Source organism: Nicotiana tabacum, chromosome 23, assembly GCF_000715075.1.
Source record: "Nicotiana tabacum cultivar K326 chromosome 23, ASM71507v2, whole genome shotgun sequence".
In the NCBI taxonomy this organism is placed as follows: Eukaryota; Viridiplantae; Streptophyta; class Magnoliopsida; order Solanales; family Solanaceae; genus Nicotiana; species Nicotiana tabacum.
This window is the reverse complement of record NC_134102.1, coordinates 1,334,647-1,406,735: the sequence shown is the minus strand read 5'-3', so window position 1 is coordinate 1,406,735 and position 72,089 is coordinate 1,334,647. Positions and strand designations below refer to the sequence as shown.

The 72,089-nt window shown below is 39.5% G+C and overlaps 2 protein-coding genes across 16 annotated transcripts; both read left to right on the top strand.

Annotated features, from left to right (window-relative positions):
• The first annotated feature begins 28,384 nt into the window (after positions 1-28,384).
• LOC107796322 (mediator of RNA polymerase II transcription subunit 13-like) lies at positions 28,385-54,285 on the top strand. 15 transcript variants are annotated; one of them, XM_075246186.1, is made up of 24 exons: positions 28,385-28,761; positions 30,847-30,984; positions 34,073-34,146; positions 34,256-34,395; positions 34,471-34,557; positions 35,803-35,890; positions 35,973-36,056; positions 36,588-36,665; positions 36,783-36,862; positions 37,835-37,913; positions 38,092-38,406; positions 39,348-39,407; positions 39,499-39,757; positions 41,635-41,880; positions 42,594-43,982; positions 44,698-44,971; positions 45,044-45,170; positions 48,485-48,572; positions 48,671-48,749; positions 49,405-49,700; positions 51,107-52,211; positions 52,516-52,644; positions 52,726-52,887; positions 53,414-54,285. In XM_075246186.1, exons 2-24 carry the CDS (start codon positions 30,958-30,960, stop codon positions 54,022-54,024), a joined length of 5,877 nt encoding a protein of 1,958 aa, XP_075102287.1. In that variant the 5' UTR covers positions 28,385-28,761; positions 30,847-30,957; the 3' UTR covers positions 54,025-54,285. The 15 variants fall into 15 exon arrangements, with proteins under 15 accessions (XP_075102287.1, XP_075102284.1, XP_075102285.1 ...); XM_075246183.1 differs by having other exon boundaries at positions 52,516-52,887; XM_075246184.1 differs by having other exon boundaries at positions 28,391-28,620; positions 52,516-52,887.
• A 2,612-nt stretch (positions 54,286-56,897) lies between these two features.
• LOC107796321 (uncharacterized) lies at positions 56,898-59,552 on the top strand. Its single transcript, XM_016619072.2, has one exon. It carries the CDS (start codon positions 57,334-57,336, stop codon positions 59,230-59,232), a length of 1,899 nt encoding a protein of 632 aa, XP_016474558.1. The 5' UTR covers positions 56,898-57,333; the 3' UTR covers positions 59,233-59,552.
• The last annotated feature ends 12,537 nt before the right edge of the window (positions 59,553-72,089 follow it).

Here is a 72,089-nt window from a genome sequence, read left to right as displayed (position 1 = left end):
GGCAGAGGTCATTTTGGGAGGGGTCAGCCCAGCAGGCTCCCATATTCAACACCACCACCTCATCGGGGTGTTCCAGCGCAACCCTACTTTAGTGCTATGTCGGAGAGTTCTTACCACCCGCCAACTATTCAGGGTTCTTCCAGTGGGTACTCCGGTCATCAGGGTTCTTCTAGTGCCTATTTCAGTGCCATGCCAGAGAGTTCATATAGCCCACCCACTCTTCAGGGTTCTCTCAGTAGGTATTCAGGCCACCATGGTCAGACTTCAGGGCAGCAGTCCACCACTCCGGGAGGTTGTTATGAGTGCGGGGATCCTAGTCACATGAAGAGACATTGCCCCAAACTTCAGGGCAAAGCAGTGCAGCAGGGCCAACAGCTCATGATTATAGCACCAGTAGCTGCACCAGCCGTCCGGCCGCCCAGAGGCGGAGGGCAGGTGGGTAGGGGCCATCCTAGAGGTGGAGGTCAGGAAGGCGGGGGCCAGCCAGGTGGCGCTCCAACTAGATTCTCTTCTTTTCCGGCCAGAGCAGATGCAGTGGCCTCAGATGCCATGATCACAGGTATTATTTCTGTCTGCGGTGGGAAGCTTCAGTACTCTTTGATCCAGGGTCTACCTATTCGTATGTGTCATCTCTATTTCTGGATATTTCTCGTGAGTCCTTAGGTACTCTTGTTTATGTATCCACTCCTGTGGGCGATTCTATTATTGTGTATCGGATCTATCAGTCCTGTATGGTCACATTCTGTAGATACGAGACTAGAGTAGATCTTTTGTTGCTTGATATGACCGACTTTGAGGTCATCCTGGGCATGGACTGGCTATCCCCATATCACGTCATCCTTGACTTCCATGCCAAGACTGTTACCTTAGCGATGCCAGAGTTACCTAGATTAGAGTGGAAGGGTTCATCTATCAGTACATCTAGTCAGGTTATCTCTTTTATGAAGGCTCGACTTATGGTCGAGAAGGGTTGTTTGGCTTTTCTAGCCTATATTCGGGATATTACTACAGAGTCTCTGGTGATTGATTCAGTACCAGTAGTCTGGGAGTTCTCCGATGTGTTTCCTTCTCATCTTCCAGGCATGCCACCAGATCGTGATATCGACTTCTGTATTGACTTGGCTCCAGGTACCCAGCCTATATCTATCCCACTATATCGTATGGCTCCGAAAGAGTTGAATGAGCTGAAGGAGCAGTTTGAGGAGTTGCTAGCGAAGGGGTTCGTCAGGCCAAGTGTATCACCTTGGGGTGCCCCAGTGCTATTTGTGAAAAAGAAAGATGGGACTATGCGGATGTGAATTGATTACCGCCAATTGAACAGAGTTACCATCAAGAACAAGTACCCGTTGCCACATATTGATGATTTGTTTGACCAGTTGTAGGGTGCTAGGGTGTTCTCTAAGATCGACTTGAGGTCAGGGTACCATCAGTTGAAGATTCGGGACTCGGATATTCCGAAGACAGCTTTCCGTACTAGATATGGCCATTATGAGTTTCTGCTGACGACCTTCGGCTTGACTAACGCCCCAGCGGCGTTTATGGACTTGATGAACAGGGTGTTCAGGCCTTATATTGATTCGTTTGTCATTGTCTTCATTGATGACATTTTGATTTACTCACGTAGCATGGAGGAGCACGAGCAGCACTTGAGAGTGGTGCTTTAGACCTTGTGGGAACAGAAGGTATATGCTAAGTTCTCCAAGTATGAGTTTTGGTTAGATTCTGTGGTATTCTTGGGGTATGTTGTATCAGACGAGGGTATTAAGGTGGATCTCAAGAAGATTGAGGCAGTTCAGAGTTGGCCTCGTCCTACTTTAGCGACTAAGATCAGGACCTTATTGGGGTTAGAAGGTTATTATCGCCGGTTCGTGGAAGGCTTCTCATCTATTGTAGCACCTTTGACTAGATTGACCCAGAAGGGTGCTCAGTTTCGTTGGTCCGGTGATTATGAGATGAGCTTCCAGAAGCTCAAGACGGCATTGACCGCAACACCAGTCCTAGTGTTGCCTTCCGGTTCAGGGATGTATATTGTGTATTGCGACGCTTCACGCATTGGCTTGGGTTGTGTATTGATGCAGGAGGGGCGAGTTATTACATATGTTTCACGTCAGCTGAAGCCCCATGAGAAAAATTATCCTGTGCACGATTTGGAGTTGGCCGCGATTGTTCATGCTCTTAAGATCTAGAGGCATTATCTTTATGGGGTGTCCTGTGAGGTTTACACTGATCATCCCAGCTAGCAACATTTGTTCAAACAAAGGGATCTCAATTTGAGGCAGCGCAGATGGCTTGAGATACTGAAGGATTATGACATCACCATCCTTTATCATCCGGGCAAGGCGAATGTAGTCGCGGATGCGTTGAGCAGAAAGGCAGAGAGTATGGGTAGCTTGGACTTCATTTAAGCAGAGGAGCGGCCACTAGCTTTGGACATTCAGTCCTTGGCTAATAGACTTGTAAGGTTGGATATTTCATAGCCCAGCCGAGTTCTTGCATGCATCGTTGCCCAGTCCTCACTATTGGAGCAGATCAAGGCTCGACAGTTTGATGATCCGCACTTGTTGGTCCTCATAGAGACGATACTACAGGGTGGTGCCAAAGAGGTTACTATCGGTGAGGATGGTGTTCTGCGACTCCAAGGTCGTTTATTTGTTCCTAATGTCGATGGCTTGAGGGAGAAGATTTTGAGGAGGCACACAGTTCCCGATATTCCATTCACCAGGTGCTACGAATATGTATCGTGACCTGAAGCAGCATTATTGGTGGTGGCGGATGAAAAAAGACATAGTTGAGTATGTATCTAGGGGCCTAAATTGCCAGCAGGTTAAGTATGAGCACCAGAGGTCAGGTGGCCTACTCCAGCAGATGACCATACCCGGGTGGAAGTGGGAGCGCATTACTATAGATTTCAATAGTTGGGTTGTCGCGGACCTTGCGGAAGTTTGATGCAGTATGGGTTCATTGTTGACAGATTGACCAAGTCGGCACATTTCATTCCTGTGATGACTACGTATACTTCAGAGAGATTGGCCCGGATTTATATCCAGGAGATAGTTCGTCTGCATGGTGTACTTGTTTCCATCATATCAGACAGAGGTCCTCAGTTTACTTCGCATTTCAGGAGAGCATTACAGAGTGAGTTGGGGACCCGTGTAGAGATCAACATCGCATTTCATCCACAGACCGATGGGCAGTTGGAGCGGACAGTTCAGATCTTGGAGGACATGTTCAGAGCATGTGTGATTGACTTTGGGGGACAGTGGGATCGGTTCTTGCCTTTGGCCGAGTTTGCTTACAACAATAGTTACCAGTCCAGCATTGAGATGGCTCCATTTGAGGCTTTATATGGTCGGCGATGTCGTTCCCCCATCGGGTGGTTTGAGCCCGGCAGGCTAAGTTATATGGTACTAATTTGGTGAAGGATGCCTTGGAAAAGGTAAAGTTGATTCAGGAACGACTTCGTACAGCACAGTCTAGACAAAAGAGTTACACGGACCAAGAGACGCATGACTTATAATTTATGGTAGGCGAGAAGGTACTCTTGAAAGTCTCGTCGATGAAGGGGATCATGAGATTTGGAAAGAAGGTCAAGTTGAGCCCAAATTTTATAGGCCTATTTGAGGTGTTGAGATGAGTTGGAGAGGTTTCTTATGAGCTTGCTTTGCCTCCCGGTCTATCGGGAGTTCATCCGGTCTTCCATGTGTCTATGCTCCGGAGGTATCATGCCTACTTGACACATGTGTTAGACTTCATCACGATTCAGTTAGATGAGAGTCTGGGTTATGAAGAGGAGCCAGTTGCCATTGTTGATAGGCAGGATCGCCAGTTGAGATCCAAGAGGATTTCTGCGGTAAAGGTTCAGTGGAGGGGCCATCCAGTCGAGGAGGCGACCTGGGAGTCCGAGGAGGACATGCGGAGAAGATATCCTCACTTGTTCAGCACTCCATGTATGATTCTAAACCCGTTCGAGGATGAACGTTTGTTTAAGAAGTGGAGAATGTAATGACCCGACCGATAATTTTGCTTTTTAGAATTCCGTTCCACTAAATAAGACTCCACGTATATGTTTTACCGTTTTATGACTTTCGGGGATGGTTAGTTCGAGATTTTGAAGGGTTCAGGTTAAAATCGGAACACTTGGTTCCTTAAGTTGGCCTTAAAAGGTTAAGTTTGACTTCGGTCATCATTTTGAGTAAACGACCTCGGAATTAGGATTTGATGATTCCAATAGGTTCGTATGATGATTTTGGACTTAGGCGTATGTTCGGATCGGGTTTTGGATTACCCGGGAGCATATTGACGCCTAATAGTGAAAGTTGGTTTTTTGAAGGTTTTAGAAGTTCTTTAAATTTGGTTTGGAGTGGGTTTTGGTGATATCGAGGTCCAAATGGAATTTCGAGATCGGGAATAGTTGTCATTCGGCGCATTGGGAGTAAATTGAAGAACTTGAAGTTCATAAGTTTGCTTCAATTGGTTTTGGGGTGTGATTCTTAGTTTTAATGTTGTTTTGAGAGTTTCGAGAGTTCGAGCGAGTCCGTTTTATGATTCAAAACTTGTTGGTATATTCAGGCGGGGCCCCGAGTATCAATCGGACGAGGCTCGAACCAAGTTGGAAATTGGGAGCAACAGCTGAAGCTCCCAGCTGCTGTCATAATCGCACCTATGCTTGGCCAGCCACAGGTGCGAGCTCGCAGAAGCGAGCCAGAGCTCGCAGAAGCGAGCCAGAGCTCGCAGAAGTGGCCAAGGAAGGGCAACCCAGGATCCGCAGGTGCGCCCCAACCTCCGTAGAAGCGGGACCCCATCCGCAGAAGCGGAGCCAGCCTGCCTGGGCACTTCCGCAGAAGTAGACCTTTGTCCGCAGAAGCGACAACGCAGGTACGGCCCTGCGACCGCAGGGGCGCGATCACTGGAGGCAGTGAGGTCTCTTTTAAAACGGGGCTTAGTTATTTTGGCTCATTTATTTCCATTGTTGGGCGATTTTTGGAGCTCTTAGAGAGGGAATTTCACCAAGAACTTTGAGGTAAATGATTTCTATACAATGTGTGTTAAATACATAGTTTATGGGTAGATTATAACATGTAAATTAGTGAAAATCATGGGTTTAGGTGAAAACCTAGGTTTTTTATAAAAATTAGATTTAATCATGAAATTCGTTATGGGATCTAGTAAAAATCATATATTTGAGTTCATGAGGTTATGGGTAACAACTTTTTTTAAATATTTCGAGAATCCGGGCACATGGGCCCCGGGGTGAATTTTAGGAATTTTGCAAATAAGCTTGGGAAATCACTTTTGTAGTTGGGATATGAAATTTTATGCGTGTATTAATTATTTTAAATAACATTTGACTAGTTGCGAGTTGTTTGGTGCCCAATTGAGGGTTTTGGCACAATATTGGACCGGAAAGTAGGCCTTGAGACGAGGTAAGTCTCTTTTCTAACCTTGTAAGAGGGAATTAACCCATAGGTGAACTTAATCATTATGTACTTCTATTTGTGGGGGGCTACGTACATACGAAGTGACGAGTGTCCGTGCGTAGCTACTATTCATGCTTATGTCCGGGTAGATTTAGGCTTACACCATGTTTTTGTTGATACCGTTGCTTGTTTATGCTTACTAATTGTTTGGATTAAAGAGGAGATTGAGGATTTCAATATTTTAAAGGTTCCTAACCGAATTTCTTACCTTGAAAAAGAATTGAGAAATATTATAATAACTTGAGAAAATCTATATTCAACTGCTTCACAAGTATATTCCACGAGCGGGGTAAATTTTCACTACTCTCATGGGAGTGGGTTGTTCGCCTCGGCAGGTATATTTGGATTGGGCCGTACGTCTTCGGCATAATTCGTGCGTAAAGATATTGAAACCCCTTTATATTTAATATTGTTCCATGGACTTAAAAGGTGAAAGGATTAGACGAGAGAAATGACTTTGTTCTTACTTGAAATGGAAGGATTGTTTACTTATTTTCCTGCTCTGAGTTCTATTATCATTTTATATATCATGTTTAATTAGAACTTCATACTATTATATTTTTGGCCCATAGTAAGTGTCGAAGTCGACCCCTCGTCACTACTTCTTCGAGGTTATGCTAGATACCTACTGGTTATAAGTTATTTATGTACTCACGCTATACTTCTGCCCTTGATGTGCAGGATCTAAGGCAGGTGCATCTGGTTATCAGTCCGGCACGCACGCTTGACTTCTGGCCTGAGACCACACGGTGAGCTGACCTTCTGAGCCGTTCAGCATCAGCCGGAGTCTCTCTTTTGATTTATTGTTTGTCTATTCCTTTTATGACAGTGGAGTAGAGATCATTTGTATATTCTACAAGTAGACCACACACTTGTGATACCAGATCTTGGCACACCCTAGTAGACTTATGATATTGGATTTATTTTTATGATTATGATTTGCACTCGGTTGCTTTCGTTTAATTATTTTACATCTATAAATTCCTAAATCGTTTAGCAATGAGGAATGTTATTCACTTAGCAAACTTATTAAAAATGGGAAACCACTAGATTGATCAGTGTTGGCTTGCCTAACAGTGGTGTTGGGCACCATCACGGCCTACAATGGAATTGGGTCGTGACAGGACGTATCTATGATTCAAACCCAGAAAATATGCTGCATAAAATAGTGCAAAACCATAACAAAACACCAGTATACTATGCTGGAGCTTTCTGAGTTCATATGTAAAACTCACAAAGTTCCAGGATATTATGCAGGAAATATTTGTGATTTTATACGTATAACATGTCTAGTGTTGTTTCCATTATAGAATACCATACAATGTGAGTATACCGTGGGTATACATTGTAAAGACCCGACCGGTCGTTTCGAGAGTTATAGCCCCATTTTCCCCATTTCTACTTCTTTTTATGTTATTCAGCTATATTATGTTATATCGGGTTAGTTGGTTCGGGACCGGAGTGGTTTCAGAGTGAATTGAAATACTTAGTCTCTTAAGTAGTTGGAAAAAGTCAACCGGATGTTGACCTATATGTAAACAATCTCAGATTTAAATTCTGATGGTTTCGTTAGCTTCGTTAGGTGATTTTGGACTTAGGAGTGCGTCCGAAATGTGATTTGGAGGTCCGTGGTAGAATTAGGCTTGAATTGGCGAAATTGGAAATTTGGCGATTTCGGTCGGCAGTGGAAAATTTGATATCGGGGTTGGAATGGAATTCCGGAAGTTGGAGTAGGTTCGTAGTGTCATTTGTGACGTGTGTGTGCAAGATTTGAGGTCATTCGGACGTGGTTTGGTTGGTTTTGGCATCGGTTGTCGAATTTGAAAATTTAGAAGTTCGTAGGCTTGAATACGAGGGTAATTTGGTGTTTGGATGTTGTTTTGAGTGATTCAAAAGTTCGACTAAGTTTGTATGTTGATATATGCCTTGTTGGTATTTTTGGTTGAGGTCCCGAGGGACTCGGGGTGATTCCGGGTGGTTAACAGATTTGTCGAAGTTGGAATTTGCAGCTGGAGCTACTGCTTCTACTATTTTTGCACCTGCGGAAGGAAGAGTCGCAAGTGCGAGGCCGCTGGTGCACGTGGGGAGTGCACAGGTGCGAGCAATGCTGGGCTAGGAAGGTTGCGCAGGTGTGAGTTGGAGGTCGCATCTGCGAGCCCGCAGGTGCGAAACCAGGGGCGCAGATGCGGAAAGGGCAATGCTGGGAAGGCTTCGCAGAAGCGGAGGAAACGCGCAGATGCGCCTTTGCAGGTGCGACGGTTTTGCCGCAGATGCGGAGTCTGGGCACGTAAGTGAGTTGTGCAGGTGCGGCTCCTTAGACCGCAGATGCGGTCGCGCGGGTGCGATAAAATGGCCGCAGGTGTGAGAAGCCTGGGCAGAGAGTACATATTGCACACTTCGCGCATTTTTGGGCATTCTTCACAATTTCTATTCGGATTTGGAGTTTTTTTGGAGAGTTTTGAAGAGGGAATCAAGGGGGTTTTCATTGAGGTAAGTTACTTGAGCCTAATACTCATATATATAGTGATTTTCCCGTTGTTTAATCATTGTAATTAGTGAAAATGAGGGGCTAGGGCTTGGAATTTTTGGAGAGTAATTTAAGGATTTGAAGGACCAGACAATGTTGGATTTTGATGAATTTGATATGGTTAGACTCGTGAGTGAATGAGCTTTCTAGTTTTGTGAATTTTGTCGGAATTCGACTCGTGTGTCCGGGGGCCGGGTTTGAGCCAATTTTGGATTTTGGTCTAATTTTGAAGCTTTACTTGTGGAATTCATTCCATTAGCGTATATTAATGGTATTGTACTGATTGTGAATAGATTTGGAGCATTTGGAGGCCGGGTCCCGAGGAAAGAGCATTGCGGGGTAGAGATTTGACCGGTTTGAGGTAAGTAACAATTGTAAATCTAGTCCTCAGGGTACGAAACCCCGGATTTTGTATCATTCTACTATTTTGAGGTGACGCACATGCTAGGTGATGGGCGTGTGGGCGTGCACCGTTGAGGATTTTTGACTTGGTCCATCCCGTAGCAACTGTAAAGTTGCATATTTTGTTGAAACTATATGATACTTATATGTTTTAGAAAGAGTTTCTGTAAATTGGGCTAAATGTCATGCTTGGGCCTTGCGTCAGTGCTATTGGACCCTTAGGGGCTTTTTCTTACTATCCTCTCATTGTTTTCGATTGTAAACCTATACTCAGTCATGTTTATACTTGTTCACCGCACAACTCAGTTTTATGACTCTATTTTGATGCACATAAATGTTTAGGGCCGAATGTCCTGTTTTACTGAAATGCTTGAGTGGCTTGAGAGATTTATGACTGAGTGAGGCCGAGGGCCTGATTTGTGAGGATGAGTGTGGATCGGGGCTGCCCACCTGCAGCATACTTTATTATTATAGCACGTGAGTTGTCCGTGCAGATTATAGCGCTTGGGCTGAAGGAGCCCCTCCGGAGTCTGTACACACCCCAGTGAGTGCAGGTACCTACTAAGTGTGAGTGCCGAGTACTGAGTGAATGGGAGGCATGAGTGATTGTGAGGTATGCTCGAGTGGCAATAGTGATTGTGAGGTATGCCCGAGTAGCACGAGTGACTGTGAGGTTTGCCCGAGGGGCTGTTTATGATTTCATCATTTTTGCTCACCTTTACATTGAGCCTTTGTTTGAAAAATTGTTGGAAAAATATCTTTAAATGATTTTTACTGGAACCGGGTTTAAACGAGATGATTTGATTCAAACACTAATTTTTAAAGCATGTTGTACTTTACTGAGATTTCATGATATGAACGTTATATGCTTTATTGCTCATCACTACTGCTCAGTCTTTATTTATTGTTGTTACTTACTTAGTTGGTGTACTCACATTACTCCCTGCACCTTATGTGCAGATTCTGGTGTAGCTGGATATGGTAGCAGTTATTGTTTGTTCTGGTTGCAGATTTTCTTGGAGATAGCAAGGTAGATATTTGGCGATCGCAGCCCCTGCTCTTCTCCCTCTTGTCTTCCTCTAGTTATATTTAGCTATATTCCAGGGTGAGTTAGCATTGATATTGTTAGACAGATTGTAGTAGATGCTCATGACTAGTGACACCCCGATATCGGGCTTTTCCTTCCGCACTTTTATTTTTGATTGGGAACTCCTTTACGAAGGTTTTTATGTTAAATAACATTGAAATTATCTTTGAAATAAAAATATCAGTTTGTTTTGGAAATGAGTCGGCTTGCCTAGTTCCACGATAGGCGCCATCACGATAGGGGTTAGTTTGGGTCATGACAGATTGGTATCACAGCCTAGGTTACATAGGTCTCACGAGTCATGAGCGGGTTTAGTAGAGTCTTACAGATCCGTATGGAGACATTTCTACTTATCTTCGAGAGGCTTCAGAACCTTTAGGAAACTCCACATTCTTGAATTCTTGTCATGCGAATCTATCGATTCTAGTAACTAAACATTTGTTTTTTTCATTCTCTCACAGATGGTGAGGACTCGCGCTACCGGTCAGGAGGGCCGGCCACCAGTACCACCAGCCAGGGCCGTGAGAGGCCGAGGCCGCGATAGAGGCCATGGTAGGGGCAGAGGTGCAGCCCGTACAGCAGCTGGGGCAATACCTGCAGATCCACCGGTTGTCCCAAATCAGGACCAGGTTCTAGTTGTTGATGCACCAGCTCAGGCACTATCTGTGCCTATTATGATTCCATGCCATCAGGAGGCCCTAACTCAGATTCTAACAGCGTGTGCTGGCCTTGCTCAGACGGTCTCTTTTTCGACGGCCGCAACCACTTCTCAGGCCAAGGGAGGCACTCAGACTCCCGTCGCTCGCACACCCGAGCAGGTTATTCAGGGACTTCAGACACCAGAGACACCACCAGCCCAGCCGGTTGCTGTTACTCAGGATTATGTGGTTCCTACTATGCTTGAGGATGATCAGCGTAGGTTGGAGAGGTTTGGGAGACTCCAGCCACCACCTTTCAGTGGCACAGAGAGAGAGGATGCTCAGGACTTTTTGGATAGGTGTCAGAGGATACTCCGTACTGCTGGTATTTTGGAGACTTGTGGGGTCTTATTCACTACCTTTCAGTTTTTTGGGGCTGCACTCAGATGGTGGGAGACTTACGAGAGGCTTAGGCCTGCTGGCGCAGCACCCCTTACTTGGCAGTAGTTCTCCGTGGTCTTTTTGGAAAAGTTTGTGCCTCGATCCCGCAGAGAGGAGCTACGCAGACAGTTTGAGCAGCTTCACCAGGGTGATATGTCTGTGACACAGTATGAGATGCGATTCTCTGAGTTAGCCTGTCATGCTATCTGGTTGGTTCCCACGGACAGAGAGAGGATTATGAGGTTTATTGATGGCCTAACTTATCAGCTACAGTTGCTCATGACCAAGGAGCGGGTTTCGAGTGCTACCTTTGATGAGGTTCTCGACATTTCTCGATAGATTGAGATGGTTCGCGGTCAGGAGAAGGTTGAGAGGGAGGCCAATAGGCCTCGTGGTCAGGGTGGATTCAGCGGTGCTCCTTTTGGGGGTCAGTTCTAGCACGGTAGAGGCCGTCATTTTAGACAGGCTCAGTTAGCTCGGCCATTTCATCAGGGTGCATCATCTGGCCATGGTTCTCACAATTCTCATCAGGGCCACTTATCACTTAGTGCCCTTCCAGTTCAGAGTTCGTCCCGTGCTCTACCTGTTCAGGGCTCTTCCATGCCAGGTTCTTCTACTAGTCATCCCGGTGCTAGGGGTTCCCTTCAGTCTCCGCCGCCAGCACCAGGGAGTTATTTTGAGTGTGGGGAGCTTGGGCATATGTGGAGGCAGTGTCCTCGTCGTCATGGAGGTCTATCTCAGCAGAGGAGTCAGCCTCTAACTACAGCACCAGTTACCTCACCACCCGCCCAGTCAGCTCGGGGTGAAGGTCAGTCAGCTAGGGGTCGCCCTAGAGGGGGAGGCAGATCAGGGGTGGTCAGTCCCGTTTCTATGCTCTCCCTGCCAGACCAAATTCTATTGCTTCAGATGCTGTGATTACAGGTATTGTCTCAGTTTGCCACAGAGATGCCTCAGTATTATTTGACCCTAGTTCCACGTATTCATATGTTTTCTCGTATTTCGCCCATTTTCTAGATATGCCCCGTAAGTCAATAGTTTCATATGTACATGTATCTACTCCTGTGGGCGATAATATTATTGTGGACCGCGTATATCAGTCATATGTGGTGACTATTGTGGTTTGGAGACCCAAGTGGACCTTTTGTTGCTCAGTATGGTCGACTTTGATGTGATATTAGGTATGGATTGGTTATCTCCATGTCATGTTGTTCTAGATTGTCACGCTAAGACGGTGACGTTGGCTATGCCGGGAATTCCGATGGTTGAGTGGAGCGGTTCTGTAGATTATGTACCAAGTAGGGTGATTTTATATTTAAAGGCTCAGCGCATGGTTGAGAAGGGTTGCCTATCTTATTTGGCTTTTGTGAGGGATGTTAGTGCAGAGACTCCTGTCATTGATTCTGTTCCGGTGGTACGTGATTTTCCGGATGTGTTTCCTACAGACCTGTCGGGCATGCCGCCTGACAGGGGTATTGACTATGGTATTGATTTGGTGCCGGGCACTCAACCCATTTCTATTCCACCGTATCGTATGACACCGACGGAGTTGAAGGAATTGAAGGAACAACTTCAGGAACTCCTTGATAAGAGGTTAATTCGGCCTAGTATGTCACCTTGGGGTGCACCGGTTCTATTTGTGAAAAGGAAGGATGGTTCCATGAGAATGTATATTAATTACAGGCAGTTGAACAAGGTCACAGTCAAGAACACCCTTTGCCTCGTATTGATGATTTATTCGACCAGCTTCAGGGAGCGAGGGTATTCTCCAAGATTGATTTGAGGTCCGGTTATCACCAGCTAAAGATTTGGGATTAAGATATTCTTAAGACAGCTTTCAGGACCCGATATGGCCATTACGAGTTCTTGGTGATGTCTTTTGGGCTGACCAATGCCCCAGCAGCATTCATGCATTTGATGAACAGTGTATTCCAGCCCTATTTGGACTCATTCATTATTGTATTCATTGATGACATCCTGGTGTACTCTCGTAGCCAGGATGAGCACGCTCAGCATTTGAGGATTGTATTACAGAGATTGAGGGAGGAGAAAATTTATGCAAAGTTCTCCAAGTGTGAGTTTTGGCTCAGTTCAGTAGCATTCTTGGGACACGTGGTGTCCAGAGAGGGTATTCAGGTAGATCCAAAGAAGATAGAGGCAGTGCAGAGTTGGCCTAGACCGTCCTCATCCACGGAGATTGAGAGCTTTCTTGGTTTGGCGGGTTACTATCGTCGCTTTGTGGAGGGATTTTCTTCTATTGCATCGCCCTTGACCAAATTGACCCAAAAGGGTGCTCCATTCAGGTGGTCGGATGAGTGTGAGGAGAGCTTTCAGAAGCTCAAGACTGCTTTGACCACAGCTCCATTGTTAGTTCTACCATCAACTTCAGGTTCTTACACCGGGTATTGTGATGCCTCGAGGATAGACATTGGTTGTGTTTTGATGCAGGAGGGTAGGGTGATTGCCTATGCCTCGCGCCAGTTAAAGACCCATGAGAAGAACTATCATGTCCATGATCTTGAGTTAGCAGCCATTGTTCACGCCTTGAAGATTTGGTGTCATTATTTGTATGGGGTTCATTGTGATATCTATACTGATCACCAGAGTCTGCAGTATCTGTTAAAGCAGAAGGATCTTAATTTGCGTCAGCAGAGATGGTTGGAGCTTCTTAAGGACTATGATATCACTATTTTGTATCATCCGGGGAAGGCCAATGTAGTGGCCGATGCTTTGAGTCACCGGGCAGAGAGTTTGAGGACTTTAGCATATCTTCCAGTAGCAGAGAGACTTTTGGCATTGGATGTTCAGGCCTTAGCGGGCCAGCTTGTCAGATTGGATATTTCGGAGCCTAGTCGGGTATTGGCTTGTGTGGTCTCTAAGTCTTCTCTTTATGACCGTATCAGGGAGCGTCAGTATGATGACCCCCACTTGCTCGTTCTTCAGGACAGGGTTCGGAGAGGTGATGTTAGGGATGTGACTATTGGTGATGATGGCGTGCTGAGAATGCAGGGCCGGATATGTGTGCCTAATGTAGATGGGCTTCGAGAGTTGATTCTTGAGGAGGCCCATAGCTCGCAGTATTCCATCCATCCGGGTGTCGCAAAGATGTACCAGGATTTGAGGCAGTACTATTGGTGGAGGCAGATGAAGAAGGATATAGTTGGGTTTGTGGCTCGGTGTCTCAACTGTCAGCAGGTTAAGTATGAGCATCAGAGATCGGGTGGCTTGCTTAAGAGATTAGAGATACTAGAGTGGAAGTGGGAGCGGATCACCATGGACTTTGTAGTTGGGCTCCCACGAACTTTGAGGAAGTTTGATGCTATTTGGGTTATTGTGGATCAGCTAACCAAGTCCGCGCACTTCATTCTAGTTGGTACTACTTACTCTTCAGAGCAGTTGGCTGAGATTTACATCCGAGAGATCGTTCACCTGTATTGTGTCCCAGTTTCCATCATTTCAGATAGGGGTACTCAGTTCACATCGCAGTTTTGGAAGGCTGTGCAACGAGAGTTGGGTACTCAGGTTGAGTTGAGCACAACTTTTCACCCGCAGACGGACGGGCAGTCCGAGCGCACTATTCAGATATTGGAGGACATGTTTCGTGCTTGTGTCATTGACTTTGGGGGTTCATGGGACCCGTTTCTGCCACTCGCAGAGTTTGCATATAATAACAGTTATCAGTCGAGTATTAAGATGGATCCATACGAGGCTTTGTATGGGAGGAGGTGTAGATCTCTGGTTGGATGGTTTGAGCCGGGTGAGGCTAGGCTTTTAGGTATAGACTTTGTTCACGACGCATTATATAAGGTGAAATTGATTCAGGAGCGGCTTCGCACGGCACAGTCTAGGCAAAAGAGCTACGCGGATAGGAAGGTCTGTGATGTGTATTTTATGGTTGGGGAGAAAGTTTTGCTGAAGGTATCACCCATAAAGGTTGTTATGAGGTTTGGGAAGAGGGGCAGGTTGAGCCCCCGGTTCATTGGGCCTTTTTAGGTGCTTCAGAGAATAGGGGAGGTGGCTTATAAGCTTGCCTTGCCACCCAACTTGTCGAGTGTGCATCCAGTGTTTCATGTTTCCATGCTCCAGAAGTATATTGGAGATCCGTCCCACATTTTGGATTTCAGCACAGTTCAGTTGGAGGGTGATATGCTTTATGATGTGGAGCCGGTGGTTATTTTGGATCGGCAGGTTCGAAGGTTGAGGTCAAAGGATATAGCTTCAGTGAAGGGGCAATGGAGAGATCAACCTGTGGAGGAGGCTACCTGGGAGACCGAGCGGGAGATGCGGAGCAGATATCCACGCCTATTTGAGACTCCAGGTATGTTTCTAGACCCGTTCGAGGACGAACGGATGTTTAAGAGAGGGAGGATGTAACGACACGGCCGGTCGTTTCGAGAGTTATAGCCCCGTTTTCCCCATTTCTACTTCTTTTCGTGTTATTCAGCTATATTATGTTATATCGGGTTAGTTGGTTCGGGGACGGAGTGGTTTCAGAGTGAATTGAGACACTTGGTCTCTTAAGTACAAACTTAAGTTGGAAAAAGTCAACCGGATGTTGACCTATGTGTAAACGATCTCGGATTTGCATTCTGATGGTTTCATTAGCTCCTTAGGTGATTTTGGACTTAGGAGTGCATCCGGAATGTGATTTGGAGGTCCGTGGTAGAATTAGGCTTGAATTGGCGAAATTGGAAATTTCGGTCGGCAGTGGAAAATTTGATATCGGGGTCAGAATGGAATTCCGGAAGTTAGAGTAGGTTCGTAGTGTCATTTGTGACGTGTGTGCAAATTTTGAGGTCATTTGGACATGGTTTGGTTGGTTTCGGCATCGGTTGCCGAATTTGGAAATTTAGAAGTTCTTAGGCTTGAATCCGAGGGTAATTTGGTATTTGGATGTTGTTTTGAGTGATTCGAAGGTTCGACTAAGTTTGTATGTTGATATATGACTTGTTGGTATTTTTTGTTGATGTCCCGAGGGCCTTAGGGTGATTCCGGGTGGTTAACGGATTTGTCGAAGTTGGAATTTGCAGCTGGAGCTGCTACTTCTGCTATTTTCGCACCTGCGGTAGGAAGAGTCGCAGGTGCGAGGCCGCTGGTGCGCGTGGGGAGTGCGCAGGTGCGAGCAACGCTGGACTAGGCAGTTGTGCAGGTGCGAGTTGGAGGTCGCATCTGGGAGCCTGCAGGTGCGAAACCTCTGGCATAGATGCGGAAAGGGCAATGCTAGGCAGGCTTTGCAGAAGCGGAGGAAACGCGCAGATGCACCTTTGCAGGTGCGACGGATTTGCCGCAGATGCAAAGTATGGGCGCATAAGTGAGTTGCGCAGGTGCGGCTCCTTGGACCGCAAGTGCAGTCGCGCGGGTGCGAGAAAATGGCCGCAGGTGCGAGAAGCCTGGGCAGAGGGTACATATTGCACACTTCGCAAATTTTTGGGCATTCTTCACGATTTCTATTCGGATTTGGAGCTTTTTGGAGAGTTTTGAAGAGGGAATCACGGGGGTTTTCATTGAGGTAAGTTACTTGAGCCTAATACTCGTATATATGGTAATTTTCCCGTTGTTTAATCATTGTAATTAGTGAAAATGAGGGGTTAGGGCTTGGAATATTTGGAGAGTAATTTAAGGATTTGAAGGACCAAACGATGTCGGATTTTGATGAATTTGGTATGGTTAGACTCGTGAGTGAATGAGCTTTCTAGTTTTGTGAATTTTGTCAGATTTCAAGACGTGGGCTCGGGAGCCGGGTTTGAGCCAATTTTGGGGTTTTGTCTAATTTTGAAGCTTTTCTTGTGGTATTCATTCCATTAGCGTATATTGATGGTATTGTACTGATTGTGAATAGATTTGGAGCATTTGGAGGCCGAGTCCAGAGGCAAGAGCATTGTGGGGTAGAGATTTGACCGGTTTGAGGTAAGTAACGATTGTAAATCTAGACCTGAGGGTACGAAACCCCGAATTTTGTATCATTCTACTATTTTTAGGTGACGCACATGCTAGGTGACGGGCGTGTGGGTATGCACCATTGGGATTTGTGACTTGGTCCGTCCCGTAGCAACTCTAAAGTTGCATATTTTGTTGAAACTATATGATACTTATATGTTTTAGAAAGAGATTCTGTAAATTGGGTTGAATGCCATGTTTGGGCCTTGCGCCAGTGCTGTTTGGACCCTTAGGGGCTTTTTCTTACTATCCTCTCATTGTTTTCGATTGAAAACCTATACTCAGTCATGTTTATACTTGTTCACCGCACAGCTCAGTTTTATGACTCTATTTTGATGCATATAAATATTTTGGGCCGAATGCCCTGTTTTACTGAAATGCCCGAGTGGCTTGAGAGGTTTATGACTGAGTGAGGCCGAGGGCCTGATTTGGGAGGATGAGTATGGATCGGGGTTGCCCGCCTGCAGCATACTTTATTATTATAGCACATGAGTTGTCCGTGCAACACATGAGTTGTCCGTGCAGATTATAGCGCTTGGGCTGAAGGAGCCCCTCCGGAGTCTGTACACACCCCCAGTGAGCGCAGGTACCTACTGAGTGCGAGTGCCGAGTGCCGAGTTCTGAGTGACTGGGAGGAATGAGTGATTGTGAGGTATGCCCGAGTGGCAAGAATGATTGTGAGGTATGACCGAGTGGCAAGAGTGATTGTGAGGTATGCCCGAGTTGCACGAGTGATTGTGAGGTTTTCCCGAGGGGTTGTTTATGATTTCATCATTTTTGCTCACCTTTGCATTGAGCCTTTGTTTGAAAAACTATTGGAAAAATATCTTTAAATGATTTTTACTGGAACCGAATTTAAACGAGATGATTTGATTCAAACACTGATTTTTAAAGCATGTTGTACTTTACTGAGATTTCATGATATGAACGTTTTATGCTTTATTGCTCGTCACTACTACTCAGTCTTTATTTATTGTTGTTACTTACTGAGTTGGCATACTCACGTTACTCCCTGCACCTTATGTGCAGATTCAGGTGTAGCTGGACACGATAGCGGTTATTGATTGTTCTGGTTGCAGATTTTCTTGGAGATAGCAAGGTAGCTGTTTGGCGATCGCAGCCCCTGCTCTTCTCCCTCTTGTCTTCCTCTAGTTGTATTTAGCTATTTTCCAGGATGAGTTATCCTTGACGTTGTTAGACAGATCGTAGTAGATGCTCATGACTAATGACACCCCGATGTCGGGTTTTTCCTTCCGCACTTTTATTTTTGATTGGGAAATCCTTTACGAAGGTTTTTATGTTAAATAACATTGAAATTATATTTGAAATGAAAATATCGGTTTGTTTTGGAAATGAGTCGGCTTGCCTAGTTCCACGATAGGCGCCATCACGGCAGGGGTTAGTTTGGGTCGTGACACATGTATACTAACATTCTTCGTATACCACTCTTATTGTACACTTTGTATAACATTTTTATTGTTAAACCTATTATACTTGGTATAATTTAAAGTAAACAATGCATATTGGTATACTATATGTGATGAGTTTCAGTATAATAAACTGAGTATTTTACAAAAAATTCATTAGTTCCAGTATAATTTTCGTGATATACCTTTAAGCTTTTTATATAGGTATACTATAGAGTGTACCTATTATATTTGATATAATTTAAAGAAAATTGTGCATACTGCTATACTATATGTGATGAGTTCCAGTATATTTAACTGAGTATTGGACAGAAAATTTAATCAGTTCCAGTATAATGTTCAAGGTATACTTTTAAGCTTTTTATATAGTTATATTATAGAGTGTACACTCTTACTTTTGATAGATATATGGATTTCGAAAAAAGAAAAATTACTATATAACTGCAACAAAGTATTTTGTAATAGAAGAAACAAAGATTACAGTCATTTTGACTTCAAATCAAGAAACAAAAAAAAATAGACAGTAATAATATTTTGAGAAACAAGAATCCCGAGCAAATTATTCTGGATTACAATCACTTTTTTGAATGAGCGCATGCAACCTTATTGTATATGATCAGTCATTCTTTTTCCTGTATTTTCTTGAATAAGGATGAACTACTGCTGAATATGTGCAATTTGTTCTGTTATGCCCATATCTTTTGCAACGACCACATCTTGATTCCTTCTTGAATTCTGTACAGGAGACATGTCGATTCTCCTGTCTTCTTCCTAGCATAACCTTTGCATCCAGAGGCTTAGTGATTTCTGATTTAATAGTATCTGGTATAACCCATGTAGTTGAATTACCTACAGAATTTACTTGCCCTTCATATGTTTTCAACCAAAAGTCCTTTATATAATGTAATGACTCGGCCGGTCGTTTTGAGAGTTATAGCCTTGTTTCCCCCATTTCTGCTTCCTTTATGCTTTTAAGCTATATTATGATATACCGGGTTAGTTGGTTCTGGTCCGGGGTGATTTCGGAGTAGATTGAGACACTTAGTTTCCTATTTAAAAGTTTAAGTTGAAAAAATCAACCGAATATTGACTTATATGTAAACAATCTCGGATTTGAATTTTTATGGTTCTGTTAGCTCTGTTAGGTGATTTTCTACTTAGGAGTGCGTCCGGAATAATTAGGCTTGAATTGGCGAAATTGGAAATTTGGCGATTTTCGGTCGGCAGTGGAAAATTTGATATCGGGGTCGGAATGGATTTTCGGAAGTTGGAGTAGGTTCGTGGTGTCATTTGTAATGTGTGTGTAAACTTTGAGGTCATTCGGACGTGGTTTGGTAAGTTTCGGCGTTGTTTATGGAATTCGGAAGATTTGAAGTTCTTAGGCTTGAATCCGAGGGTAATTTGGTATTTTGTTGTTGTTTTGAGTGATTCAAAGGTTCGACTAAGTTTGTATGTTGATATATGACTTGTTGGTATTTTTGGTTGAGGTCCCGAGGGCCTCGGGCGTGTTTCGGATGGTCGATAGATTGGTTTTTGGTGTTTGAGAGCTGTTGGTGTTTCCGCACCTGCGGAAGGGGAATCGCAGGTGCGAGGCCGCAGGTGCGCTTGGGGAGTTCGCAGGTGCGGGCAGTGCTGGGCTAGGCAGGATGCGCATGTGCGAGATAGTGGTCGCATCTGTGAGCCCGCAGGTGCGAGACCTAGGGCGCAGATGTGGGGAAGGGGATTTTGGCAAGCTTCGCAGAAGCGTAGGAAGATGCGCGGGTGCGCTTCCGCATGCGCGATACTTGGAGCGCAGATGCGAAAAATGGGAGGCCAAGGCTGGAGCGCAGGTGCGAAGATTGGCCACACCTGCGAGCCCGCAGGTGCGAGACCTGGGCACAGGTATAAAACTGAGAGTTTAAGTGATTCTCGCAGGTGCGAGGATTTTGACCGCAGGTGCGGTCCCGCAGGCGCGTAAAATTGGCAGCAGGTGCGAAAGGCCTGGGCAGAAAGTATAAAGGAGACTTCGCGAATTTTGGTTCATTCTTCACCATTTTCAGTCGGTTTTGGAGCATTTGGAAGTGATTTCAAGAGGGATTCAAGGGGGTTTTCATTGAGTTAAGTTTCTTGATCCCTAATACTCATGTTTATGGTGATTTCCCGTTGTTTAATCATGTAATTAGTGAATATTAGGGGTGAAAATGAGGGGTTAGGGCTTGGGATTTTGGAGAATACGATTTAAGAATTTGAGGGACCAAATGAGGTCGGATTTTGATGAATTTTGTATATATAGACTCGTGAGTGAATGGGCTTTCTAATTTTGTAAATTTTGTCGGATTTCAAGACGTGGGCCCAGGGGCCGCGTTTGAGCCGTTTTCGGGTTTATGGTCTAAATTGGTAGTTTTTCTTGTGGAATTCATTTCTTTAGCATAAATTAATGGTATTGTACTGATTGTGAATAAATTCGGAGCATTTGGATCCCGAATCGATGGGCAACAGCATCGCGGAGTAGAGATTTGATCGGTTTGAGGTAAGTAATGATTGTAAATCTAGTCCTGAGTATATGAAACCCCGAATTTCATATCATTCTACTATTTTGAGGTGACGCGCATGCTAGGTGATGGGCGTGCACCATTGGGGATTGTGACTTGGTCCGTCCCGTAGCAACTGTAAAGTTGCATATTTTGTTGAAACTATATGATACTTATGAGTTTTAGAAATGACTTTCTGTAAATTGGGCGGAATGCCATGTTTGGGCCTTGTGCCAGTGCTGTTTGGACCCTTAGGGGACTTTTTCTTACTATCCTCTCACTGTTTTCGATTGAAAATCTATACTCGGTCATGGTTATACTTGTTTACTGCATAACTCAGTTTTATTACTCTGTTTTGATGTATATAAATGTTGTTTTGGGCTGAGTACCCTGTTTTTACTGAGAGCCCGAGGGGCTTGAGAAGTTTATGACTGAGTAAGGTTGAGGGCCTAATTTGTGAGGATATTTATGGGATCGGACTGCACGCCGCAGCATGTTTGATATAGGCCAAGGGCCTGAGTAATTTATGCCATGATTTAGCTTGATATAGCGCTTGGGTTGAAGGAGCCCCTCTGGAGTCTATACACACCCCCAGTGAGCGCAGGTACCTACTGAGTGCGAGTGCCAAGTGCTGAGTGACTGGGAGGCATGAGTGATGGTGAGGTATGCCTAAGGGACTGTTTACGAGTGATTGTGAGGTATGCCCGAGGGGCTGTATACGAGTGATTGTGAGGTCTGCCCGAGGGGCTGTTTTTGATTTCATCATTTTTTTTGCTCACCTTTGCATTGAGCCTCTGTTTGAAACTGTTGAAAAATATCTTTAAATAATTTTTTTACTGGAACTGGGTTTAAACGAGATGAGTTGATTCAAACACTAATTTTTAAAGCATGTTGTATTTTACCGAGATTTCATGATATGAACTTTATATGCTTTATTGCTCGTCACTACTGCTTAGTCTTTATTTACTATTGTTACTTACTGAGTTGGCGTACTCACGTTACTCCCTGCACCTTGTGTGCAGATCCAGGTGTAGCTGGACATGGTAGCGTCTGTTGACTATTCCGGTTGCAGATTTTTCTCGGGGAGCTGCCTGGCGATCGCAGCCCTGCTCTTCTCCCTCTTATCTTCCTTTAGTTGTATTTAGCTATTTTCCAGACTATGTTAGTCTCGATATTATCAGACAAATTGTAGTAGATGCTCATGACTAGTGACACCCCGATGTTGGGCTTTTCTTTTCTGCACTTTTATTTGATTTGAACTCCTTTACGAAGGTTTTTATGTTAAATAGCCTTGAAAGTTTTCTTTAAAATAAAAATATCGGTTTGTTTGGAAATGAGTCGGCTTGCCTAGTTCCACGATAGGCGCCATCACGACAGGGTTAATTTGGATCGTGACAAGTTGGTATCAGAGCCTAGGTTACATAGGTCTCACGAGTCATGAGCGGGTTTAGTAGAGTCTTGCGGATCGGTACGGAGACGTCTCTACTTATCTTCGAGAGGCTGCTGCAGAACCCTTAGGAAAATCCACATTCTTGAATTCTTGTCGTGCGAATCTGTTGATTCTGGTAACTAAACATCTGTTGTTTCATTCTCTCACAGATGGTGAGGACTCGTACTACCGGTCAGGAGGGCCAGCCACCAGTACCACTAGCCAGGGCCGCGAGAGGCCGAGGTCGTGGTAGGGGCAGAGGTGCAGCCCGTACAACAACTGGGGCGGTACTTGCAGATCCACCAGTTATCCCAGATCAGGACCAGATTCCAGTTGTTGATGCACCAGCTCAGGCACCACCTGTGCCTATAGTGATTCCAGGCCTTCAGGAGGCCCTAACTCAAATTCTGACAGCGTGTATAGGCCTTGCTCAGGCGGTCTCTATCTCGACGGCCGCAACCACTTCTCAGGCCGGGGGAGGCACAGGCACTCAGACTCCCGTCGCTCGCATACCCGAGTAGGTTGTTCAAGGACTCCAGACATCGGAGGCACCACCAGCCCAGCCGGTTGCTGTTACTCAGGATTATATGGTTCCTGCTATGCCTGTGGATGATCAGCGTAGGTTGGAGAGGTTTGGGAGACTCCAACCGCTACTTTTCAGTGGCACAGAGAGAGAGGATGCTCAGGACTTCTTGGACAGGTGTCAGAGGATACTCCGTACTGCTGGTATTCTGGAGACTTGTGGGGTCTCATTCACTACTTTTTAGTTTTTTGGGGCTTCACTTAGATGGTGGGAGACTTACGAGAGTCGTAGGCCTGTTGGCGCAGCACCCCTTACTTGGCAGCAGTTCTCCGTGGTCTTTTTGGAGAAGTTCGTGCCTCAGTCCCGCAGAGACAAGCTACGCAGACAGTTTGAGCAGCTTCGTCAGGGTGATATGTCTGTGACACAGTATGAGATGCGGTTCTATGAGTTTGCCCATCATGCGATCTGGTTGGTTCGCACAGACCGAGAGAGGATCATGAGGTTTATAGATGGCTTCGATTTTTAGCTTCGGTTGCTTATGACCAGAGAGAGGGTGTCTGGTGCTACCTTTGATGAGGTTGTCGACATTGCTTGGCAGATTGAGATGGTTCGCGGTCAGGAGAGGGTTGAGAGGGAGGCCAAGAGGCCTCGTGGTCGGGGTGGATTCAGCGGTGCTCCTTTTGGGGGGCTGTAGAGGTCATCATTTCAGACAGGCTCAATCAGCTCTGGTTTGAATCACAGATACTTCCAGTATAATTTGCTGGAAGATTCTGAGTTTTAGATATTAATTAAGAAAAGTCGAGCATATTATACTGTCGTTTTATTCTGTACCATTTTATGCATTATTTTTTCTGGTTTTGAATCAAAGATACCTTCAGCACTATATGCTGAAGAGTTTGTAGTTTTCAAATATGTAATAATAAAAGTTTAGCATTTTATTCAGGACATTAGGGGAACCTTAAAAACTTATATGTGTTCTTCTATTTTGAATCACCGATACTTCTAGTATAATATGCTGGAAGTTTCTGAGTTTTACATATTAATTAAGACAAGTCCAGCATTTGATACTGGTGTTGTGTTCTATACCATTTTATGCATAATTTTTTGTAGTAGTTTGAATCAAAGATACCTCCAGTACTATATGCTCAAGAGTTTGTAGTTTTCACATATGTAATCACAAAAGTTCAGCATTTTATTCAGGTCATTACAAACTTAGATGTGTTCTTCTACTTTAAACGACAGATACTTCCAGTATAATACGTTGGAATTTTATGAGTTTTACATATCAATTCAGAAAGCTCCAGCCTCTTATACTGGTGTTTTGTTCTGGTTTTGAATCAAAGATACCTCCAGTACTATATGTTGCAGAGTTTGTAGTTTTCACATATGTAATCATAAAAGTTTAGCATTTTATTCGGGACATTAGGGGAACCTTAAAAACTTAGATGTGTTCTTCTTATTTGTATCATAGATACTTCCAGTATAATCTGCTGGAAGTTTCTGAGTTTTAGATATTAATTAAGAAAAGTCCAGCATATTGAACTGGCGTTGTGTTCTACACCATTTTATGCAGTATTTTTTCAGGTTTTGAATCAAAGATACCTCCAGTACTATATGCTGCAGAGTTTGTAGTTTTCACATATGTAATCATAAAAGTTTAGAATTGTATTTAGGACATTAGGGGAACCTTAAAAACTTAGATGTGTTCTTCTGGTTTGAATCACAGATACTTTCAGTATAATATGCTGGAAGTTTCTGAGTTTTAGTGTGATGACCCGATGTGTCATCTTATATTTTAGAACCTAATTATGCTCTTTGAAGCCTTAAATATCTCATTTTAACCTTTCTTGATTTGCGTGCACAGTCCGGGTATTTTTCTGAAAAGCTTTTATGTTAAAAATTGAGAAAATATGAAATTTTTTGCCTTAAAATCCATTTGAGTTGACTTTGGTCAACATTTTGAACAAACGGACCCGGATTCATATTTTGACGGTCCCGATGGGTCCGTATCGTAATTTGAGACTTGGGCGTATGCTCGGAATCGAATTCGAAAGTCCCTAGCCCGAGTTATCGGACTTTGTTGAAATTTGAAAGTTTGAAAGCTTAAAGAATTTGAAAGTTTGACCAATGTTTGACTTTATTGATATCGAGTTCGTATTTTGGTTCCAGAACCCAGTATAGGTCCAATACTATATTTATGACTTGTCTGTCAAATTTGGTGAGAAACGAAGTTGGTTTGACGTGATTCAGACGTCCGGTTGTGAAATTAGAAGTTCATGAGTTTTCTTAAAAATGTCCTTTGATTTGATTCTAAATTCATAGTTCTAGGTGTTATTTTGGAGATTTGATCGCGCGAGCAAGTTTGTATGATATTTTTAGACTTGTGTGCGTAGTTGGTTTAGAGCCCCGAAGGCTCGGGTGAGTTTCGGATAGGCTTCGAAGTGAAATTGGCCATAGAAATATTGCTGGTGTTTTCAGTTCTGGTGCAGGTCTCTGATCTCGCATTTGCGAGATCAGGCTTCACATTTGCGACCTCTGATGGGTTCGCATTTGCGAGGCTAAAGTTCGCATTTGCGAACTTGACTATCCCGCTTTTGCGAAGGCAGAGTCGCATTTGTGACTCAACACTGTTTGAGAATCTTCGCATTTGCGAAGGTAGGGCCGCATTTGCGAGGGTTGTAGGGTTCGCATTTGCGGCTATTTTATCGCATTTGCGATCACTGGGATTTCTGAAGGAGTTCGCAATTGCGACCTCTTTCTCGCAATTGCGAACCTTATATCGCCATTGCGACATCTGCAGCTGGGTAAAACTTGACTTAGACAGGATTTTTGCTCATTCTTCAAAATTTTCAAAACAAGAAACCCTAGAGGCGATTTCTCAAAGAACCTTTCTTCTCCAAATCATTGGTAAGTGATTCTAAACTAGTTTCCTTCAATCTCTCACTACATTTCCTAAGATTTCAACCTAAAATCTTGTATTTTCATGGTGGAAATTGGGGGTTTGGGTAGAATTAGGGATTTTTGTAAAATAGGGATTTAGACCTCAAATTGAGATCGAATTCCAAAATAAATTACATAACCGGGCTCGGGGGTGAATGGGTAATCGAGTTTTGGTCCGAATTTCGGGATTGGACCAAGCGGACCTGGGGTTGACTTTTGTTGACTTTTTCAATAATGACCTAAATTGAATCCTTTGCAATCGTGGGGAGTTCCTAAGGCTTAATTTGAATCGTTTGGATGGTAATTTGTTAGATTCCATTGGTTCAGAGGCTTGTTTGAAAGGTAAAGTTGTGATTGAGCTTTGAGTGAATCTTTGGAGCGAGGTAAGTGTCGTGGTTAACCTCGACTTGAGGGATTAAGACTTATTTGTCTATTTGCTACATGTTTAGATGTTGGGTACAACATATATGTGAGGTGACGAGTACTTATGCGTTGTTGTTGGGTTTAAGCATGTGGGCGGGGCTTGTTTCTTGTAGTTTATTGCTTACCTTAATCTTGTTATCCATGCTTAGACTAGTTATTTACTAAATTGATCGTTCTTATCGTGTTTACGAGCTTTTGTGATAATTGAGTATTGATTCCAAAGTTGAGATTGGTATTGTGGAACCATTGTTGAAGTAAGGCTTGTTCTTGTCTATTCTATCTCCCTGTTTTTACTTTTTCATTGTTATTTGGTGAGGGAGAGTGTTAATGCACGAAGGGTGATGCCCTGCCATGTTATGAGAGTTAATGCACGAAGGGTAATGCCGTGCTATGTTATGAGAGTTAATGCACGAAGGGTGATGCCGTGCCATATTGTGAGTGTTAATGCACGAAGGGTGATGCCGTGCATATTATGAGAGTTAATGCACGAAGGGTGATGCCGTGCCACGTTATGAGAGTTAATGCACGAAGGGTGATGTTGTGCCTTATCTATTGATTTACATTGTGAGGTTGAGAATAAAAGCACGAAGGGTGATGCCGTGCAATATCTTTATTTCATTGTGAGGTTGAGAATAAAAGCACGAAGGGTGATGTCATGCAATCTCCTTTATTGTGTTTAATTGTTTTCACTAGTTAAAGGCATATTGACTGTTATGGTTATCATTTCTGTTGTATCTCTTATATCCTATTTCCCCCCTTTAGCATGTCCCCTCCCAATAGTACATGTTTAGCTGTTATTGTTGTTTTCTTGTACATATACTGTTATATGTACACGTTTATTATGTGGGTGTTTTGTCATAACCTCGTCACTACTTCGTCGAGGTTAGGCTCGACACTTACGAGTACATAGAGTCGGTTGTACTCATACTACACTCTGCACTTCTTGTGCAGATTTTGGTACCGGTCCTAGCTGATTGTGAGGCTTAGCAGCTTGGATTTGCTTATTGGAGACTCAAGGTAGATCTGCTAGCGTCCGCAGACCTTGGAGTCCCCTTCTATCTCCCGTAGACCTTGGAGTCCCCTTCTATCTCCCCTATTTTACTGTTTCTTTTCAGTCAGAACGGTTATATTTCTTTCAGACTCTGTTTGTAGAAAATTTTAGAAGCTTGTGAGTTGTGACTCCAGATCCGAATTGTATCAGATATTTTGGGCTTTATGTTATTTCGCATTTCAGTTTTAGCTTCCATTTAGTTTAATTTATTCTGTTATTGAAATTGACTAAAATTGGTTTAAAAATCCTCTAACACTGACTTGCCTAACAAGTGAAATATTAGGCGGTGACATTTAGATATTAATTAAGAAACATCCAGCATATTATACTGGCGTTTTGTTCTGCGCCATTTTATGCATTAATTTTTCTGATTTTGAATCAAAGATACCTTCAGTACTATATGATGCAGAGTTTGTAGTTTTCAAATATGTAATAATAAAAGTTTAGCATTTTATTTAGGACATTAGGGAAACCTTAAAAACTTATATGTGTTCTTCTGGTTTGAATCACAGATACTTCTAGTATAATCTGCTAGAAGTGTCTGAGTTTTACATATTAATTAAGACAAGTCCAACATTTATATTGATGTTGTGTTCTATACCATTTTATGCATAATTTTTTATTGTAGTTTGAATCAAAGATACCTCTAATACTATATGCTGGAGAATCTGTAGTTTTGACATATCTAACGACAAAATTCCATCTTTTTATTCAGGATAGTAGGTGAATCTTAAACATTTAGATATATTCTTGGTATTTGTAAGTTTAGAATCATACATACTCTCCGTATAATATTCTGAAAGTTTGTAAGTTTAATATATATATTCAGAAAGGTCCAGTATATTATACTTGATGTTTTGTTCTGCAATTAATTCATTTGCCATTAATTTAACTGTGTATTTTTTAATGAACTAGACATTTTCTGTGTTTAGTGACAGAATAAAGTACTTGAAATTAAATTACATTTATATATTATACAATTAAGCACAAAATAAATATTTTTCATATAAAATTTATAACAATAAATAACAATGCAGATATTATTAGTTACGATCTGAATTACAAACGAGAAGAATCGTAGATTAATGCATTGTGAAGAATAAGAAGATCAAACCAGAAAATTCGAAGAATCAGAAGAATAATTGTGAGAGCTTACTTCAATCAGTAGATTGACGCCGCAAGATTCTGCTGAAAAAGAATATGAGGTCTTGTCGCGTAAATTATATAAATAGAGTAGGGGTATTTTAGTCAACAAATTATTCTTGTGCTAATTTAGTGGCTAAATATAACTTTTGATTATGTGGCTAAATTTGATTGACCAGGCGAAAAAATAGTTATTTTTAAATTTTAGCCACTAAGACTAGTTGTTAAATATTTAACGAAGACTAATAAAATTTTGACAAACTTAAAGGACCAAAATTGTCCAGTACATGCTTAAAGTACTATTTTGAACCTATCTTCAAACATAAGGGGCCATTTCTGTTAAATATTTGACGAAGACTAAAAGTGTTAACTTTTGACAAACTTAAAGAACCAAAACTATTTAATACATATTTAAAGGACTACTATTAATCTATCTTCAAGCTTAAGGGACTATTTTTGTCATTTTCACGGAACTGCACTCCCATTTCCTCTCTCTCCCGATCAAAAACCTCTCCCCGTCCGACAGATTCCGCCATAATCGGCGGCTTTGCAGTGCTCTCTTTGTCCCAGGCTTTATTGAAAAATTCCCAACAGTAAAAGTCATGGCATTATGTTTTTCTATCAATTTCAACTTCTGTTGGACTTCACGAAACTGAGTATAGGTAGTGGTAAGACGACCCGATTTTGATCTATTAATTCTTTTCAGAAAGAATTTTCCCTACCAGGTGTTTAACTTCATAAGATTTGTAATATTCTACGTTGACGTCCAAAGCAAAAGTCCTTTAAGTTGAAAAGCATGATGACTGAAGGTAAGTATATTTAAAATTACTGAAGGTACTATGCTTTACATCAAATAGTGTTGTTAAGAGTCTTTTTAGTCTGTGATGAATGTGAAAAGGCCAGTTACATCACAGACTACCATAGCTATCAACACTTCAGCTGAATACTTCCATGTTAAGTCCTTTGCATACAATACAGTTAACACGGTTGACATGCCCATTATGTTTTTCAAGATCACTCCCACATAAATCTGCTTTTGAAGCAATTTAAAGAATAGAGTCGTCAAGACAAAATTATCAATAAAAAAGGTAAGTATTCTGCAGGAGTATTCATGAGAAAATAAAGATAAGAAAGAATCTACAGAATGTAGCATTTGTGTAGGAATATTTGAGATAGAGGAAAAGAGATGTAGATCTGGGAAAATGTCAAAGAAGAAGTTGTGGAACTCTACTGGCTTGTTGAAGATAATAACGTTATTGCTTTATTGCATTGATAGCCAGAGGTACTATGACAAATGGCAGAAAAAAAGAAGGCACCCGACTGCACTAGCCAGTCGTATAATATTATCCATGATTGGATCTGCACACAATGTTAATATAGCAATATCCAAAATCATTTGCAGCACAGATTTACAGAATGCCCATTTTAACACCAAAGAGTAGTCGAAACGTTTATTGCGTTCTCTTTCTGCCTCATCCAATAACTTGTCAACTTCTCCCCACATCAGCTGCAGAAAATAAATTCCAAAAACCCCTAGCTGTCAAAATTTCTAAGACATACATCATGCGCAAGATAGCAATATTTAGCTAGCCATATATGTTACCTTATCATGATTTTCTTCGTAGCCCTCTTAGCATTACTAAGCCAATATGTCACACCACTGAGAAACTCATTTTCGTTGATCATGTCATCTTTATCTTGATCGAAATCCTTCATGATTTCCATGACAGAGGTTTTGTGATCCAGGTTTGCCTCTCTGAATTTGTTATTTTCCATTAGCTTCTCCAGTTCTGACGGTGTTAAATAACTGTTGTGATCACCATCTAACTTACGGAAGAGCCTGTAACACAATTAGATGATAACGATTAGTGAGATATTGATCCTAAGGAGCTTTGGAATTTCTCTTTTGGGACAGACTTGAGCTGAGATGTGTGGATCAGGATTCTGAGTTCTTTGAAAATATGGGTTCAAAACTTAATAGTTACTTTCTCTATTTCAGTTTAGATGACACACTTTCCTTATTAGTCCGTTCCAAAATAAATGATACATTTCTAAATTTAAAAATAACTCAACTTTAAACTCTTCATTTTATTCATTTTACCCTTAATGAGAAACTTTTATAACCACACAAATGTCATGGCCCCACAAAGCTTTTACCCCTTAAGCTTTTAAGACCACAAGTTTCAAAAGTCTTTTTCTTTTTTTCTTAAACTCCGAGGCGAGTCAAACTATTTCGTCTAAATTGAAACGGAGGTTTCAGAAATTTTCACATGTAGATAGTATATGTCAAAACTGATAGGTTCAATTTTAACTTGCCCCTAACCTTGTAGATTCGCCTCTAAACTTGATAAAATATTGCATACCTTTAAATGGACTTGATGTTGGGGCTACCATCATCTTTTAGAAGGTCTTCGGATTCAATTGCTTGGTTCTTAATATGCTTCAAAACTATTTCTTAACTACTTGCATATGGAGCTGCAAATATTAAATGTTTCATTTTACTAAATCATTTTTCTCCTTTTTATGAACATGCTTTTATTTAGACTAACTAAGAGTGATATAATTCATTTTCCTCCTTTTTATGAACATGCTTTTATTTAGACTAACTAAGAGTGATAATTTGTTGTTAAAAAACGAGCTCCTAGTGTCTATGTTAATTAAGAGTGCCAAAGAAGATGTATTTTTGCCTCATCAAAAAGTTTTTTCGAGGCGGATTGTCCTTGGCTAAAAAGATCTCTCCAATTAAAATACAAGTAGTTGTTTGCTCTGTAGTTGTCCTAGAAAACAAAAACTTAAGTTTTTTTTTTCTTGTGAGATTTATTGAGTCCCTTTTTCTTTGTCTTACAAACACTAATCTGTTGTTATTTTTCTTTTTGTTTTCCATGTTTTGTTAGAAGGAAGTGCAGCCCTTTGTTCTGCAAGGAAATGCTTCATGCCTTCGATGCACGTCATATACCCTAAGATCTAAATTACACGTGTTTACTTAAGGGCTTCAAAATTATCTGATGATGTGGACAAATGTGTTCAAGATCGTATGTTTCTTGCCTTATATCCTTTTATGACTCATTACCCTTTCCTTTGCTGTGATATTAGGACTACTATTTTTTAGGGCGAAATTGGAAGTTTTTGTTGTTGATTTGTTATGTTTTACTTGCTTAATTATTTTTTTGATTAAGGTAAATTGTATTAACAAAAGGGAAAAAAACTCCCGTATACAAGAAGTATACCAAAAAGTAGATAATTTATATCAAAACACGATTCTCTACAAAAGACGCCCAATTTTCTATACAATTTGGGGCTATATGAGTGCACCAAAAAGCGATCAAAGATAAAAGACTATTTTTGAGATGGGAAAAAGGAGACTCAATCCCCTCAAACGCTCTCTTATTTCTCTCCCCCCAAACTATCTACATGAGAGCTAGCGGGGCAAACTTACACACCTTTTGCCTTCTTCTCCTACGGGAACCGGCCCAACTATGTAACAATTCCCTTGGCATCACCCATCGAACACCAAAAAGATTCAGGATAACCCTCCACAAACCCGAAAACACGGGACAATGCAACAAAAGATGATCAACTTCTTCCCCCGAGTTTTTACACATAAAGCACCAGCTAACGAGTGTAATACCTTTCTTTCGCATATTTTCAGTAGTCAAGATCACTCCCCTTGCCGCTAGCCATGCAAAAAAGTACACCTTCGTAGGCGCCCTAGGAATCCAGATCGAGGAGTATGGAAAATGGGCCTCCTCTCGCACCAACATACTCTGGTAGAAGGACTTTACGATGAACAAACCATCTCCCCTCACCCCCCCCCCTCCAAGAATCACAAGAATGGCTGGGGCTTGTCTTGCCCATATAGCAGTACCAACAAACTTTGGAGCTCCATAATCTCCTAATCTTGCATGTTCCTTCTAGGTCCCATACTACCCCTTTCATGCTCCTTGCGAATCTGTTGAGCCATCAATTCCTTCTGATTTGAAACTCTGAAAACGTGGGAGAAAGAGACCCTCAGAGTATCCTCTCCACACCACTTGTGGTTCCAAAAGCTGGTTCTCCTTCCATCTCCCACCCTGTAAGTGATGTTGCCACTAAAGGCTTCCCAATTCTTCATGATGCTCCTCCACATGCCACACCCGAAAGGTGCTGTGATTATCTTGGTCCTCCAACCCCCTCCCATGGAATCATACTTTTCTACTATGACCTCCCCCCATAAAGCATGCTCCTCTACCCCGAATCTCCACAACTACTTCCCCAACAAAGCTCTGTTGAATACCCTAAGATCTTTTACTCCAAGTCCACCCACTTCTTTAGGGAAGTGACAGTCTGCCAATTCACTAAATGGAACTTTCTAGTTCCATCCGCCGCATCCCAAAGAAAATTCCTTTGGAGCCGCTCCAGTTTTTCTGTGATGCTCACAGGTGCTTGATAAAGTGATTTTAATAAGCACTTCCGTACCGCCTTTTGACAAGTACCGTTTCTGCCAGCCTGCTAATCTTTTTTCAACCCTTTCAATCACTGGATTCCAAACCGTAGTATCCTTATGCGAAGCACCCAATGGAAGCCCCAGGTAAGTAGTGGGAAGAGAACCCACCTTACATCTAAGAACATAAGACAAAGCACCAATGTTAGCAACCTCACCCACCGGAAAAATCTCGCACTTGCTGAGATTGATTTTGAGTCCTGATACTATCTGAAACCACACCAGGACCTGCTTCAGGTAAGACAACTGATCCATATCAGCATCACAAAAAACCAGGGTGTCGTCCGCAAAAAGCAAATGAGACACTCTTCGGGCACTGTGCACCCCAATTGGAGCTGAGAAGCCTCTCAAGAAACCTCCGCCCGCCGCCCGATCCGTCATTTTACTTAGAGCATTCATCACTAGAATGAATAGCATGGGGGATAGGGGATCACCTTGCCTGAGACCCCTGGAGTTGCCAAAGAAACAACACGGGCTACCGTTGACCAGGACAGAGAATCTGACTGAGGAAATGCAGAACTTGATCCATACCCTCCATTTTTCCCCAAACCCCATCCGCACCATAATGAAATCTAGTAAGTTTAAAAACCATGGGAATGAAATTGTGCCCATTCTCTTTATCCCATTTTCATGGAATTCAAATAGGTAACTTACTTAACATGTATTTTCTTATTTCCTGTCCTGAAAGAGTATAATGTTTTTGGGTACAAGCCTCAATTTTACTTATCCTTACCCCCCCCCCCCCACCACACACACACACACTCTCAAAAAGGAGAGCAAGAAGCCCTCAATTGCCTACCTGACCTCTTCTTCTCCTCAAATACTTTTCCCCAACCTCCAGAACATGTACAAAGTTTCTTTACTTGAAGGTCTCTTTTGCTCTTTAGCTGATATTCTTAGCAACTTGCCACAACCACTAGTTCCATTATCACTCTTTTGTTTCTCATTTTTCTCCTCCAGTAAATCCTTCTGCTCCTTCCCTCCTTTCTGAGTCCCAGCACTTGTCATCGATTCCCTCAATGTGATCTTCTTCCTTGCATATACATCCCTATTCCATCTTTTAATGTCTTTTTTTTTGAGATGGTCATCTTTTAATGTCTTTTTGATGAAGTAGCTTTGTCGATGACATTAAGAAGATGCAAAAGAGCACAAAATGTATGATTACAAAATATAGGATGTTAGCTCCATTATATAGTAAAATGCATATCAGCTTGATACTGTTTTTCTGTTTAATAAATCCTTTCCTGATAAAAAAATGGTAATTCCCTTTCCTGTTCGGGGATTTTATCAGTCTTTCTTGCTTTCAAGGAACTCTCAGCTGCTTTGATGGTATATCCTAACAGATATGTGGCTGGTATGCATCTTTTTCATGCCATTTGTACTGATTGTCTAGAATTACTGAGAAGCGATGTAGTTTCTTCTAATATGGTACTCTTGAACTGTCCCTGAAGTTGTGATGCTTAATATGATTGCATATATTTTCCTTAAACTCATCTATTATTTTGTCTATTGAAAACAACCTCTCTACCTTCACTAGGTAGGGGTAAGGTCTGCGTACGCGCTACCCTCCCCAGACCCCACATGTGGGAATACTGGGTTTGTTGTATTTGAAACTCATCTATTATTTTCTGGGTTTGCAGGGTGGCTTACATCAGATATCTTGGTTTCAGTTTCTTCCTCATGAATCTGACGTCAACTCTGTGGTGGACAAGAGGTTTGACATTTGAGCTGTTTAAAGTCCATTTTATGCATAGTGCTATCTCCTTTGAAGAAACTACCTGTAAAATATATTTAATTCTTTGTGTTCTACGGTCTGTTTAAAGTGTGAAGCTGGATAAGAAAGACGCTGCTACATGGCTCGTGCTTTCATCGCATCTGCAATTGCAGAAGCAAGGATTTCTCAGCACACGGACAAATTCCTTTGTTGGACCTTGGGACCCGTCCCAGGGTCTTCACAACCCTGGTATGGATGGTCAGCAAAGTAGTTGAACCGTAATTTTTTCTAGTTGTCTAACTTCTGCTTGCTTTTAGTTTTCAGATGAGAAGATCAAGCTATGGCTTTTTATCCCTGGGCAGCATTCATCTGTTGTTGAAAAGGCACAGTCAGCTGTATCCAAATTAAGAGGTATGTTATTATTAGACGACACTATAGTGATTGAAGGTGCTAAAAGAGGATGAGGTAGATCTAAACTTATATGAAGAAAATAGACTGCAAAAGCCTACGGTCATTAGGATTCAAATGCGGGCTTAGCCAAGAGTAGAATACAATGGATGCAAAGGATTCATGTAGGCAATACCAACTAGTTGAGATCAGTGTTTTAAAAGGCGTGGGCGTAAGGCGAGGCATTTTATATATGCCTCAGCGGGGCGTAAGCCCCATAGTTATTTAATTTTTAATATTTTATAAAATAATATAATGACAGTAAATATTTATAAACAGGTAAACTTGCATAAAAATTGAAGAAAACTATATATATGTGTGCTCCATCCCCACAAAAACTAATCAAAACAATCTATTATACGTTACTTACAAGCACAAGTAATTTGAGTCTAAAAGAATAAAGTTTTCTATATGAAGGAACAAAAAGGATGATTAACCTGCAATTTGAACTTTGAATTTGCTGCTATGAAGAAGAATGTAGTTCTCTTTGTATTTGTAAAAAAAATTAAATATTCGTTGCTTTTGGGAGATATTAACAGACTAGCGGACAAGATAAAAAATTGGGAAAATCATGAATTAGGGCTTAAATCAATAAAAAAGGTCTTTACTTTTAAATTTAATACTTTTGAGTTCCTTTTTAAACCTTTTGAGTAATTACCAAACTGACTTTTGAGAATTTGGGTATTATATGAAGGACTAATTCAACAAATTTTGTTTTAATTTGAAAAAGTCTCTAGGGCTTACTCCTTACTAAAACAAATGCGCCTCGAACGCCCAGGCGTACGCCCCAAATTGCGAGGCGTACGCCTCTTGAGACTTTCGCCCCATACCATCGCCCCGGGGCGTTTTTGGTACGCCTCGCCCCAGAAACGCCTTTTAAAACAGAGGTTGAGATTAAGGGTTTAGTTGTTGTTACACTTGAGTTAGTCTGGCAAGGACAAGTGTGAAACTTAGAGAACCTCCAATTTTGGAGAACTAGGGATTTGTGTTAAAAGACAAGTTACTTACCAATATTAATGGGCCTGAATAGAGCGGGAGGACTCATATCACCGGTCTCAACTAGTTTGAGATTGAGGTGTTGTTGATGGACTGATTGACCAATTGTCATTGCTTTTGATCTGAGCTGCACTTAACTGTTAAACTTATCCTGAGTCCTGTTTTTGTTTTTCATTTTGCTTTGCTGAACAATCTTTATCATATCTTTTTCAGTTCTGGCATCTGGTCTCTGGGTGGCTCCTGGAGATTCAGAAGAGGTTGCTGCTGCGCTATCTCAGGCCTTAAGGAATTGCATGGAAAGGTAATGAATTGTTATTTCACATGTTGAAGGTTTCCATGATCTGTTAATTATTTACTTGTTAATGTACTACTTGATATGACAGAACACTCAGAGGACTTTCATATGTGAGATATGGAGATGTATTTACAAAACACCATCCATTATCACAGAACGAAGAGTTGTTCAGGTATGTTTATTAATACTTGCATTGTTTGTTGGCCTAAGTGGTTGGACACCACAAAGATCAAGAATTATGATTTGACTATGATTTTACAACCTCCTTTGTTACTGTACTATCTTCCTTATGTTGCCATGAAATTGTGTACGCCTTGACGTAGAAGTTGTTATGGAGATAGGGGACTTGTTTCCATTCTAGTATACTTTTGGCTTTTTCATTTACAACCTCTACCTATGGAGTCATTCTGCTTTTACAAACAGTTATAAGTTTGAGAAACTGTATATCTTTTTCATTCTTTTCTGGGCGTGGCACTAGTAGCTATATCTTTTTCATTTGCCTGCTAAATGTTCATAGCTTCGCCAGTGCCTGGAATTTGCATTTTCGCTTTTTTGAATTGGGTAATCATGGTATAAGTGTTCTTTGTATTACTGTTCCTTAATGTATGCTAGTTGCTGAAGCTATTCTCCTGGCATTCTAATCACGATTTCATTGAAATTAACTGTTATATCTATCTGATTTATAATTGGTGCTTTCTTGAAGGAAGGGACAGCCAGTGGTTGAGTTCTTATTTTCTGCTACGGAAGAGGCTCTCTTTGTCCACGTTATAATATCTGCAAAGTAAGTTTAATTAGCCCTTGTTTACATTGTTGATTTGAGGGAGGGGTTGCAATCTATCCTTTTAACAATCTGTTATGGCCGCTGTAATAAGTTATTATTCTTCATACCTTTTTCTAGGCATATACGAGCACTTTCAAGTGGTGACATTGATAAAATATCAGAGGATACATCTCATGTCTCTGGTGAGAGGCTTCCAGGTACAATTAAAGGCTTGGATGTACATTCAGATGCTGAATTTTGTTAATCACCCAATAGGTTCTTTTAGAACCTGTGCGATTCTTGCTATCATTAAACTAATTGACAACCTAATGGAATCTAAGGGAAGCTGAAGAAACACGTTGATCCTTGAGATTGATTTTGTAAAAGTGCTCCAAAAATAAAGAAAGTTGGCAATAAACCCAGTGGAAAAACTTCCACATTGCTGGTGCACTCCATTATGTGCTGAATATGTGAGTAAAATCTTATTTAAAAATCATTTTTAAGGCCTACATTTTTGTGAAGAGTTGCACATTCTTTATTAATTTTTATTTACTTTAATAAACAGGTCTGCATTTGTGGATTAGAGTAATGCCCTGATTTCTCTTGGTTTTAGTCTTTGGTAGACTCGACTTTAATGACCTCCTGAAATTCAGAAGGTTCTACAAAATTTTAAGCTTTAATTTTTTAATTTTTTTGTTTTGGTTGTTGGGGGGGGTGGGGGGGGGGGGGTTGCTCTTCGTGAAGGCTATGGTCGAGATCGTTTAGGATGTGAATATTCTTTTCCGACAGCGGTACAGCTGTTATGGCTTGTAAAAAGTGCTAAAAACCTCTCAAAATAGATATCTTCTGTATGCCGAGATTGTCAATTGCCTAAATGATACACTATGTTTAAGCTATGAATTTAGTCCTCTCACAAATGTCTGTTATCTTACCCCTCCTGAAATTGTAAGATCTTATTAGCAACATGTTTCTTGTTAGCATGTGAGAAAGATGGGTTAAAGAAAATCCACATCTTTAATCAGTCTACTTATAGTTTAAACAAGCTTAACAATAACAAATATGAGCTCTTACACATATATCAAATTTTAAACTTGGTTTCAACCAATAAAAACCTTTTGGCACCCATTGCTACGCTCCTGAATGGTTAGGTATGTTGGTACTTTCATTTATACCTTTTATCCCTTTTCCAGTTATTGTCTCACCTCATGGAATGCGTGGGAGGCTCACCGGATGTTGCCCAGCTGATCTTGTGAAGCAAGTGTATCTCAGGTCAAATTTGCCTCCCTTCCCCCACCCCCCACCCCCCCCCCCTTATTTTTTGGTTGTTTCTAAATCTGTCGTCTCTCCCTCCATTTCTTGTTTGTGAACATCATTCTTTCAAAGTGATAGAGCTCGACCTAATGTGGTTGCCTTACTGTGGTTCTTCTTGTTTGACTTGCTCAAACAGTTCTGGCAAGTTTAGTGCTTCAAACGATATTGTTGGGCTACCCTGCAATGTTTCTCGATCTGGTTATCAGCTTAAGGGACAGAATTGCTATGTTGAAGTTAGCCTTGGTTGCACTACACCAGGAAACAACTATATACAAGAAAGTTCAAATGCACAGAATAATTTATCAAGGCCTACCATAACTGAAGCCTCCGCAATGGCCAATGTTGTTCAGAGTAGAATACCAGATAACTGTGGAAGAATGCTTATCTATCCCCCTGAGGCTGTTCTTGTTCCAGTGGTGCAAACAGCATGTGCTAGATCATCTCTAAAAAGGTATATTTGTTAAATTCTGACGAGGTTTTTTCTCTTCTTTGTTTATAGATTAAGAACAGAAATTTATTGATGTGAGAGAGAAAGAGACAAGAGAACATGAGGAGCATAAGTTTGCATCTAGCTGATGTGGGAAGAAGATTACATTAAACTAGTTACCGATTAAAAAAAGGTTACATTAAACTAGCATCATTTCAACATTAAACTAGTGTCCTTTCAGTCTTGTTGAAGGTCTGTCAATGGAGTGCTGGAAGACAAATCGGTGACCTTCCACATTAATGATGGAAAACTACTCTTCTAAATCTCTGGCCTTTTCACCACAGTAATGGCCAGATAACCATTCCATCCCCCACTCGGTTATAGAAATATTATGGTCCTCCATATATTGATGTTTTGGTGTAATATGTTCCAATCTTAAAACTTTTTCAGAGTCACTGTGAGTGGCTGATGGATTATGATTAATAAGTTCTCTCAGGGAAGTCTTTATCTGAGGTTTCCACTCTGTTATGGGTAATAAGGTGAAGCCCAAGTGTCTATACTGACATCTCATTCCTTGAACTAACTAGTAAAAGCTGGGTTTGGGATACTTATTGGCTGATTATTTTGTGTTTCTTTTGCTTAGTTGCTTTAACCTTGATCCTTACTGAGGATCAACCTGTCAAATCTATATATTCTTGCCTAACATCCATGCATGTGAATATTTACTCAAAAGTTCATATTAGTGCTGTTTTTGTTTGTCTAGGGTGCCTTTCTAATTCAAACTTACTTGAGAATTATGAAGAGTTCCTCTGTGGACATCTGATGAAATTAGTATGATTTAGAGAAGACTATTAACATGGTGCAAGGATGACCACAAATTTAGAAACCATCCAAGTTTCTTTTTCTTTAGTCTTTTTCTGCTAAAGAAAAAGAAAACAAATTAACATTTTATGCTCTATTCACAGATTCTGGCTGCAGAACTGGATTGGGCCCTCATTGTCCTTTGCATCCTCCATTATGCATTGGTACTCCCGGCTTATTCGTATTGGCAGTTCATTCCATACCTTTTTTTAAGGTTAAACTTGCATCTCATACATCTAATCCACAATGTTGCAGTTATGATTTTAGTAGTGATGCCAAAGTCAATTCGATGGATGGATCTTGGCTTGATGCAAATGTCATGCGCTCAAATCGGCGCTATAACAGTAGTAGTAATAGCAATAGTAGTAGTGTTAGCAGCATAAGTACATCTTCTAGTGATAGTGATTACAAGACCTCAGGAGCTGGCGATCTTGAAGCAGATGCCGATTCTTTAATGTGTAGACAGTCTGGATTATCTTCTGTGGATCAGTCTCAAAATGACATTCTTAAAACGGTATGCTTCCTGTATATAATTTTGAGTTCTCTATAATTTGTATCTGTTTGGACTGTACGGACTATTTTATATTTGAATATGTAGTCCTTGATTCGATCTTAACCTTTGTATATAATTTTGAGTTCTTTATAATTTGTATCTGTTTGGACTGTAAGGAATATCTTATATTTGAATATGTAGTCCTTGATTCAATCTTAGCCTTCTTTAACTTGCTATGACTAGTGAACTGGAGACTATACTTATTACTATCTTGCTATCTCCTCATTTTTTTCCAAATTCAAAGAGGTACATACATATAGATACATACTGTACCGTCTTAGAATTGAGTTGCAATGTGCCTCCCTCTGTGTCTCATCCAAGGAGGAACCTTCTAGAGAAAGTATGAAATGACTTGAAAAGCTATGAATTGTTGAAGCATGAAGACTTGCACACCTTTATCAATTCTCTGTCGTAGTGCACAAATAGAAAGCTTATTCCAGCTGCGGACTCTTTTGCAGCAATACCGACAAGCATGTCAATGCCACTACTGTTGGTCTTTTCTTCTCTTTCTATCCTCTATAATCAAACCTTGAGGTCTCAGGTCTGCATATCAGCTTCTCAATTGCTTCATTGTTCTGCTCTAAATAGAGAAAGAAATAGGTCATAGTTTGTAAGAGGAGAAGGGAAATTGTGAGTTCACTTCGAGAATTAGACAAGTTTGACATTCAAAATGAAGATAATCAACAACTTATCTGGAGTTTGAAAATTTGAGTTCTTTTTCAGGAATTCTGCTCTAGAGATAAATGTTTTTGGTTCAATGAGCTGCTACAATTTCTGTTTTTGCTGCTTCTTCTTCTTTCACTTGATTGTTGGTCATGGAAAAAGATATTTGTCAAATTTTTAAATTTAAAAATGTTATAGTGGCTGCAAATCTTTTTTCTTTAATCAGCTGGCAATGATGCTAATGGAAAAGATTTGTATGCATGGAGTTTCTCACAAAATTGTTGTTGCTTGTGTTATCTCCGTAACAGTGGCATAATTGATAAATATGATAATCTATGACTATAGAAGACTTAGACACACAACCGCTCGTTCACTTCATTGTACCACTTTTGCTAAAAGGCACAAAGAGGAATGATCTGAGAATGAAGGAACCAAGAGGAAGGATATGAGAAGAGTTCCCAGAGTCCAGAGATAATAGTATCCGATTGAAGCTAGTTAGTGGAATGTAGTATTCTAACTGAAGTTGGAAGCTAACTAAAGGCTAGAATAGATTTAGAGGCCCCATCCCGATGTAGAAGCTGCTCTTTGTAGTATAAGTCAGGGGCAGATGTAGCTTTGCGGTACCGTGTTCATTTGAATCCAACAAATTTTGACGCGGATCATAGATATATATATTGTAAAAATACACTAAAATTGCAACAAATGGTAGTTCTGAACCCATAGTTTTAAAAATACAATGGCATCAATGCTAAGAATCTTAAAGGTTGAGCCCATAGATTTTAATCCTTGATGCGCCTCTGGTATAAGTATTAAATTGGCAAGTGTGTCAGAAATATGGAATTGCATAGATTCTGCAGCATAATTATGACATTGGTAATAATTGATCTTTTTTATATGAGGTCGATAATGATTAATTTCTTTGGCATAGACTCTTCTGCCCTTCTTTTGGTTGTTGAAGAGGAACTATGTTCCACCATTTGCTCCCACTTTTGCAGGACTAGTGATTACCTTATTTCTCTGAAATGTTTGCATAAACGTTACTAAAACGTGCACGATTCCTGTTATCCATAATGATAGCATGTGCTAAGTGCTCCTTTGTTCTTCTCCACTCGACTATTATGGTGTGTGTGTGTTTAAAGGAGTTGGCATATATGACATTTCAAATTTCTATGCAGGGCTTTAAGAGGTCGCGAATTTCAGAGTCGTTTAGTCAGGCGGGAGCAGTGATAAATCCATCAACAAGTGACTATGCTTCAATGGAAGTTAATAATTCTGCAATAACTGGAGGAAATGATCAGATTGGGCTTCAATGGGGTTGGGATGATGATGATAGAGGTGCAGGCATGGATATTCAGGCACTTCTCTCAGAGTTTGGAGATTTTGGTGACTTCTTTGAGAGTGATGCTTTGCCGTTTGGAGAGGTAGTTATATTTGCCATGGATGACAAACTGCGGTTGCATCATCTCAATTGTAAATGTTAGTCTTTTTCAAAAAAAAAAATTGTATATGTTAGAGTCTTGTTAAGACCCTGATTATTCCTCGACCTGGAACTTACAAGTTACAAGTTAAATCTGAAAATCTGAGAGTTACCAGATTTAAATGTGTAATGCAGTTAATTAGCTGATTTTTGTCAAACCAGTCACTCTTGTATCAGATGGAAGGCTGCTAATCTATGAAACTATGCAAACCAAAGCACTTTTCTCAAGTGAGCAGATGATCCAGTAATTTCATCGCATAAAACCCAACAATCTAAATATGAGTCATTTTGTTTTTGTTTTCTTCAAATAGAGTGTGTACATTGATCATGCCCCCATGGGAGATAGGAATTCTGCATGACTTGTATACAGATTTGCCATAAAGTTGAATTGCTTCATGATATTTGAATGTGCTGCTGTTTGGGTGTAAGTTATTAATTGGAGTTTCAGAAATTAGCTCAATGCATATAAGAGATGGATGGGCTGTTCTACTGGACGATACGGAACTACGAATAGAATGGATATAACAGGACATCATTGGTGGCTAATAGAGACCTGCTTCTTGCGAGATTAATGCGAGTGACCTTGTCGTAGTAGATATTCTTCTTCTTTTGCTTCCCTAACCGGGAAATGAGCTAATTTCTCCTTTTATTATGAAGCCTCCAGGAACTGCAGAGTCTCAGGCTCTTATGTTTCCTGCAGCAGATAGTGCGGATGTTGGTAGCAGCCCCTGTCCTTCGATGATGGATGTGCAAGATCAGATGCTTTTGCCAGTAGGTTATCCATCCTATGACAGCTTTAATCAGCCACCACCTCCAGCAATTCTGGATGATTCTATGAGCAAACATCAAGAAGTTATAAAAAGCACTGCAGTTGCTAATCAAGTAAACAGTGCTTCAGCAGCTATTGCTGGTGAATTCGATCACTTAATTAAAGCTGAAGCTCTGATGACATTTGCTCCAGAGTATGGAGCAGTTGAGACCCCTACAGGTGAGAACTCCCATTCGATTTTCAGGAATCCCTATGTTCCGAAGTCCCGGGAAGTGGAGACTGCGAATTCAAGCTCAAATAGCTATGTCTACTCTGCAACCCCACCTTTGTCGCCTTGCTTTGACGCATGTGAGGAGAAGTCTGGTGTGACTGTAAATCTCAAAACAGGTGCTGGAAGGCATGATACAAGCTCCAGTACACAATCAAGGAGATATTACACTCATATTGAAAGTGGAAAAGAGAAAAATGACGGCAAGTTGTCTGGTTCTGACCATAGTTGCTCTACACGTGAGACTCAAGTAGCAGAGTCTCCATTTTCTGGTTTCAATTCGACAAATTCTGTTAAATCTATCCACAATAAAACCGAGAAAGCCAATGAAGCATTACTTAAAGCAGACAGCTTTGGTCAATCAATGAGAACTGTGCTAGCAACAGAAGTTGATTGCCTTATGTGCCAGGCATTTATGTGTAAGATACGGCATACACTATTATCTTCAAGCAGCTACCTTCCTGTTGGTACGAGTAGGATGTCAGGGAGTACCATTATAAACCAGCCACAAGGTGAAGGAGTGGTTACAGTTGACAATATGTCAAGCAAATCCGAGATGAGAAAGAAAGAAATAATACCAATTAGGATAGCGGGTGATATTGATGGAGGATTACTGGATGGGACCCTTAATGCACCAGTTGGTGTGTGGCGCTCTGTTGGAGTTTCTAAGGGCATGAAGCAACCATCATCTGGTTTAGAAGCTTGCCACTCTGTTCAGCATAATTCTTTCATTGAGGAAAGTATGCTAGCTTATGGGCTACGGCAACCGCTTCAGGAACTCCTTGACGGGATGGCTTTACTTGTGCAGCAAGCTACATCTCTTGTTGATGTTGCACTAGATGCTGATAACAATGATGGTCCTTATGGCTGGCTCGCACTGCAGGAGCAGTGGAGGCGTGGCTTTTCATGTGGACCATCCATGGTTCATGCAGGTTGTGGCGGAGTATTGGCTTCCTGTCATTCACTGGATATTGCTGGCGTGGAGCTTATTGATCCACTTTCAGCTGATGTAAGCTTTTGCTTTTTCAGTAAATGCTTTTTGTATGAGTTCAGAGTTGATAGAATGTAGCCCTCCTCTCCCCTTTCAGCAGAGGCACCTCTGGCATATTTTTAGCCTGCTTTGTCTACAAGCCTAGGCTACAGTTGCTTGTTTATGCTGGTGGTGAAGTCTCATAAGAATGCAACAATACCACAGATGACCTATTACTCATGATTGTGATACTGTGGATAGATAGGGAACTGCTATCTGATAGTCTTGAGGAAAAGAATAGTTAAATGAGAGTTTTATAAACATCCATGAGTGTAGCTGCATGGAGATGATTAACTTGCAATCTGCTATCCATGTATTTTCAGCTGAGTTTTCCTCTTGGTCATTATCTTTATCAAAAACATGGTGTAGAATTTGTTAATTTATTTACTAGTGTTATTTCCTCGGTATATAGTTTTCCTTTATATTAAATTTAGGTGTCACATTGGTTAGCATCTGAGTCAAAGTACATTTTTTTCTCAGTTGTGATTTTGTTTCCTTTCTTCCTTTTCTTCTTCACATTGGTTAGCATGTGACTGCTCTCATTGTAGCTTCCATGGGTAAGCACCTGAAACAAATTATTAGTTTGAAAAAAAAAAAAAAAGATGCATATTTACGTGTTGCTAACTTTTGCACATTTTATAACTTTGGGTTTCTCTCGCCTTCCACAAGTTAATATGGAAACATCTTCATTCAGGTTCAGGCATCATTTACCCTCACTCTGCTGCAGAATGATATAAAAACAGCTATGAAATCTGCTTTCGGTACTGCAGAAGGTCCTTTATCTGTTGTTGATTGGTGCAAAGGTCGCAGTCAATCAAATGATGGGGGAATATCTGGTGATGGTTTTTCTGCAGAGTCCACTGCAAGTGCAAGTGAATGTCGTGATTCTTCAAGTACCGTATCATTTTCTGTTGGCGAACCTATAAGTCCATCTCAATCATCCGCTGGTGGATCATCTAGTTTGAAATGTATGAATTATCATGGTCATACTGTCAACTATCCTACCATGGGTTTTGATAAAATTTCTTTTTTGTTCTCAGATGGAATTAGGATGGATGAGGCAAGTGAACGCAGATTAAGCCAAGACACTTGTCTATCACAGTCAGAGCAGCTACCAGGCTCAAGGCTTAGGCCAACATTGTCTGCAGATCCTGCTATACTTGTCGGGTATGTATTTTATACTGAAGTTGGTTGATGCCAGTGTTGTGAAGAGCGTGAAGCGAGGAAAAGCGACAACCCCCATTTCGCTTAAAGCGAGAAGCGAAGCGCTCGCTTTTTTTGAAGTGGAGCGGAATTTAAAAAAAAAATTAAAATAAATACTGCATAGACAACACATGTAATTGTAAGCAAATGTTCAACACATGTAATGTGAAATCATAAGTTTCCTCAAATACTTCTTCATCTGCATGATCTTCCGGGACTCCAGTTAGCCATTCATTAGCACCATCGATGTTGTCCAAACTAATTGGATCAATTACATTGCGAGCGTTGTAACGACGCCTCAATGTTCTATTGTACTTAATGAAAACTAGATCATTGAGAGGCAATAAGAACTAAGAATAAAGGATATAAAAATAAGAGGAAGGGCAGTATGTTCTGTTAAAAACTGGGCAGCATAAAAACAATGAAAGAAAAACTGGGCAGCATTTCAACGAAGAGGAGAAGACTGAGAAAGAAGAACCGAAAGTAAAAAAAAAAATTCGCCAGCATTTCGCTGCTATTTGGACGTTGAAACAGTGAAAGAAAAAGAAGAAGAAGAAGAAGAAGGAGGAGGAGAATCATCACATATCTGTTTCTGCTGAATCTCTGTTGAAGACTTGAAGTTGAAGAACCCTAGTCGCCTCTTTAGACTCTCAGATGCTCTGCTGGTCGTGTTTAATAAAAGAACACTGAAAACCCTTCTTTTTTAATTAAATAGCCTGGTAGCTCTTTAAAACAAAGAAGCGCTCGCTTGCATCGCTTCGCTTCGCTTGGTCGCTTCTCGCTTTTTAGTGGGAAGCGCTCGCTTTTTTCTACCTGAGTCGCTTCACATGGCAGAAGCGGGTAAAGGGTCGCTTCGACCGCTTTTTACAACACTGGTTGATGCTTGTCCATTACTCTTTGAATTAGTGAGCCTTGCAGGTTGCCTTTTCTCCAAATTTCGTAACATACCAAATTGCTTCATTTCTCATATGTCCATCATTTACCCCTGCTATACAACATCAACAACATCATACCCAGTAAAATCTCACTAGTGGGGTCTGGGGAGAGTAAAGTGTACGCAGACAAGCCCCTACCCCGAAAAGGGTAGAGAGGCTGTTTCCGGGAGACTCTCGGCTCAACAGAAGAGACAAAATATCAGAAAAGAAACAAAAGAAAAGGCCTGTAACAACAAAAGATGACTGAAAGATAATAACAGCAACGAATAAGTGAAAGTACAATAACACAAAACTATGCAAAACAACAATATGAGAAATAGTATACCCCTGCTATACTATTGTGAATTTCTATAAGAAAGAAATTCCTGTTTTCATAAAGAAACCCAAATCATCTATACATAACGGAACCTCATGGGTACACCAAAATATGGTTCTCCTAAAAAATAATCCAATCATCTATACATAAAGGAACCTGCTGGGTACACCAAAAAGAAATTAGAACAAGAGACTGCTCTGTAATTTAAAAAAATCACTTACTCCTTGAAAAACTCACATTTCTCTCTTTCCATGAAACCCACATAATGGCTAACGGTGCAATGTCCCATGCTCTCAGTCTTCTCTCCCTTCTGCCGCAGGCTCAACTATGCCACACCTCCTTCACTGTGCCTGCATCACCATTGAATTCCAAACCAATTTAGACCACTAACCACAACAGCATATCGACCTGGTACTGTAGCAAGAGATGGTCTACATCTTCTCCCGAGCATCTGCACATAAAACACCAACTAACATAAGTGATCCTTCGCTTCCTGAGATTCTCTGCTCTCAGTATCACTTCCCTCGCTGCAAACCACCCGAAGAAACACACCTTCCTGGGCACCCTGGGAATCCAAATGGAAAGGTGTGGAAAGGCCATTCTTCTCTCACTAGAAACTTTGGTAATATGATCTAACAATGAACAATGTCCCTATACTGTCTCCATCTCCACAAGCCAAGCAGTTCATCCGGTGCATTTTGCCTGTACAATAGATCAACCATGTTTTGAAATTTGTCCATCTCTCAATCCTGGAGGTTCCTCCTAAACTTCAAGTCCCAGTAAACTTCCTCCACATGTGTTCCATGGATCTGTTGGACAGTCAATTCTTTTTGGCACGATATTCTGTATAAATTGGAAAAAGCAAACCTTAGCTCACTCTCTCCACACCACCTATGCCCCCCAAAAACTAATCATGCTATCGTCCCTTACCCTGAAGAGAATATGATTACTGAAATCTTCTCGCCCCTTCATAATGCCCCTACAAAGACCGCATTTAAACAGGTTTTGATGTTACTAGTTCTCCACTCCGTTCCATAATTCCATAGTCTCCACTACCACTTCCCTCCATACGGCATTCACCTCCGTCTCAAACCTCCAAATCCATTTTCCTAGAAGGACTTTGTTGAACACCCTAAGATCTTTCACTCAAGTCCTCCTGATGTCTTCGCAGATGTGAAAAAATTTCCAATTCACTAAATGAAACTTGCTTGTGCCATCCGGAGCATCCCATTTGAAATTCCACTGAACTCTTTCTAACTTTCAGTCACAGTAGCCGGTGCCTATAATAATGACATAAAGTATGTAGGAATGCTAGACAAAGTGCTCTTGATCAACACTTCCTTCCCTCCTTTTGGCAAGTACCTCTTCTGCCATCCTGCTAGCTGCTTCTCGGCTTCCTCAATCACCGGGTTCCACACTGCAAGATCCTTGTTTGAAGTGCCCAACAGTAGATCCAAGTATGTAGTAGGTAGTGCACCTACTTTACAACTCTACACTTGTGCTAGCACTTCAATATTGTCCACCTCCCCCACTGGTGGATCCCACATTTAGTAAAGTTGATCTTGAGACCTGAGACTACCTGGAGCCAAATAAGAATTTTCCTCAAATATGAGAGCTGAGAAGCATATATATCACAGAAAACCAAAGTGTCATCTGCAAATAAAAGATGGGTGACCCGTAGGTCACAATGCTCCCTGAACGAGCCGGTGAAGCCCCTTAAGAGACCCCCTGAAGCCTTAAAATGCGATGGTGTTAGTTGAATTACTAAGTTGCATTTTGTCACCAGTTACTAGTTCTAGGACTTCTTTTCATATGAATTACTTTAAGACTTCAACCTGATGATAACTGAATTAGATGAAAGCTTGCTGGAGCTGCATTTGATTCTTGTATTTACCTTTTAATGGAGAGGACTCACATGGACATTGTAGCATTGTATTTATGACCACCAAATTATTTGGAGTTCCTTTTCTGTTTCTGGTCTTAATTTTGCTATTGCAGGGTAGCAACTTAAGTCATTTACGTTGCAGATACCAAGACGATTGGCTTAAGATGGGACCTAGTTCTCTTCAGCTCTGGGAAAAGGCACCTTTTGAGCCTTATGCAATGCCCAAGCATGTAAGTTTAAGATAGATAACACAAGTATTAAGTTCTTAATATCTTTAAGCAGTTCTTTTGCATTTCTCCTTAACTATTATTTTTCCAAAAATTTTCAGATGTCATATTACGTTGTTTGTCCAGACATCAATGCTCTAACAACAGCTGCAATTGATTTTTTCCAACAGCTTGGAACTGGTTAGTATACTTAAATGTCTTGCTGATCTGAAGATAACATTTTGTGTTCCATCTGTGTTACAGAAAATAATACACTGGTTGCTTTGATTAAGAAGGTTAAGATTCAGGTATCTGAAAAGTGTAAATACACATTGATTTCACAAGGTGGCTGGTTCATATTTAATAGTCTGCATTTCATAACTCAATCTGCATGTCTCTTCCATTTTGGAGATGTGGATAAGTGACTAATTTGAAATCATTTTTTTTAATTGCACAAAAAGATGAGATCAAGGTTTGAAATCATTTTTTTGCTGCAAATCTGAATACATAGATGATCGTGAGGAAATTCCTGATGTTTTAGGTTCCTTGTAAGAACAAGGTTTTTTGTTTTTTACTATTTTGGGGCTCTGATGTAATATTTATATACACACACAAAAACACACACACAGAGAGAAATATGTTACCATTCTCAAATAAAGAAGATGAGATCAAAGTTGGAAAGATTATATTGAAGTAACTAGAAAAAGGAGATCAAATTATTGCGTTCTTCTCATATAAATCCAGCTTCAAAATTGTCCTTGACCTGGATATTTGTAATGTAAATATGGCCACCTCTATGTTTGAGGAATGAAATTTTGTCCTTGACTTGGATATTGACTACGCTTCTCTCTTTCAGTTTATGAGATGTGCAAACTGGGAACTCATTCACCTCAATGTATGGGAAATGAGATGGAGATAGATTCTGGGAAGAATGCATCTTCTGGTTTTGTTCTGATTGATTGCCCTCAGTCAATGAAGATAGACAGCAGTAGTGCATCTATGCTGGGATCAATCAGTGATTATTTCCTATCCCTTTCCAATGGCTGGGATTTAGAGAGCTATTTGAAGTCTCTCTCAAAAGTTCTCAGGAATTTAAAGCTTGGTTCATGCATGACCATGAATCCAAAAGAAGGAAGTACTGATCCATGTACAGTAAGTTGTGACTCTCTTTGTTTGTCTTTTTTATTCCTCATCTACTTTTTTCTCTCTATCTTGCTTTTGTTCTCTCTTTCTCTCTTTTCCTCTCTCTTTTCTCTATTGCACTATAAAGTCGAAGATGCATCATTAAAGTGAACTTCGTTGAGTTCATTATGGATTGGCGGAAATAAAGTATCCTTTTGATAGAGTTTAGATGTTAGGACAGTCCCATCCCATTCTCTTGATATGGGTACCTTTTTATATGCTTAAGCTTCATCGCAAAGCAAAAGGGAAAGAGTAGATTGAGAGAAAAGAGTGATTTCATGGTCATTAATTGTCACATGTGCTTCATAAGTATTTTGCCTTCTGGATAAGCGGATGCGAAAGGAAAAACTGGAAAGGACTTGTCAAACTAGAACTTTTCTTACTGCCTCTGGTCCCTCCACTACGTAGCCATTTATTTTACTATGATCGGTCGTGACAAGAATGTTTATGTTGCTAAAGCGTGGGGTTTGGTAGCTGCCAAGTTGATAGTGAAAGAATGCCTTGCACAATGACCTGGTCTGTTATAATATTGTTACCCCAATGTGTATTTTCTGTTTCCCACGGGTAGAGTAGTTCAGGTAAGTAGAGTAGTTCTCACTTACCTAAGGGTAGTGAAATGCCCAGTAGTTGGATGGGCGAATATAGCAAGGGAGATTTATAAATGTTTCGTCTTATGTAGGTGTCAAAATTCTCTAGTAAAATGCATCTGCTAAATGGGATTAGTCAGCTTCAAAGGTAATAAATCTCTAAAGCAGAGCAGCAGACGAAGTGATTGGATTCACTAGGCGTAACAATAGCTCAAAATTTCTCTTAATGTGAGAGAAGGATATACTGTGACCAGTTGAAACATTTGAGAAGCTTAATTAGTAAGGGCTAATTTTTTGAAAATTGAGATGAAGTAACCTTGGCTAAGGGCTAAATGCTCTTATATTTCTGGTTGCATTTCTGATTCATAATTACTGATTTTTTTCTTTTCTCTTAGTTTCGGATACCCACTTGTTTCATTATTTTGGTCTTTGACTTCCATTTGTCCAAAGTGCTTCTTTTCAGAAAAGTTGAAATACCCTACCGACACTTTTGAGGAGTCAATGCGATGTAGCTTTGAATGAGAATCTGACATGCTGTTTTGTTGGGTCCAAATGGGGAAGAAATAGATAATTGAGAATTCATATAGCAGACTTAACTAGTTTGGGATTGAGGGTATTTCTTCGTGTTATTTGCTGTTCTACCATTTTCATAGTTATAAAACCCTGGAGTATCGGACTTAAGCGAATGAAAAGATGTACTAGGAAATATCTTATTTAAGCGATAAAGTATATGGACAAAGCATTTCACCAGAAGCTGATATCTGATTGTATATTTGAATGTTAAATCAGGTGATATACGTGGTTTGCCCTTTCGCTGAGCCTCTTGCGGTCCTACAGACGGTGATTGAATCTTCTATTGCTGCTGGATCAGTAATTCTTTCTTCAGACAAAGAGAGGCGATCTACACTGCAGAATCAAGTCGGGAGGGCCTTAAGTTACTCAGCAGCAGTGGATGAGTCACTCTCAAATGTTTTAACACTTTCAGGGTTTTGTATTCCTAAGTTGGTATTGCAGATTGTCACTGTTGATGCAATTTTTAGGATTACAAGTCCTGCTGTCAGTGAGCTTGTCATCCTAAAGGAAATTGCTTTCACAGTTTATAACAAAGCCCGCAGGATATCTCGAGGGTCCTCCAGTGACATGGTTCAGTCATCATCCATGTCTGGTAGATCTCATCCGGTCCTGATGCAAATGACTTCCCCAGTTCCAGGGATGTGGAAGGACTGTGTTGGTCCTCGAAGCATAGGAACTTCCCTTCAGAGAGAGGCTGAACTTGATGCTAGCCTAAGGTCTGGTAGTTGGGACAACTGGCAAACATCAAGAGGGGGAGGTCTCGGATGTGATCCAAACAGAATGGAGGATTTTTCTTTTCAAGATGAAGTTCGTTATTTGTTTGAGCCCCTTTACATTCTCGCTGAACCAGGTTCATTGGATCGTGGACTTTCATTTCCTATGTCTTGTAATCCAATGGCTGAATCTTCAAAGCTTTTGTTAGATGATGGTACAAGTGGAAATTTTATGCAGAGTTCAGCTTCTTCAGGTGGCGGAGACATTGGAACAAACAATCAGTCTGAAACATCTGAACCAGATGGCTTTGGATCTGCACATCAAAAGTCACTTCCAAGCCTGCATTGTTGTTATGGATGGACTGAGGATTGGCGCTGGCTGGTGTGTATATGGACAGATTCCAGGGGAGAGTTGCTTGATAATTATATATATCCATTTGAAGGAATAAGTAGTAGGCAGGATACGAAAGGCCTGCAATCTTTGTTTGTGCAAATTCTGCGACAAGGATGCCAGATACTTCAGGCATGTCTTCCTGAGGCTGCCATTGCCAAGCCTAGGGATTTTGTCATTGCACGTATTGGAAGCTTCTTTGAGCTTGAATGCCAGGGTAAACATTCGCTATCAATATTTTGTGCTTATTGTTTACTTTTATTGCATTACGATCCACAATGGTTTTGAATTTTGATGACATTGACTTGCTTGCTCCACCTTTAATTCCAACAGATTTTCAGCTGATCTCATTGTTATTCTTGGTGTGGGATAAGATTATATGACACTTTGAACGTCTTGAAAGAGTGCAGCTTTTGTTGGTTTTATTTTGAGGGACTAGAATGAAGTTTCTGCTTGGGTTACCATTCATCTGTAATGTTGCTGAAGTTGCTAATCTTATTGATGCAATTTTCTGGACGCAGAATGGCAGAAAGCCCTGTATGCAGTTGGGGGATCTGAGGTGAAGAAATGGTCTCTGCAGCTAAGACGATCTGTGCCTGATGGAATGTCGGCAAGTAGTAATGGGACATCCTTGCAGCAACAGGAAATAGGTCTGATTCAGGAAAAAGCACTTCCTTCCTCCCCTAGTCCATTGTACAGTCCTCACTCAAAGGCTTCCTCTTTCATGAAAGGTGGCTTGGAGCAACCATCCACAAGGAAGCAGTTAATTGGTGGACAGGGTATGGTGGACAACTCGAGGGGTTTACTTCAATGGGTGCAAAGCATTAGTTTTGTCTCTGTTTCAATTGATCATTCCTTACAGCTTATGTTGCAAGCAGATTTAATGAGTCATGGTAGGTGTCGTCTTTTCCCTTCTTTTTGTTTCTTTGATTCCCTTTTTCTCTAATTGAGTTGACTCTCCTTGCCTTTCTTCTGGAATCTCTTATACTATCTACCAATGAACTGTAAAGGAGATGTTATTTCTGAAAATTTGACCAGTCAGAGATAACATGAACTAGGCCACTTGTAAGCATAATGTTCTTTTGCAGATAACACTCCAAGGGAATTGCTTCTCTAGTTGGAGGTGTGAAATTATTCTTTGAGAAACTCTAGGGAGGAATAGCCTAATGCTGAGGAATTGTGGTTGAGATACGAGTACCAAGGGAGTAAAGTGGGATTCAGTACGCGCTGGGCTTATGTGTTGCAGATTTTTTTTTTTTTTTTTTTTTTTTGTGTGTGTGTGTGGGGGGGGGTTACCATAAGGAAGAATATTCTTTGAGAAATATTTTCTCTGGCTTTATCAGCAGTTCACATTTTTATGCCTAGTTATTTCTGTTTCATACTTGTGTATGGTTGTATATGAACCAGTAAATTTTGCAGGGACGAGTCAAAGTAGTGGCATTCTGAGTCAGCCAGGTTATCTTGAAGGTTATACTCCAGTGAAGTCCCTTGGTTCTACATCCACCTCCTATATTCTAATCCCATCACCCAGTATGCGGTTCCTACCTCCTGTCCGTCTTCAGCTTCGCACTTGCCTAACTGCTGAATCACCACCACTCGCCCATCTTCTCCACAGCAAGGGCTGTGCTATCCCTCTTTCAATGGGTTTTGTGGTTTCGAAATCAGTACCTACAATGAGGAGAGATGCGAGGAGCGTCTCAAAAGAAGAATGGCCCTCAGTTCTATCTGTCAACCTCGTTGATTACTATGGTGGCAGCAACATCATCCAAGAAAAGTTTTTGAAGGGTGTTGGTAAGATTGGGGGAAGGGATATAGGCTCGGAAACAAGAGATGTTGAAATAGAGACTCACTTGATTCTTGAGAACATAGCTGCAGAACTCCATGCTTTATCATGGATGACTGTAAGTCCGGCATACTTGGAGAGAAGATCTGCTTTGCCTTTTCATTGTGACACGGTATTAAGGCTTCGAAGGCTGCTTCATTTTGCTGATAAGGAAGTTTCTCGGCAACCTGAGAAATCACAAGTTTAGGGTATGTAAAAATTGCAGTATGCGCACAAAACTTGTTGAAGCCGTCCATCATGTACGCAGCTTATATGTTTATTTCACTGTAGAAATGACTGTAAACACGAAGTGCATATACTTGTTAGAAGACATTCTTTTCGAAGAGTGTAACCTTAGGAGAAGTTAGTAGTTGTAGGATAGTAGATTGTTAATTTTTGTACATAATGTTGTGTAAAATTTCACAGCGATCCGAAGAGAGTTGAGTACACAATTCTTTTGCCTTCAAAATTCTTTTCAAGGTCGAGTTCTCATTATCTTTACAACATTGTAAGGCACTATATGACGGGATACTTTCTAACTTGACTGCAATCTTGTGAGTGTAGTTTATTGATTTTTTTCCTGCTTGATAGCGCTTTTCTGAATGAGAAATCGGATCTTAAACCAAGTATTGGTGCTTCATTCAAAATTCAGATGTTGTATTTGAATTTTTATGATGGAATTACTTACATTATGAAGGAATTGTTATAAGGGAATTACCTACATTAAGGATATTTTTGTTTTTTATTGCTTTATTCTATGTATTGCTAATATGTATTTCTATTTCACATTCTATGTTGTATAAACTAATATCTAGATTCGCTCATGAGTTAACGAGGGTATCATTTAATTAGGGGTGTACATGGGCCGGGTTGGTTCGGATTTTCTAATTACCAAATCAAACTAATTGTATTGGGTTATTAAATCTAAATACCAAACCAAACCAATAAAAGTCGGTTTTTTTAATTTCGATTTTTCTCGAGTTTTTCGGGTTTTTTTCGTTTTTATTTTTCATAAAGTCTTCGTAGCACAAAACGTAAAATTTGTGCTCCAAATATTTCTTTAATCTAGTAAGACAGAACTATATAAGGCGTTTTTTAATAAAATAACATAAATATAAGATGAGTCATGGCATTGTACTAAAATATTCAATAATAAAGATAATAAAATCGCATAAAATATATATTATTAATAAGCCATAATGAAAAACAAACATAATTTAAAATTATGAATAATAAGTACTATTATTTACATGACTAACCACTAAAAGAAAAATAAGTTATACATTTTATCTAAACCATAGAAAAACTAAAAAATAGATATTCAACACTATTTTCATTCATAGTACAATTGAATTGAATGTCTTTTATTAGCATTAGTATTGATTTGATTTTGGTTTAGGATTTATTTGAGTTAGTAACATTTATGGACTATAAAACTTATTGGAGCATTCAAAATTTATAAGCTCAAGCTTGAAATGATACGTTAAAAGATAAAACAATGAAAAAGCTTAAGAAATATTTATAAAATACACTACCATAAATATTTTTATGTATTAAATATATTTAAAACATCTATACATATAATGTTGGGTTGATTTGGTTTCGGTTTGGCTTTTTTTAGTTAAAACCAAACCTGACCAAGTATGGTAGGTTTTTTTTTTCCAACACCAAACCAAACCATAGTCGGATTTTTTTTCTCGGTTTGACTCTGATTATCGGGTTGGTACGGTTTGTCGGTTACATTTGTACACCCCTACATTTAATATCGTCAACCAAATGCTACATAGGATTATGCGTGATATTATCTTATGTAGGAGTTTATGTTGATATTATTTTTCCAATCATTTCGACCAGGAGTGTCAATGGATCTTTATAAACCGACTAAATAGACTGAATCGTACCGAACCGATTATTAGGTTTATTTTAATAAAATCGTAGACTTTTATATAAACTTACAATAGGGTAGGTTTCTAATTTTACAAAAATAAACCGAAAAATACCGTACCGTAATAGGGTAGGTTTTTAATCTTACAAAAAACAAACCGAAAAAACACCCTACCGTACGAAAGAAATTTATATATGAAAAATATATTTTATATACTAAGTTTAAAACTAACAAAGCATTAAGTTTTTTTCTTGGGTCTTGGGATTATGGAAATGGCTACAAGTGATCAAATAATTAATATCCAAAGTCTCAACTTCCAAACCTATTCTACTACTCATATCAAAACTAAATTAGTTCTAACATCTTGAGTAGCAAGCCACTAAGTATTCCAACGATCTTCAGTAGCAAGCCACAAGGTAGTGGATATCTTTCCTCTCGTATGATTTCGATTTCTCTTGTTGGATACTAATCTTTTAATAAGCTCTATTCTTGAGTCCCAAATAGATTAGTATCTTTTCACTCGTATGATTTATATTTCTTTTGTCTTTGCTTAATTTGTTTTACGCTACTATAGAATAGTGAGGCCGAAAGTCTATCGGAAACAATCTCTCTGCTCTTCCAGGGTAGGGGTAAGGCTCCGTACATTTTACCCTTCCTAGACCCACTTGTGGAAAATTACTGGACTTGTTGTTGTTGTACTATAGAACAGTGAGATGAATCTATTCTGGACATCTTTCATGTTCTTTTGATCATCACTTTTAAAATAGTCAAAATGTCAAGAGAATTTTGCCAAAGTCTTATGCAAGTACACATTAAAATAGTCAAAATGACTAGCGACTCTTGCATGATATTTTAAAAAAATACCGAATAATTAACCGAACCGTACCGATACCGAGGAGAAACCGAGATGATTGGGACGGTTTCGAAAAGTATAATTTTGTTTATACAAAATAAAATAATTAAAAATTTGGTATGATATAAATTTTATTAAATAACTGGTCGAACCGAACCACTTACAACGCTAATTCCAACCAAACGACCCCGATTGTAATGCTGGAAATGAAATATATGTTTTATTTACTCTTAAGAAAATGTTTAGTACATGAGGGTTATTTGAGGTATTTTAGTTATTTTAATTCGTATATTACTAATTCTCGTATTTATTTTCCCACATTTTATCCCACAAAATTATAGACATTCTCCATAACTAATGCATATAGCCCTTTTGTCCAAATGTAGTGACACCTTTATTTTTTTAATCAGTCCAAAAAAGAATATAACCTTCTATATTTAGTAACTATTTAACTTTAAAATATGATAAATTTATAGCTTGAGAAATTTTTATGATGATTTGTGTGACGATTTATAAAACAATGATGATTTATAGTTAGAGAATTTTTATTGTTTGTTTTAGACCAAGAATTTTAAAAATATTTTTTTCAGGCACAAAAAAGACAGCCAAACAGTATATTGTACACTTGAATTCTATGCAAGTATCAAACAGGTAGACCAAATACTACACTACGAATCCTGGATTTCATGCAAGTGTTATAATACGAGCTCACTCATAAGCTAGATTATATTTTGCATTAGCCAATTGATCTTATAATCTCCAATATCCCAAGGCTGGAGATGCTGAAACAGTTTGTAGCTCCAGTAAAGCTCAAACATTGTTTTAATTTCTGCAAGTCAGCTATTAAACTTCAAACTGAACTTCATTTTCAACTAAAGAATTATTCTTTACTTCCCAGAGTAGATTACACATGTAACCAAGATGTTGTTAGGTCAAATAGGATTATTTCCAAGCTAAGCAAAGAAGGTCAGATTGAGGAAGCAAGGAAGCTGTTTGATAAAATGCCTGAACCAGATGTGGTATCATGGACAGCACTAATTTCGGGTTATATAAGATGTGGGAAGATTGATAAAGCGAGGGAGTTGTTTGATAGGACTGATGCAAAGAGAGATGTTGTTACTTGGACAGCTATGCTGGCTGCGTATGCGAGGACGAATAGAATTCTTGAGGCAGAATTGCTTTTCAACGAAATGCCTGAGAAGAATGTTGTTTCTTGGAATAGTATGATTGATGGGTATGCGAGAAATGGTGGGATTGATAAGGGGTTGGAGTTGTTTTGGAAAATGGAGGAGAGGAATGTGGTTTCTTGGAACATGGTTATAGCAGGATTGGCTCGGCATGGGCGAATGCATGAGGCAAAATTGCTTTTTGATCAGATGCCTGAGAAGAATGTGGTGTCTTGGACTACAATGATATCAGGGTTGTCGAGAAATGGGAAAGTCGACGAGGCTAGAGTACTTTTTGATTGGATGCCTGAGCGGAATGTGGTTTCTTGGAATGCAATGATTACTGGGTATATGCAGAACTCGAGACTTAATGAAGCGTTTGAATTGTTTGAGATGATGCCAGAAAAGACCGTGTCTTCCTGGAATACAATTATCATGGGCTTCATTCAAAACGGGGAACTAAGCGGAGCTAGAATATTGTTTGATAAAATGAGGCAAAGAGATGTGGTTTCTTGGACAACGATGATTAACGGGTATGTGCTAGAGGGGAAAAGTGAAGAAGCGCTAAGAAATTTCTGTGACATGCAAATGGATGGTGGAGTGAAACCAAATGAAGGGACTTTTGTGAGTGTTTTGGGTGCTTGCAGTGACTTAGCTGGTCTTAGTGAAGGAATGCAAGTTCACCAAGTAATTAGCAAAACTATTTATCAGGAGAACAAAATGGTCATATCAGCACTTATAAACATGTATTCAAAATGTGGAGATGTAGCAACTGCAAGGAAAATATTTGATGATGACTTGAGAGGCCAGAGAGATCTTATGTCTTGGAATGTCATGATTGCAGCTTATTCTCACCATGGATGTGGAAGAGAGGCAATCAATTTGTTCAATGAAATGCTGCAAATGGGATTCAAACCAAATGATGTGACCTACGTGGGATTGCTTGCTACCTGCAGCCACTCAGGTTTGGTGGAAGAAGGGTTAAAATACTTTGATGAGCTCTCTAGAGATGATTCCATAAAGTTGAGAGAAGACCATTATACATGCCTTGTAGATCTCTGCGGTCGAGCAGGAAGACTTAAAGAGGCCTTGGAAGTTATTGAACAGCTTCCAAGTACAGAATCAGCGTTCATTTGGGGAGCACTTCTTTCGAGGTGTAATGTTTATGGAGATTCAGAAACAGGAAAATTGGCCGCAATTAAACTGTTAGGGATTGAACCAAAAAGTTCTGGAACCCATTTGTCGTTATTGAAATTGTGTGCTTCGAATGGAAAGTGGAAAGAAGCTGCAAAGCTGAGGACACAAATGAAGGACAGAGGATTGAAGAAGCAACCAGGTTGTAGCTGGATAGAAGTTGGGAATAGAGTTCATGTATTTTTAGTTGGTGATGAATCTCATTATGAAACTGAGGTTATTCACTCATTACTTAGAAACCTTCATATGAAAATGAAAAAGACTGGTTGTGCACCAACATATGATTTTCCAATGGAAGAGGATTGTCTTATTATCTAAGTTTTTGTTTCCTCCTCTTTTCTTGTTCAAGTTATGAATGTCACTACTAGATTTTGAGTTCAAAGATATGCTGAAGCAAAGTACAACTTGGAGCTTTTACACAGAAATAAAACTTGCTGAATGACATCCAGAATTCACCACTTGTTGGCAATATAAGATTATATTTTCCTCTTGAGACGGCAAAGAATGATAATGAAGATACCTTTGCTGAAGATTGAACCCATTAAATTTAAATCGTGGATCCGCTTTTGAGAACAAAAAATGACAATAAGAGTACACTAGGGCTGCTAACTGAATTGTTTTTGGGTTGCTCTTATCCACTTGAATGTGGATTTTTTTCCATATATATAATAGAGTAAATCAATGAAAGAAAAAAATCTATATATCACACGATAGGTTGCAGTGTCTTTGATGGGGCCCAAAAAAAAAGAAGCAATGTGTCAGTATTCAGTGTTGAGAAAAAGAAACATACTATAGTATATCATGTCATTTATATAAATTATAAAGAGGAATAACTCGAACAGAAACTCAAAATAAGTCAAACCGATTAAGTGTATCTATATTTGGAAGTATAAATAGCAAATCTCTACGTCGGTGTGGCACCCTGTCTGTAATTATACAGCTCCAGATAAGTACTGTCTAAATTGAAGTTTCAACTTGCATTAAAATATTTAATCTATCATTATCTGCATGATATATAATTATTTTGCGAGCTTGGACTTAGGGACTTGTTGGGACCTAACACACTCACGCAAGTATACGCGGTCGTCAAGTAATAAAGTGACTAAAAGTCGGATGTCGAACTCACGAGGACTTATGATTAACTATTAACTAAATTAGACTATCCCAATTATCTAAACAAGAATTAAATCTAAAAATATTTTATTCTAAACTAATTAAATAAAAAAATATAAATAATAAACTTTGAACAGAGAAAGAGCAGATTTTTATGATATCAATGTAATGAAAACGATCTAGGGTTATGGGCTATCTAATAATCCTATTGTATTCTTCAATTGAATTGACCGACTAATTTATCTAGCTTATTGGTTGACAGGGTTAATATTGCTCATAAGAATCTGTCGAGTTCTTACTCGCCTATTCAAGCTAACCTAACGCCTATATGTCTATGGAGTTAGAATCAACAAGAACGCATTTATAATTCCTGTAAATCAACCAAGCAAGGCAATTAGGTATATGTCTATCCTAACCACGAATCCGTTCCCCGATGCCCGAGTTCAAGAACTTGCCCTACTCAATCCTATATGCAATATAGAATTCCCACTTTCGAGTTCAATTCTAGATTCGTAGATAATATTCAATTGGTGATCAAGCAATTAAATAATTAAGTGCAAGATTGAATAAATAAACTAATATGATAAATCAAGAAGTCAAAATCAATATCCGAATAACAATAGTCATGAAAGAACCACAACCCTAGAATGTGAAGTTTAGCTCCATATAGACATGGTAGCCAAACAACAAATCATACAAAGAAACATAAAGATTACTAAGTTTGGTGGGAGAAAGATGAAACTAGATGAATTCCGGCCTCCACAGCTTTGTCGTGGCTTTTTCCCTCTTCCCAATATGTTAGATGACCTAAAAGAGGCGTTTTTGGCTTATATATTGCGTACCAAAGTCGTGGGCCAAAGTTCTCCTATTTCTAATCCAAATCAGCTTCAGGGATTGATGCTAGGGTGGATGCGTCGCATCCACCTCGTCCTCCACTTCTCAGCTTCGCATGCTACGGTGGATGCTTCGCATCCACCCTTTGTTCCTCCATTTCTTAACTTTGCATGTGAGGGTGGACGCGACGCATCCACCCTTCTCTTCTACTTCCCAGTCTCGGATGCTATGGCGGACGCTATGGGCCGACTTCACTGCTAAGGGTGCACGAAAGATGTAGTTTTTCTAGGTTGGATGAGACGCATCCAACCCTTCTTCCTCTGGCTAGACCATCTTTTCTTCATATTTTGCACTCCAAACACCTTAAATCGTCACACATAACTTAATTAGTCATAAAACTAATAATTAAACCATGTTGGGAATTTTAAAGATCAAATAACATCAAGAAGTGGTTAAAACATGGGTAAAGTAACATCAACACATATCGAAATATGCCAAACATCACTACCCCACACTTAAACCTTTGTTCGTCCTCGAACAAACCATCCTATAGTAGACGAAACAAAATTAAGCTCTTATCATTCAAAGCACACTGCACCTATGACCGTGGTTATTTGCAACAATTAGGCTCTAGGCTATGCATCACATACCCTTCCCTTTACTTATGCCATTCTTTAAAAATATTCGAACAAAGACAACATGCTCACAACAATCCTAACCTCAAAAACCGACTCAATGTCACTATGCACTCATGGCTTGAACACCCAACATCATAGAGAAGTCTAATAACGTTACCTATCCCTCGTGAAACCATGTGCCCTCACAACAAGAACAAGAGAGCGAGTTCAATCCACACATTCGAATCTCATGATCAAATATATTTTAATGACTCACATATATCAAAGAAAATCGCTCACTCTCACAAAGAAGTCACATGCATGAAATTAGTACCATAGGCTTGCCCTTAATGTAAATCTCTACTAATGTAAGCTCGCTCGATCTAAAATCAATTAGGACTTTTTCATGGTTGTAATGTGGGCTAAGGGACGGGTAGGATATATTTAAGGAATAGTGACTCACCCTCCTAAGCACTTTAATACATCACAAAATTACTTTAAGCATTTTTTTCTTCAACCCCACTTCAATTTCACAAACAATATCACCCCCAAAACAGTCCCTTTTTCTTTAAGCACTACTTTAGTTCATACCCACTAGCAAGAACAAGATAACAATTTATTCATTTATATTTTTCTTTCTTTTTTTTCCAGATTTTTCTCTTTTTTTTTTCTTTCAATTTCCGCTAGTGGTGTATTATTTTACAAAATAAGTGCACCCTTCTTTCTTTCATTGGTTCCACTCAAAAGTCACCCCACACTTAGTCCCTTCTTACTTCTTTTAGCGCTCATCTAACAATTAAAGTGCTTTAAGAGGTAAAAGGATCAAAACAATGTCAATTAAGAATAAAAAGGGTATAGGCTTGTAATGTGGGTACCAAATAAAAGGTCTACAGGCTCAAAAGGGTTAACTAGGGATAGATTTTATTTGTGATAAGCAATAAGCTCAAAAAGATCAAAGAAATCCTAAAATCATTTTTCAAACCGAGCATCACCTAAAATTTCGCTTCAACTCACATACCGGGCAAGTTCTAGACACAAGTACAATACATGGACAACACAAAAAACTCACCACACATGGCACATGACTCACTAAGGACGATCACATTCCGACTCTTAAGCAATGCAAGTATTCACGGAGCCACGAGATATTAAGTATTAAACACAAGGTGAACATAAGTCATGTAAACGAGACATAGGCGCCACAAAACATGCTATCCAATTTAACAAGGCATCATCAATAAATTCAAATCATACAGAAGATACTACACATGCGAAAGTATAAATATGTTACTATCAAACAAGTCAAGGGCGCCTAGGTTCATCATTCTTGCTCCTTTTATTCCCTAAATTCCTAATCTACTCGGAAAGAAAAAAACTACCCGGTTCAAACTACATCCCATGGAAAAGAACCGAGGCACAAAGAAAAACCACAGGGGATTATTACTACCTAAAGAAAGCTAAAAGACATATTTTGAATTTTTGTTTAGACTTTAATCCCTCAAGAAAACTGTCTAGGAGATCAATCGTCGGGAAAAGTCCAATTTTTCTACTTTTTCGTTTTTTTTTAATTTCTTTTTTTCTTTTTTTTTTCACAAAAGCTACTACACTTAAGAATGAGTACTACAACTAAGCTAAAATAGCACAGAAACTCATCCAAACGATCTCCTCACCCCACACTTAAAATTTTGCAATGTCCTCAATGCACATTATAAATAATAAGAGGGTAAACGAGACTCCCTGGTAGGCCAAAGGCCGAAGCAATAGCGGCTCACGAGGTACTCAGACTTCCCCCAGGCATCGTCCTTTGTGTGGGCACCCCACACTTAGTCCTCACCATCTAGCTCGCTTTTGCACTCTTCTAATGGCTTTGCTTCCTATGCTCATAATCCTACAAAACAAAAATAAATACTACAAAATAATAAAAATAAAATAAAATAAAAAGTGAACAAAAATAAAAGAAAGCAGTAACGCTGGGTTGCCTCCCAACAAGCGCCTGATTTAACGTAGCGGCACGACGTGAATCACTTTTTGCCTCCACCTCGAACTTATGAATTGAGCCCCTAACATGGCATCCAGTTTGCGGCTATGCTCCAGTGGTGGGGCTACAAAGATAACCAGGCCAAGTAATAAATTTTTCACTCTACACTTCTCGGCCTTTAGATGAGGAATATATTTTTTGCTTTTTGGCATGACAAATTCAAAAATATAGGCATCATGTTCCTCTTCCATTGACTCCTCCAAAGGCTTAGATGACTCGATTTCCATGTCATCATCCAAATACAATGTCGAAAAATGTTTAGAATGAGGACCAACACGCCTCAACTTTAGAATTGTATTACTATTTATATCCTCATATGTGCACACATTAGAGTCTTCAAATATAACATTATCTGCTACCTCGCATGGCTCTAGTGTACTTTTCTCAACATGGGCATCATCAACAGAAATATGCTCGAATGATTGGCTCTCCACTTTTAGCTCCTCAATTTGGCGTATAAGCTCCTTTTCAGCTTCTGACAACTCATTACTATTTTGTTGGGCGATAGACGCAACAACCTTTGCATTTAATTTATCTTGCAAGTCGTGAATAGTAGTGACAAATTTATAGATCCCTTGTCCCAGTTTAGATCTTCCCTCTATAAAGTGTCTCATCCCATCAGTAAGTTCCTCATGTTGAGCTTCATATATTTCTAACTTTTCAGCCTGTTCTGCCAGCCAAGTTTGGCTCAAAATCTCCTCTTTTTCAAAAATTTTCTCTTGCTGGTACTCGCTCTCTTCATTCAATTCTTCCATATTGGCCTTCATTCTTGTGATTGCTGCCCTCATTCTTTTCATATCTTTTTTGAGTTCATCCTGTTGCTCTGCTACTTGCCTCAGAATATCCCTAATATATGCATCAGGCTCCATATCCTGCACTTCATTGCCCCTATCAAACTCAGAAATATCATTAGAAAGATCATAATAAGGGCTCAGAGAAGGATGAACAAAATTAGGACAACCATCCCAATGGCCATCTTGACCACCACACATATTACAAATATTCCACTCAAAGGATTGAGATTGTGCGCACAACTCGCTCCTGGGAACATTCTGACAATTTTTCCACCAGTGGGGTCCTCCACAATATGGACAAGGATCATCAAAATAAGAATAACCATCATTCGAATAATTTTTATTCCAAGATGTCATGCTAAAATAAATAAAAAATACTAACTAAAATAAAATAATAAAAAAAACATGAATAGATAAAAAAATGTCTAATCTAGAAAAATAGCAAATTTCTAAGTCCCCGGCAACGGCGCCAAAAACTTGTTGGGACCTAACACACTCACGCAAGTATACGCGGTCGTCAAGTAATAAAGTGACTAAAAGTCGGATGTCGAACCCACGAGGACTTATGATTAACTATTAACTAAATTAGACTATCCCAATTATCTAAACAAGAATTAAATCTAAAAATATTTTATTCTAAACTAATTAAATAAAAAAATATAAATAATAAACTTTGAACAGAGAAAGAGCAGATTTTTATGATATCAATGTAATGAAAACGATCTAGGGTTATGGGCTATCTAATAATCCTATTGTATTCTTCAATTGAATTGACCGACTAATTTATCTAGCTTATTGGTTGACAGGGTTAATATTGCTCATAAGAATCTGTCGAGTTCTTACTCGCCTATTCAAGCTAACCTAACGCCTATATGTCTATGGATTTAGAATCAACAAGAACGCATTTATAATTCCTGTAAATCAACCAAGCAAGGCAATTAGGTATATGTCTATCCTAACCACAAATCCGTTTCCCGATGCCCGAGTTCAAGAACTTGCCCTACTCAATCCTATATACAATATAAAATTCCCACTTTCGAGTTCAATTCTAGATTCGTAGATAATATTCAATTGGTGATCAAGCAATTAAATAATTAAGTGCAAGATTGAATAAATAAACTAATATGATAAATCAAGAAGTCAAAATCAATATCCGAATAACAATAGTCATGAAAGAACCACAACCCTAGAACGTGAAGTTTAGCTCCATATAGACATGGTAGCCAAACAACAAATCATACAAAGAAACATAAAGATTACTAAGTTTGGTGGGAGAAAGATGAAACTAGATGAATTCCGGCCTCCACAGCTTTGTCGTGGCTTTTTCCTCTTCCCAATATGTTAGATGACCTAAAAGAGGCGTTTTTGGCTTATATATTGCGTACCAAAGTCGTGGGCCAAAGTTCTCCTATTTCTAATCCAAATCAGCTTCAGGGATTGATGCTAGGGTGGATGCGTCGCATCCACCTCGTCCTCCACTTCTCAGCTTCGCATGCTACGGTGGATGCTTCGCATCCACCCTTTGTTCCTCCATTTCTTAACTTTGCATGTGAGGGTGGACGCGACGCATCCACCCTTCTCTTCTACTTCCCAGTCTCGGATGCTATGGCGGACGCTATGGGCCGACTTCACTGCTAAGGGTGCACGAAAGATGTAGTTTTTCTAGGTTGGATGCGACGCATCCAACCCTTCTTCCTCTGGCTAGACCACCTTTTCTTCATATTTTGCACTCCAAATACCTTAAATCGTCACACATAACTTAATTAGTCATAAAACCAATAATTAAACCATGTTGGGAATTTTAAAGATCAAATAACATCAAGAAGTGGTTAAAACATGGGTAAAGTAACATCAACACATATCGAAATATGCCAAACATCAGGACTCATATTTTTGTCCTTCGTTTCGAGTACCCAAAGTTCACTTGTTATTACTCAAAAAGAAAAGAAAACAGTTCTGGATTAGTTGCGTAGGGCACTTAATTTGACCCAATTCGAGCCATGGGAAGAACCTCACGAGTCACGATTGTCTCAAATCATTTAGAATGGCTTTTGAGGGTGTTAGGATATATACTATTAACCATGAGTTTGGTTTAGATATAGTATTTATTATGAAATAATTATTTATTCAGTTTTAATAAAGTTTTAAATAAATCATATATTAGTCTGTGTCCTTTGCTTATATAGTAGATGATTTAGTGTATAGAGTTTAGCTTATACACGAAAGATTAAATCATCGGTTCTTATAAGTATAAAGTTTGAGTTCATAATCTAATGATGGAATTGGACAAATTATCATGGATGATTGTAGCACAAGATTAAATATAATTTATCTTGATTATGGGAATGGTTTAATTCCAACTTCTTGTGTTAGTACATTTTGTATGTATTGAACGTACCAAGTAGGGATAAGTATTTTATACTGATTTAATAAAATAAACTCTCTAGCCATTAAATGTACTTATACTCTTAATCTTGATATAATTATTATTAGCTGTGTATATTATTATTGTTTTGATTTATTAAAAGACGAGATTCTTTCGTGGGTCAATATGCCTAGTAAATTGGATAATAATGTACATTGGCGAAGTAATAGTTAGTTGATGGAATCCATGTCTAGATTTAGAGATTGATGATACACCTTTATGAAAGCTTATAAGTTTTCATGTGTAAACCCAGCCGGTGAATTTTATATCCGACACATGAAATAAGTTAAGCAAAAGTCTAAAGGAAATAATCAATAAATTAAATCGTCAGTAATTTAATTTAATTGATTAGTATCTGAATCTTAACATGGGGAGTTAAATAAGATTTAATGGATGAATTTCGAATTTGAATAAAGAGTGCAATTACGAATTTTCAGTGGAATAATTCGTAATTAATTATGGTGGATATTAATTTCGAAAATTAGAAATTAATTCCATAATTGGAAGCCTTGTTAATTAAATTTTGTAGTCTCTGTTGTGCCTAAATAATAGGAAATAAATGAATCCTTTTTCTGGTGGAAAGAAAAACCTAACATGTTTTGAAAAGGGGTTTTAACCCTTAAAACTTGTGCTATAAATACATAAGGTTTTCCACCTAGAGGGGTAATACATGGTGGCCGAATTTCAGCCCCTTTTTTCTTGAAATTGCGCCCACACAAAATTGCTATTTTCAGATATTATTTGGGTAACACAGTAGAAGACCGTGGAACGTTCGAGGATCATGATTGTGCGGATGGTGGAGATTCCATTGAGAAGTTATGGAACTGAAGGCTCACGTGTAGAAGAGATATGTTCACGCTTCAAGAGGTAACATGAGAAACCCCGTATATACTAGCTGTCTAGATTACATATGATTTTGATATTGGGATTGCTTCCGCTGCTTATATTAATCCATTAGAGGGGACACTTATTGCTTCTGGTGGCTACAATAAAACTGAGGGAGATGAAGCTATAGCTGAAAGTTATGCAGAATTGGTCTCATTTGGACGTTTGTTTTTGGCGAATCCTTACTTACCGAAGCGTTTTGAAGTGAATGCGCCATTGAACAAGCGTGAAAGGAGCAGTTTCTATAGGACTGAAACTTAATTTATGTGATGTATAAGAAGCTGAATGTACTTTCTATTTTGGTAAAAGAAGTGATGAGGATTGTACCAGCTACTTGGAAACTATAAATATGTGATATATATATATATATATATATATATATATATATATATATATATATATATATATATGATAATTTTGTATGATAATCGAAGTAATGTGTGGTCATCATGTTCTCATGAATTTATAAAATAGAGTCCGACCACAACGACCGACTCTATTTTGTATTTTGTATGATAATCGAAGTAATGTGTGGTCATCATGTTCTCATGAATTTATAAAATAGAGTCCGACCACAACGACCGAATTGATTATGGTATATATATGATGCTTTCCTACTTAGAGCTGTTAATACGAGCTGGCTCGGTCCAGCCTAGCCCATCTCACGCGCGCTTTGGCATTTGACGGGTTGAGCTGGGCCGATCCATTATTTCGATGGGCCTTAAAATTGTTAGCCCAACCTAGCCCTATGTGAGCCACGGGCCCCCACGGGCAGGCCCATCATTTTAAATGTTTTAAAAAAATTTAAGTTTAACCTAAAATGCTCTATATATATATATATATATATATATACACACACACACACACACAAGTCTAAAAATATATTTGTTGGATAGAAAGTTTCTGCAATACTTAATATCTTTTGACATTGTTCTAATAGATTACCATAAAACACACACAAAAAAAAGGACAATATTTCATTCATTAAAAGTCAATACTGAAAACAAGCTACTCAAAAATATTTGGCATAAAGGTCTCCTGTCCATTTAAACTTGCACTCGATTGCCAACCAGGTAAATAAACTTACAATTTTTTCATTTGAACACCTCAACTTGACGAAATGAATATTGATACACACATCCAACCGAGCGTGCATATCAATTAAATATGTCATATGATACACTATTTATTATTTGACGTGTGTTATTTGTGGGTCTTATTTTTTAAATTAATTTATTACTTTTTTTCTCCACTCAAACACCTCCCCCAACCCCCCAACCAGAAAAAGAATATATTGCCGGAAAAGCCTCCGCCAAACCTCAAATCCAAGAAAATAGTCGGCTTCCTTCATCCATTTTTCTACCTTTCTTCTTAATTTTGTTAAATTCAATTAGGGATAGAAGTTTTGACCGCTAGAAAATCCCATGGTTTCCACCTCCAGTTCGTCGGCAATCAACCGTATAACCATCTCTCTTTTCCAAAAAGTCCCAAATCATAAGTAAAACAACACGCCTTGAGATCGAATCTGGCCGAAAACTCCAAGGTACATTCTCTCTCTCTCTCTCTCTCTCTCTCTCTCTCTCTCTCTCTCTCTCTCTCTCTCTCTCTCTCTCTCCTTGAGTTCAAAACTGATAACCTTTCATTACTCAAACCACCCACTATATTTGAGAAAGAATAAAAAAATGAGATGCGAAAGATTTGAAAGAGAACGAGAAGAACTGGATAAAAAAAAGGGTGGATTGGCGGGAGATAATCGGGGAGGGGTTGCCGGTGAAGAGAAGAAAGAGAGGACAGGCGAGTACTGACGGGCAATGTGTCATTTTTTCCTTCTTTTTCATTTTGTAATTTTTTCTTCTGATTCTAATATTTATTTTAAATCAGATTATTGTATTCACACACATTTTCTGCTTGATTGGCACGCATTTTGTTCACATTACCTATGTCACTACCATATAAGCATAGTCAACGATCAAAGTGGTTTATTAGTATTTATTTCATCAAGTTGAGGTGTTTAAATGAAAAAATTGTAAGTTTGTTTACCAGCTTGGCAATCGGGTGCAATTTTAAGTGGCCATGTGGCCTTTTTGCCAAAATATTTTCATGGTGCTCATGGCATATCTAGCACCAATAAATCATCTTCATTAAAAATATTTGAATCCTTGTGTGAAACCAAGATGTCTTAACATCTTCATTTTCATTTAAATCTATAATTATATGCAATGTTAATTAGTTAAACATTAAGAAATAACTAAAATTTTAAGAACAAAAGGCCAAATACATCGACAAACCCTTAAAGTTGTAACACTTTTCACTTAGATACTTTATCCTAACTCTGTTCCATTTGAATACTTTAACCATGCTTTTAATGTGTCATTTATATACAAAATTCGTAAGCATTCAAATACAAAAGATGCGTATAATTCACATACCACAATAATGAATAAGACGAGGACATGTGAATTTAACTTAATCAAATTAAATTAAAAAAATGACAACCCCACCCGACCGTTGTCATTTTCCCCAACGATTCCTCCTCGCCGGAAAAATCAATTTCCGGCCATCGCTTTTCCAACTCTTTCTTCTTCTCTAGAAATTTAGTTTCTTTTTATTCCTTTTCTTCATTCTTCCTTTCTAGGTTAAAACTACTGAGAGTTTTGGAACCAAAATGACTAGAGAACGAATTTCTGGTGAAGAAAATCAGCTATTTGTGCAAATCAGTTGTTGTAACAGCAGAAGCAGAAAAAGAAAGAGCATAATAGCCCCTTTTTACAAAGATAAAGAAGTGCTACTGAGATGGTTCAATATTTTTCTTTTATTGTTCTTCTTTTCTCAAAGCATTGTTGGTTTTAATAATGGAGAAATCATGGACATGGCAGAGAGGGGCGACCATCTTTTACTGAAAATCCTTGAGGCTCAGATCTGTGCAAAATGGGGCAAAGAGAAGAAGACAACGCCATGGCCGCTACCGCCGATCACCGCCTATCGGCATCGAATCTTCACGCAAAACGCCGCCCATCACAACATAAGAGGAACCAAAAATACCTTCTTCTTAATAACCAATCAAACAAAAACAACCTTTGAGCATTCAAAAATTTTCTTGTTAATTTGCTGCAATATGAACAAATTTTTGGGTGTTAGTTTGTTTATCTAGTGAACCAAACAAGTTAAGCACATACTCGACATTGCCTCGCCGGAATAAATTGGTGCCTACAAAATTCACTTGCGCCCTATTTTGTCTCACCGCAAAGCTTTCAGATGTGAAGGCTTTTTGGAAGATCTAAAAATTTAAAATAAATATTCACCGAAAAATTATTTCGGCTAAAATATTCATTTGCCGGTAAGAAATATTAAAGGTTTGTTTTTCGGATTATTTTCACGCGCTTGAAAAATGTGAGACACTTTGTCATGTCTGCATATTATGTCTGAATGACACAGTGAAAGTATGATTAAAGTGTTTAAATAGAACATACTTAAAATAAAGTGTCAAAGTGAAAAGTGCGAACAACTTTAAGGGTTTGTCGATGTACTTGGCCGAACAAAAAATATTTAAATTCACATAAAAAATATTTCAGTTAGAGATTGGACTACGTTTCTTGTTATTTTAAGTTCCCTATATTTTTAATTTTTTAATATTTGTCATTAAATACATTTATTAAGCCAACATGTCTGGCCGACCTAGCCTCGGCCAAGCCTCATGGGTTACGAGCTTATTTGGGTCGGGCTTAAAAGCCTTATTTTAAAATGGGCTCCAAAAATCTTAGCCCAACCCTATTAAATCATATGCTGAGTTGGGTCGGCCCAAAAGGCCAAACCCATATTGACGGAAAATTCAAAAATAGCTAGATTTACAAGTGATAATTGAAAAGTAGCCACACTTTCAAAAGTAATCGAAATTTAGCTACTTTTCATGTAAAGATAAATCTGAATGAAAACACCGTTCAAATCCAGACATTCCAGCATAATATACTAGAATTTGAATTTTTTACATGTGAACTTCCAACATAATATACTGGAGTTCCAGCATAATTTACTAGTCCAGCATAATATGATGGAAGTTTATACACATGTGCTCCAATCTCTAGTATATTATGCTGGAACTTTCCATGTGTTGGAATTCCAGCATAATATGCTGGAAGTTCATACACAGGCAGGGGCGGCTCAATGATATTTGTGGCCTAAAGCCAAACTTCAATAAGGGGCCCTAAGATTTTTGTTGTAGAAGAAAACTCATAATTTTATTTGAAATTTATTTTTCTAGCTTTTTGAGATGCGAAATTATTAATAATTTGTTTATAACCGATTTCTTTTAATAATTCTTTTTATATTGATAATATAGCTAATCCATTTAATCTATCTTGAGACATTGTTGATCTTAAGTAAGATTTTATTAATTTTAATTTTGAAAAACTTCTTTCCGCTGAGGCAACTGTTACAGGAATTATTAACATTATTCTATAAGCAATATAAGT

Excerpts from the sequence above, each read along its gene's own strand:
- LOC107796321 (XM_016619072.2), top strand. The coding sequence starts at position 57,334 with ATGCTGAAACAGTTTGTAGCTCCAGTAAAGCTCAAACATTGTTTTAAT.
- LOC107796322 (XM_075246183.1), top strand. The coding sequence starts at position 30,958 with ATGATGTGGACAAATGTGTTCAAGATC. Across the intron at positions 30,985-34,072 it reads GGACAAATGTGTTCAAGATC|GGTGGCTTACATCAGATATC; the intron begins GTATGTTTCTTG and ends CTGGGTTTGCAG. Across the intron at positions 52,212-52,515 it reads CTTTGAGCTTGAATGCCAGG|AATGGCAGAAAGCCCTGTAT; the intron begins GTAAACATTCGC and ends TTCTGGACGCAG.